Consider the following 72,089-nt stretch of genomic DNA (forward strand, 5'->3'; position numbering starts at 1 on the left):
GAGAATTACATGCATATTAGGCCTTCTTAGCTACTGACCTTTCGCTTGGCAAAATTTGCATTCCTTTAGAATGATCAAGAAATCAAATCTCCTAACTTTCAAAGAGTTATCACAGAGAAAACAAATAGAAATGGAAAAAAAATAGCTTGCATTGGATTCTTTATAGCTTGAATTGGCTTACGAGATGTTGATTTCTACATAGCTTGAATTGGATTACGAGATATTGATTTCTATATAAAATGCATAATTTTTGTTTATTTGTTGCCTTATTCATTTGTTGTGTAAAAGCTAGGTGACGGCAACCTTTGTTTCACACAGTCCAGTATTACTTTGGAGTACAATATTAGATATAATATTGTACACCTGAAAGTAATATTGGACTATAGCTAGTATACACTCTTTGAAATATGAGACTGTAGAAACAAAAGAATGACGTCACAAAAATGTTTTAAGGTAATATGGTACAATGGACTTTTACATGCAACTGTATATATAGCGATTGTCGTGTCAACTAATGTATGGTAAAACTTTGTCGTAAATGCTCTAGATGTACATTAAAGGTGCTTAGACACAGATTTGAAGTTAATATTTACTCAAATTTTCTGTATAATTTCATGACTTTATTTTATCTGTAGGTTATTGAAACTTCGAATTTCTGGACGCGTTTGATAGATACATCCTTCACTTTCACAAATTTTAACTTTATCCTTGTTACTTTAGAAAAGTAGCTATTCTGTTGTTTATTAATAAAAAATATTCAAACTATAATGCAGAAATTTCAGAGTAGAAAAGCAGAAAGCAAAATCCTCTCACCAGTATTGTAAGTCCGTGCTCAGTGGTGTGTGCGTTTAACAATTGAACACACCCGGTGAAACGTAAACATTAGCAACAACAGAGCTCGTGCCCTGTTTACAAAAACAGTTTACGTTTCACGGGTGTATTCAATTTGTTAAACTCTGTACACAACTACACAACACTGAGCACGGGCTGACAATACTTAAGTGAGTGGCTTTTGCTTTCGCACATTTTACTCTGACTTTTCTGGATTATAGATGTAATATTATTCATTAATACACAACAAAATTCTACTTTTCTTAAGTATTAAGGATAAAGTTAAAAATTGTGAAAGTGCAAGGATGTGTTAATCAAACGCATCCCGAAAGTTTTTAATTTTATTTTCGTGTGAAATGCTATAGAGACATATAAGTTGTGATATTATACAGAAAATTTGAGAAAATGTAAACTTCAAATCTGTGTCTAAGCACCTTTAATAAACCCACCGAATCGATTCTTCTCGAGAGGCTCTTGTAAAAGATGAGGGTTGTTTGGTTTCCGAAGCAAATAAGTTTGACGTCGTTGACGTTAACGTCAATTTCATCTGTATATATTCATTATGTGATTGGGCACGGTACCCCAGTGGTAGCAAGCCCGTAGGAAGCAATTTCACTTTGAGGGGGCACAACCATATATTTTCAATCGGGGGGGGGGCACTATCAAGTACCAAAATTTTTGGACAAGCAAAAAAAATCATCAGACGTTATGATTGAGGGGGCACAAGCATATAATAGCTATGTTTTCTATAGTATTCTATATATCGGCAAAATTCTTGGGGCACACGCACCCCCCGGGTTCCTACGGCCATGGGTAGGACGCTCGACGCTACCTTTGACCTTCTTTTGGAAAACTTTAACCTTGGCCATAACTTTTGAACGGTTGGTGCTAGGGCTTTCATACTTCACATATGTAATCCTTGAGACAAGGCCTTTTTTTTGGATACCAACAACTTTGACCCTTTAACCTTGACCTTAGATTCTGACCTACTTTTGGAAAACTTTAACCTTGGTCATAACTTTTGAACGCTTGATGCTTCGGCTTTTATTTTTCACCTGTGTATTTCTTGGGAGAAGGCCTTTCCTTGGGCACCACTAATTTTGACTTTGACCTTGATGTTTGACATACTTTTGAAAGTACTTTAACCTTTTCAATATCTATTCAGTAGTTGCTGCTAGGGCTTTCATATTTCACAGGTTTATTTCTCGAGACAAGACCTTATTTTGCCTACCAATATGTTTGATTTGCATTTGAGAAAGTGTAACCTTTCCTATAAGTTGCCATACGGGGGCATCAGTGTTTCACAAACACATCTTGTTCTTATGGGAAGTATTTATGAATTCTCCATTGAAAATAATTTTCCCGCACAATATAATGATTTTTTTTATGGTTATTTGAAGAGTATTTAGAAATATGAAAAAAAAATGTTTATTTCCTCACAATATGATGGCCTTTTTTACAGTAATTCGATAAGTATTAGAGGTATTAAAAATTATTTATGCATTTTATACTACTTTTTTAAAAATTTGTATTGTATTTGATTTTGTAAAGCTAATTTGGCCAAAGTATAGTCAGCTGGCTATTAATGCTTAGATCAGTGATATGGCCCCTGAGACCCTCACGGAAGCTCATTAGGTAGAGCGCTCGGTCCGTGTTCAGAAGGTCGTGGGTTCGAGCCCCGGCCGCGACTGCCCTAAGTCGATAAAAAATAGGTATCAACTGTTCCTTCGCCACGCACTCCGTACTCTGAAGTGAAAGTTGCGGGTCCTTGGGATGAGACCTTAAAAACCGTGTCACGGCAGGCGTTGGCACAATAAATAACTCTCACTGCTCAATGGCCCTTTTTCTATACAACTTTATACAAATATTTTTTAGTTGTTTATAGTGTTGTAAAATCGTACGTTTTGATGTTTATGATTTTGGTGAAATTTTGTGACTTCAATTTTTTCAATTTCAATTTATCTAAAAGTTCCTTGGAGTTTTTAAGATTTATACCACCTCTCGAATAAATTGTTGAACAGTATAAATTAAAGACCAGACTTTTTGACAGCTGCACTTTCAACAAAAATGGTACTCATTAATTTACTTACTTTGTAATTGGTCATTTGCAAAATTATTTTGTTAAAAACATTATGTTTGTACACACAAGTACTCCGCAGTTGATATAAAAAAGATGCTTGAGTTTCTGATTGAAAATATCTAGTTTTTGGAGATCAAGTCTTCTAACAATCTGTCGGAGTTCCCATAATACTAATTGCGCCCCATTATTAGCATACCTATTTGTTTTATTCGTATGAAGCACAATTAATTCAAAAACTTCTTCATATAAAGAAGAATCTCTTGCTGTGGTTTCAATTCAACGTAAAACATATCGACGATGTTTCACCAATTAACAATATTCATTTTCATTCCTACGTTAAATCGATATATCCTTTTGAACTCTGAAATAAAGGATACCACAGGGTCTGCATGACACATCTGTTTCATATGTGGATATTTTACTAGAAAAAAACGTAAATAGTAACCCAACAACAAAACCCAATGACAAACATGATGACTTCAAATGTTCAAATCGTCAATTTCCCTTATTTCTTTAGAAATATACTCTCATCTCCTGCATATGGACTTTATGTCTCCCAATTGATTCGTTACGCAAGAGCATTCTCTACGTACAAACAATTTCTAAAACGAGGCAAGCTATTGACAAACAAAATGATGAAACAGGAATATCAACAGTGTCGTTTAAAGTCAACATCTGGCAAATTCTATGGTCGATAAAATGACCATGTCAAATAATACAATCTACTGCATCAATAAGACAAATGCTGATCGACGTTTTTCATACAAATTGTTGGGCCATTATGTATACACTGAATTGTCTACGGATTTTTCCGTTTGCCCGTATCATGACAATGAGCACACGGCGGGTGAGACCGGTCGACAGGGGATGCTTATTCCTCCAGGGCACCTGATCCCACCTCTGATGTTTTTAAAGGTCCGTGTTTGCTCTGCTCCAAACTTGTAATTTTTAAATAGACTTTTGAGCTTGTTTACTGTTCGTAATCTCCATATTTCATTATTTCGTATTCTGCATTAGTATTTACGCAATAAATAGGAACAATATAATAATTCAGGTACATAATGCATTTTTTGTATATAATTATTGTTAGAACTGAAAATCGGAGAGAAATTGTGAAGATATTCTTTCAAACATGTACGTTAAAGCCAATGACGCCAAACTTATTTGCTTCGCAAAGTACATAACAGGAAACGCCAACCAGCACTAATTTTCCGACAAATGTCATAAGCCAAGTTTCTGGATATGACACACACAAAACTGTAATCAACTGATCGGTGTTTCAGGAGACTGTTAAGTTAGTTTACTAGGTGAAGGCAAAGCAAGAGGATATGCAACATGTGCTGGGTTTGACGACATTGTGACGGGCCATCTTTTTGACAACAAACAACAAAAGCCGTCAACGGGGACAGACAATGCCATGACAAACCACATAATCAAGCTAGTCTGATAGTACGGAACAAGTTCCTGGCTTGACTACATGTCACATTTTGAGGCTCTATTTAGCTGTATTACTGCATAGTCAAGAACAGTCAGTGTTAGGTGAATTGTCAAGCGATACTGCATGGTCAGCACTATAAGACCCTGATTAAATCCCTACAGGAGAGGTTCTCTCACCCACCCACCCCCAATCAAACAGATCTATACCGTGCATAGCTAAAGAACGAAGACAAAGAGCATCTAAGTCAATACCAGACCATAAGACGACTAATCAATCTGGTCTATGCACCTGGTGTTGTGAAGTGAGAGAAATTCTGATCAAAGATGCATTCATTCATGGATGCCTTGTAGATTCAGAGATGAGGATCCGCATCAAACAATCTCGTCCTCGGAATCTGAATTTTTCTATCCGCTTAGCTGTTGCACTCGAGGTCTGTATTTGTGCAGAGAACCAAAACTAAGTAGCAAAAGGGTATTTACGAGTATCAGTGTTAGAACAGCCATCTGCATCTGATCTGATGTCTGCCAGGCCAGCCCAGAGTCATGGATGAAGTCAATGGAAGCGAACATGAATGCATTAAATAACGATATCCAAAACCTAAAGCTGAATCGGTTGTTCGGTAAAGACAATAACAAACAACAAGAGGCAAACAATTGCGATGTAGTGTGATGCTCATGCCGAAAGGTTGGAAATCCAAAATATTTAAATAAAAAATGGACTTTGAAGAACTGAAAAAAAGTACCAAAGGCTGGGGCCAAATACGTCGAAGGGTCAGAGCTATGCATGAGGGAGATAATCCTTAATTTTGTTATAAATTTCTAAATTTTACCACAGCAATTAAATATAATTTTAAACTAGTATTGAAGTGCTTAGATACTGCACTGAAGAGACCCTCGGGGACTAACAGTCCAACAGCAGAGGCCTCGACCCAGGGGTCATAATGTAAATCATATACGGTACCAATTTTGATGCACCAGATGCGCATTTCGACAAATTATGTCTCTTCAGTGATGCTCGTGCCGAAAGGTAAGAAATCCAAAATATTTAAATAAAAAAAAACTTTGAAGAGCTGAAAAAAGTGCCAAAGACTGGAGCCAAATACGTTAGCAAATGTTAGCCAGCATACCTCCTTTTTAGTAGAAAGTTTTCATAAAGTTTGGCAAGGGAGGGCTATGTCACAGCCAGAACACTATTCTTACCTCAAAAGGTGGTACCAGTCCGTTTGGTGAGGAAGCCAAAATCATTTTACTCAGGCACAACCCTGTCATGCCAGAGTGGTTGAGTCACAATTGGAGGTAATGTCAAGCAAATCTAGGAAATTCAGACCTGATTTGGTAGAAAACTTCAAACCATTTGACAAGAAGGCAAAAAAGCAAAGCTTAGAAATTTTTGTAAGAGTACATATCAATCTATTCTATATACCCCCCTACATGATTGTAGACAAAGGTGTACTTTACGGTGGCTAGTCGCGTTAGCGCGTTATGAAAATTTGTTTGCACACACCATTGCAGTTATGAAACTATATCTTTAAAACAAATAATGATTCAATGCTTATATTTACATTTTTTACTCCTTGTCTTGACTGCAAATGTGAGTAATATTTCAAAATCCCTGTATTATCCTTCGGGTAAGTTGCAATTAATGGAAGAGCCGTTGCAATGTGAGCGTGAATTTTAAATTTGATTTTCGCTTATGACGTTGCACTTTCACGGCGTTCAACGTTTATGACGTCAAAATGAAAAGCATACTAGTATCATCAAAAAGTAGCTAGGCCTCTTTGCATGATACAGTTGTATCTCGGTCCATTCGTCTGTAAGTTAAACTATCTACTTCCTCAAACTCCTCTAACATTAACCAGCAGTCAATTCATCTTTTGGAATATGATTGGTGGTGTCCCGTAGATGTGCAATAGGGTTTGAATTTTCATTTTCATTCTAGGGCTCAATGTTGGAAGGAAAAAATACTGACATGAAAAGCCAATAGGCTACATGAGCACCTGAGCATTTTTTTGCTCAATTTGATATACTCTTCAGGTTCGTAGTAACGGTTATAGAAGTTGGGGATCTCCAAAAAAAATCTGACAAGCCATAAAATCTGCACTGTCCAAAAAGTGGGGAGGGCAACTTCCTAAAAATCTGACAAGCCAAAAAATCCAAATTAACTGTCCAAATCTCGGAATTAACCACTGTTTGACCTTACAGCAACAAAAAATTAACGGGGGCAACCAGCATCTAAAGAAAATTTTACTATAGCAAAGTACTATACTCAGAAAAAAGGGGGCGGGACCCCCTCCCCACTCCCTTTCTACGGGTCATCTTTTAAAATAAAAAAAAACCGCATAGTTAATTTTTAATGAAACATTGAACCTAAAGATTATTTAGGAGAATGATGTTTTGATAATAAAGAAATGTGGTAAACAATAGATCTATGATCTAAATGTCATAATTGCTCAAGAATTTTGCAATCATAGACAGTTCAAGGTCATTGAAGGAATATATATCCGGTATGCTCCTCATCAGTGTTTTACGGTGTTGCTTTGGCCATTTTATTGCATTTTCAACAGTGAAATACTGTGATTTATTTATTGAATAAAGGTGATATGTTTTCACAGTGTGAAAGGATAGCAAATTGATATTCTGTCACAATGTGAAAAGATATTAAAGTAAGTAAAAAATGATATCTGGCCTGTAATAAAATAGAGATAGTAACTAAATAATCTTGATAAAGACTAAAAGTGTCGATTTCTTTCAAAAAAAGTTGCTAAATTCCATATTACAATGTTTTTAAGTACATTTCTGTGTAAAAATCATGCAAAATAGGCATGTAGGTGATATATGAGGGTTCTCAGAATTTGATGATTTTCCACACATAGTTTTCTTTTGACCTATGAACCATGTATGCAACAATAAAAATGTTTTGATTCACGGTTACTATGGAAACGGGTAAAGAAATTTCCCTAGCACTCGTGAAAACATCACAAAACCCTGTCCCACTCGTGAAATAAATTCCATATCCAACTACAAAACATTAAATATCCTCTATCTCTTTTGGAGTTGTTTGTGATGTTGTGGAGTCAGAACAATGACGTGAATAAGTCCTCTGGCGATATGATTTCAGCATTCCGTAGTCAATTGTAGTCTTGAAAAACACTCTGTGCAGTTCAAGGATAGCTAATCATGCTGTATTGTGAAACGCTGATGAAACTGTACAAACTATTGAAGTGATCCTATGCTGCTGATGTCTACCATATTTTTGGCCATCATTTGTTGTACTATACTATCTGTTTTATAGGTTAGAACTCTTGCAATTGTAGAACGTGGTATACCTGCTTCCAGTCGTCCAATTTCCTTTTTGCAATATGCAACATTTAGATGCAACATTTTTAAATAGTCAAAATATCGAGAACCCCAACTTTTGGTAGCCCTTTAAAGTTGATCCTAAAGGATGTGGATAAGTAACCAACAAAAATATTATATTCCAATATGCTTTTCTTTTATTAAACAACATGGCAACATTTGTTTAATTTTTGCTTATTTATTGCAGCCCGGAGGACCGGGCTGCTCTATACATATAAGTTTAAGTGTTGGTATATGGAGATTGAGGTGGGAGAAGTTATTCAGAATTAAAGGTTTTCTAAACATTAAAAAGATTGTTAATCAGAATGTTCTTTCCCTTTATAAATTACGAGATACACAATATATTTACTTCCATAAAGTGAATCTGTAAAAATATATATGTTTTTCATATTTAATATATAAAGTTGCTTATCATTTACTATCGAAAAATCATTTACTATCCCTTTTTTTAGAACATCGAATTTTACTTATCGCATAAAAACGTAAAAATGTACTTTACACAAATTCGTGTTTTATATTCTTAAAGTGAAAGATATTTTTGAAAATAGGTGATGCATGTGTCTGGTTTCAAATTATATTTTATGCAGCCAACATTTACTTGAGGAATTGATAAAGTTTAAAAGGGTATCGTTTTTGTTCGATTTTCATCCGACTATAAGTTTTCAAAATATTCTCGACTATCGTCTCCATCATTTAGACGCATGCCTTTTTCACACATATCGAAGCGGTTTGATGATAAAGACTCATTTCCATTGTTTGCTTTATTTATTTCCCGGGCGACAATTGATGGTTACATCAATGTTTTCTTGTTTATATTTTCTCAATATGATCTGATCTACGTTAGTTATGAGGAGAAATGCTGTCCAGACAGTTGCACTGCTGAGACATGCATATCCTAGAGCAGTCCCTTGATATCTTTTGTAGTTCCTGGTGTAAGGGAGATAATTCAAATTACTCATCACCTCTGTATTGCCTAGACTCAACATTATTTTTATGCCCCCGCATCGAAGATTCGGGGGATATAGTTTTTTCCCTGTCCGTCCGTCTCTCTGTTTGTCCGCAAAAACTTTAACATTGCTCATAACTTTTGATTGGTTGGAGCTATGGCTTTCATATTTCACACGTGCATTTCTTGCGATAAGACCTTTCTTTGGGAACCATCATATTGGACCTCGACCTTGGAATTTGACCCAGTTTTACAAAATTTTACCCAACATTAATCTTGGCCATAACTTTTGAACAGTTGATGCTAGGGCTTTCATACTTCACATGCGTAATCCTAGTTACAAGACCTTTCTTTGGATACCAACAAATTTAACCCTTTAACCTTGACCTACAAAATATGTAGGAGTTTGACTTAATTAAGAAAAACTTTAACCTTGGCCATAACTTTTGAATGGTTGGTGTAAGGGCTTTCATACTTCACATGTGAAATCCTTGTGACAATACCTTTCTTTGGATACCAACAACTTTAACCATTTGACCTTGATCTAGGAGTTTGACCTACTTTTGAAAAACTTTAACCTTGTCCATAACTTTTGAATGGTTGGTGCTAGGGCTTTCATACTTCACATATGTAATTCTTGTGACAAGACCTTCCTTTGGATACCAACAAAATTGACCATTTTACCTTGACCTTGGATTTTGACCTACTTTTGGAAAACTTTAATGTTGGCCATAACTATTGAACGGTTGGTGCTAGGGCTTTCATACTTCACACGTGTATTCCTTGTGAGAAGGCCTTCCTTTAAATTCCAACAATCATTCCCCATTGACCTTGGAGTTTGACCTACTTTTGAAAAAACTTTAATCTTGGTCATAACTTTTGAACAGTTGGTGCTAGGGCCTTCACACTTCACATGTGTCATTCTTGTGACAAGACCTTACTTTGGATACCAGCAACTTTGACCCTTTGAGTTTGACCTAGAAGTTTGACCTATTTTTGAAAAACTTTAACCTTGGTCATATCTTTTGAATGGTTGGTGCTAGTGCTTTTCACATTTCACATGTGTGTTTCTTGTTAGAAGGACTTTCCTTGGGCACCATTAATTTTGAGCATTTGACCTTCACCTTGATGTTTGACTTACTTTTAAAAAACTTTAACCTTGGTCATATCTTTTGAATGGTTGCTGCTAGGGCTGTCATATTTCACGGTTATTTTCATCGAGACAAGACCTTTGGGTACCAATTAACATACACTGTATTTGATTTGCATTCTAGAAAGTTTAACCTTTGTTATGAGGTGCCATACGGGGGCATCAGTGTTTCACGAACACATCTTGTTTTTTATAGGCTACCAACCATTTACCCCAGGAAAATTTCAATTTCTTTTAATCTAAGGCCTCATCGTTCCATGGAATTAGAACTCTTTGAACAATGTTCAGTACACATAGGGTCTGCATGCAGGAGGGCGCGTTTTACTAAACATAAAGGACATACATGTATGTACACAGGTTAATCACAGGCACTTGTTTCTGTAATAAATTGTTTAACCCATAATATAATAATAACACACGTATTATCATTATGCTATGGGTTAAAAATTTATTATCGAAACAAGTGCTTGGGAGGTTAATTTAGAGTGACACAAGCCAAGTATCAAAGAAACAAAATAAACAAAACAAACAAACAAGAAGAAGAAGAGGAAGAAGAAGAAAACCAACTCGGGATAAATGATGAGGTTCGGGATACTTTTTCCGATCTTGAGGAAACGTCAGTCTGTGGGCTAAAATGCACATATTAAGCATTGTTCGAGTTATTCCCCTTCTTTCATTGATCAGATTCTGAGAAGGTAAAAAAAAAATCTCTCCACTTTCTGTTTTATTTCCTTGTCACACATGTCACAGTCCCCCCCCCCTTTTTTTTTTGGTTTAAATGTCTTATTTTATTACAGAATTCCAGTTGAATAACATATTCTATTAAAAAAAAAAAAAAAAAAAAAAAACCATGACACAATTTTAAATCTTTCTGGGGTTAGAGTATACAGGTCGCTTGACTGTCCTAACTACACTGAGGACTGACTTAATCTGTTAATAAAGTTCTTATCTTGTAAGTAGTTAACCCCAGTATTACCGTGTGTACTTACATAAATGTGATCATATAACATTAGGCCCGTTTTGTAGCTGCCTATAGCATTTGTAAGATTACAGCTGGTACATAATTGCTGTCAAATATAGAGAAATGCAGAGCACACGTGCATACATGTAGAAGTTTTAGGAACACAGGTATACTTCCTCAAACAATTAATTTACCTGTCATGATCGTAACGCTATTTCTAATGTTATTTAACTTTGGAGTAGTTTCGTTGCATGTGCACACATAAGATATTTTCAATAGCATTAATATTCATGTGAGGAAAAAAATATAAGATGCATTTTACACAGTGACTAATTATAACCAAGGGACTGATCAAAATTTATTGAAGCACAGGACCAGTGCAAAATGCATTGGGAAAGGACTTTTTTCGTTTGTTCAAGTAATGGACTGCAATTTTTTTTCAGTTAATGGGTATGGGAATTCAACTTTAATTTTTCAAATAAAAAAACAATTAAAGAGAAAATAATACTCAAAAGTACAACAAACTTGGAAAAAGCTAGTTATAACACACAAAAATTCACAATTAACCAACATGTAGGCCTATGAAAAAAAAATAATAAAAAAAAAATGAGGCTTTCTAAAGGCGGACAATTGTTAATTGTCGGTATAAATGGATTGCATAAACTGTGTCAGAGAAAGTTAAGGTTTATACCATATATGTTAGTAATAGAGGACACCAACTTTTTTTGCAAGTAGGGAGCATTGGATGTTAAGGATTTTTAAAATGAATTTGCATCGGTCCCCCATTCTTCGATATAAATTTTGACCAGTCCCTTCAACATACTAGTATATTTATATAGGTCTCTGTGGAAATGGGAAAGTATGTACACTGAAATTGTAGCATGACTCTCTCTCTCTCTCTCTCTCTCTCTCTCATAAAAATATCCATGGATGCGATTGGTTCCGTCGCAGGAAACCCAATCAGGTTGGCTATCTCAAAATGCAATTCATGAAAATGATGAAAATATATCTTTTTCATAATTACTAAATAACTTACGTTTAATTTTACATAATGATTTTATTGAAAACCTCTTGTACAAATAGGTAACGAGTAAATGACACATTTTTTCCTCTTATGATTATTTAGACCGGAAATGGACAATTACGCCTTCTGAAATCACCCCCAACGAGAAATGCACATTGAAGAGCTCCAATAATGGCTACGCTGGTGGAGGGTGAAAAGTATGGGCTCTCTTCCACTTCAGCAAATAACGAGCAAAAAAGCGTAGTCCATGTTAAATTAACGGATTCCGCATTAAAGGCGATAGAAGATTTACTTAAATGCAAGGTGAGAAGTTTTTATATGCTGTAGTTTAAGAGAAAATGAACTGAAAAGTCGGAACTGCGAATCGACAAAATTTTGCCTACTCAACAATATGTCCGAAATAGACTGGTCCTGGACTTCTCTTTCATTTATTTACCTTAAATTCAATGAAAGTTTGTTTCCTATTTAACAGTTTTAGTATTTTGTTTCTAATTTCAATGTTTGGTGACATTTTTAACGGGATTTGCAGTACGTGCTATCAGTCACAAACTTTGGCAATATGGCTTTGTCCATTTTTGGAAATGTTGGATGGTGTCGCTGAAAAGTTGTCCAACTCAATGTCTCTTAAGTTTAGATAAACTAGTTAATAGGGCTAGTTTAAAACAACGAACGTTTTCTAAAAAAAATAAACAGTTTACTTTTGTCTACAGTTGATTTGACAGGCATATTTCACTCCATATGTTCTCTTGATCACTGTTGATTGTCTCAAAGTTGGGGATTTTCTGTCGAGTGCTAGTTTAATTGTGAGAATAAGTATAAATTACAGTACCTGGAAATTTTAAACATAAGCAGTTAATTTATTTTATTTCATCAAGCTACCTCTACATTAGTAGGATATATTGTATTTGTTGTTTGACTTCAGATAATCTTAATCCTGTGGTGTCAAACTGTCAGAGGGTAAAGTGATAGTCCTAATAGTTTCATTATGTCTTAAAATGTAAATTGATGGAAAATACAATATATTTTCAAGAAACAATGGAAATTAAATAATGTAAAGAACACAGACACTCACCGTGCAGCAATGTTTTATATATGATCCCGCAATATTGAAAGAACTGAACATGCCTTCATACAGGAATTGCTTTCTACAGCTAGTTTACTGAATTTTTTTCTTCAGATCAAATTACAGATGGGTAATTGCATGGAATAAAGGGGGGTTGGGGAGGGAGGGGGTTGTCAGGGTTTAGCTCTGACTTAATGATTGATTTTTGTTTGTTTGTTGTTTAACGTCCCTCTCAAGAATTTTTCACTCATATGGAGACCCCACCACTTGCCGGTGGAGGGCCGCAAATTTTGACATATACTCGGCATTCAGGGCCATTGTGAGGGATCTTTTTTGTGCCACACTGCGACACAGGACCTCTGTTTATAGGGTCTCATCCAAAGGACCGGTCTCCTTGTCCCTCAGTAGGATTTGATCCCGCGACTTAAGGATCAATTCCTTACACCGCGACTCTATAGCAAACACTCTAAGCACTGTGCCATGAGGGCAACTCTTAATGATTGAAAACTGTATGATTGAAGTTCTCACTGTTACAGCAAAACAGCAAATCATAAAGCCACACCATCATACTTTTTGATACTGTATAGGGTACTTTTCACCCTGTGAAAAGGGCCAAAAATTTCTCTGTATACAGTAGTCAAATAATTCTGAAGAATGCCTGCATTGACTGAATTAAATGTAAAAATAATTCAAATTAACCCAGTTGGATCACATCCTGAAAGTTTTGAGGTCAAACAAATATATTGGATGTCAGCTAGTAAACAGATACATAAGTTAGGGAAACATTGTGTACACAGTGTGCACCAGATTTTACTTCTTTCTGTTATTTATCTATGTATCCATAATTATGTATGTTTTATCACTGTACAGTGTATTAACATTTTACACAGAAGGCACACTAATAATTGTTGATTTCTTGATTGAGTGTCTTGTTTTTTTTTTTTTTATTTATTTGTTTTTTTTGTTTTTTGTTTTTGATTGAATTGCTGAACTTCAAAAAGTCATCTCGATATGTAAGTAACAGTAATAAACAGATTTGTGACTTTTAATTTATGAGGTGATTTGATGCGAATAATGATTGTAGGTGATATTACGTAGAAAAAAAGGTGTGTAGTTGGTAATCAAAAATCAAATCCTAATTACTGAGGAAATAGTTGAAATCACAAGTGTGTGTGTATAATACAAGAGTGCAGCAAAGCAGTAGATGTTTGTATACAACACCAAACATGCATCCTATAGTGACAATCTTGTATATATTACAACATGATGTCCCTGACACCTAAGTACTAATCAGTTCTGGTCCCCTGGGGATAGTGTCTTCTACAACATGGCCCACAGGATCTTCAGTACAATGCTAGCTTCCTCACAGTTGATGCTTATCTCTGCACATTCAGTTTCGTTTTCATCTAATCAGTAAAATCCACTATCATTTTTCAAATACTTAACACACAATATGCAATATTACATAATATCTAATATGATGATATAGTGATAATCTACTTCATGGTCACTTCTGCATCATTTAACTATATATATATATATATATATATATATATATATATATATATATATATATATATATATATATATATATATATATATATATATATATATATATATATATATATAATTATTGTTAATTACATTAAAAGGAAACAGAAATTAATGATAATCATTTTGTACTAATGTCCTGAACAGCTTCAAGTCAGCAAGTGACTTGTACTATCTTTGGCTTTATCTGGTACAGTTATGTGGAGGCGAGATCTGTGTTTTTAATTTTAAGGAGTGCCATGTAATGCCAGAAAATCAATACACATTGTGTTTTCATTGAAGAAGTGCAATAAAAACAAAATCACACTCTCCGGATTATTGTCGTGTTATCAAGTGGCATTTAAACACATTTAATATTCTACACATGAACTTAATGCATAATTGACAAGAGAGAAGATTGGTTTTGTAAGACAGCTGAGAAGCAATTGTACATGTATTAATTAGCATTTAATTTTGATACACTTGCATGAATAGAAATCATAATACATGCATTAGGCAGGAATTGAAGATAATATACTGTACAATTGGTCAAATTCCTTATATATCATGTATATAAATGCACCTTTTAGTTTAATATTAAACAATGGGGCAGGCTAAGATGATATCATTTTATGACTTGGATCAGATTTACAGTATTAATTTCACTAGAATCAATGGATAATTAGATCTGACATATGATTTAGGATATTTCTTTTAGGCCAAATAAAAAAATATGTGTGGTTCCGGTTACCCGACCTTCCCTATTTTATACCCCCGACCCTAACCTTTTTTTTGGCAATTTTCATATTTTTTCCGGAATTTTCCCCGATTTCCATCAATGGCTCCGGTTTAAGTTTTAGTTTCAGCAATGACGGCCATCTTGCAAAACATAGTGCTAGTATTTAATAGTGTTAAATCCAAAGCAAGCTAGCATGTAGGTGTCCCCTACCAATATTGACTAGTATATTATCACACCACATCTAAATGCCATTTGAAAAGCAGTGATAGGTATTATTTGGAAAAATTAAGAAAATCATTTTGTTCCAAAAAAAAAAAAAAAAAAAAAAAAAAAAAAATTACCTACCTACCTACCCTAATTCTTTTGGAAGTGTAACCGGAACCACACATATTTTTTTGTTTGGCCTTATATATCTAGAGAGAGAGAGAGAGAGAGAGAGTACATTATAACAGAATCAGATATAGGATATATAACAATGAATTGAATGACAGAATCAGATGTGTGATATTACAATGACAGAATCAGATGTGTGATATATTACAATGACAGAATCAGATGTGTGATATATTATAATGAATTGAATGACAGAAACAGATGTAAGATGTACTTATTGACAGAATCAGATGTGTGATATATTACAATGAAAGAATCAGATATATATATAGGATATTTTACATTGGCAGAATCAGATGTGTGATATATTACAATGACAGAATCATATGTGTCAGTGTGATATACTACAATGATAGAATCAGATGTGTGATATATTACAATGACAGAATCAGATGTGTGATATTACAATGACAGAATCAGATGTGTGATATTACAATGACAGAATCAGATGTGTGATATTACAATGACAGAATCAGATGTGTGATATTACAATGACAGAATCAGATGTGTGATATATTACAATGAAATAATCAGATGTGTGATATATTACAATGAAATAATCAGATGTGTGATCTATTACAATGACAGAATCAGATGTGTGATATTACAACAAAATCAGATGCAGGATATAATACAATGACAGATTCAGATTAGGGCTGGGACAATATATCGAGATATCAATAATATCGATTCAATATGAGGATGATACGCCTATCGATACATATGAGGAAGTATCGAAATATCATCAAAAAAATTCTGACTTATGTTTTTCTTTGTTTACTTAACATTTTGGGTTAAATATATGAAATAAATATGCTGAATTTATTTAAGGTTTATAAAGCATATACTGCCCCAACCCAGTTTATACTGAATAAAATGGGTAGCTATTAAATTCATTCCTTATAATTTAATTTTCATTCATTTGGAGTTAGAAAAAAAGATGATTGTCTTTAAAAATGACTACAATTTGTTCAAAATTTGAATGTAACGTCAGGCGGATCGATTCGTTTTTGACGCAACTCATTGTGACCTAGGCAACCCATTTTATACGACATAAAGTAATTTTTTTTATCCAATCAAATACAGCGTTACAACTAGAATTAAATTATATAAATATAAATGTATAAAAATTAATACCACATGTGTAAAGTGATTTTGTTTTACAACAGATATACAACTTCTTTGAATAAATTATTCTTATTTGCGAAGAAATATTTCATTCATTCTAGTACAAAAAAAATTATAACCAGTTTAACATATCGTGATACATATCCTATCGTGGCTCAGATATCGTGATACGTATCGTTATAGAAAAAGTTGTATTGTCCCAGCCCTAATTCAGATGTAGGTAATATATTAGAATGACAGATTCATATGTAGGTTATATTACAACAACAGATTCAGATGAAGGATATATTACAGTGACAGAATAATTCACTGTAAATGTATATACAGTATATATATGTTGTCCCATAATTGTTCCTCCTTTTAATTATAACATGTTGTAAAGCTGTAACTATAACACCCTGAGTCTTGGGACAACATGTTTAACTGAAGGAGAAGAACAGAGACAGACAAATATTAGAAGGATGTGTATGGTTTTATGACATTTAGAATGCTTGTGTGTTTTAATACTGTACTTATCATTTATCTAGCTTGACATTCCTCTTCCATACCGAGTGAGCAGGGGACAAGAGATCTTCATAAAAGTCAAACTTTTTTTGTTTTTTTTTTCTGGCACTTATTTTTATTTCTTAAAAATAAAGAAATAATTTCATTATGATTAGTAAAATAAAAGTTTCAGGAATGCCGTAAAGGACTTTAAGAAAACTAAAATCTCCCTTGAAAACATCATACTGTTTAAATCTGAAATCCATTGCTATGATGGTTATTTTTTTAAGATTATATATGTTAAGTAAATGAGGTTATAGGGAAGTGAATGATACAGAAATATTAGAAGATATAGAAGAGGTTACTGTTGTGTATACATCATTAATACATATACAGTAAAACACGCTTATAGTGAACACGCTTATTACAAATTGACGAAGTGTTATATTTCCTGTGACTTTAAAGTATACTGTAAACTTAATGGATATAACGAATTTTGCTTATTATGAAACAAAATCATTCTTCCCTTGCACTTCAGTATAAGCATGTTTTACTGTAAATATTTTTTGATCAGTTATTTAAACCTGATCATTGTCAAAAATGACTTCTAGTGAACCATCAGTCTGTAGAAATACCAAAAATGTAGGAATATATGCAAATATTATTTTTACAGGTAGTATATTTTATCCATATATTGGAGTTGAGCCTGTTTTAGTTCGTTGAAACATGTGAAAGGTCATAGATAGATAATGTTCTATCTTAATTTATGATGATTGTCTTATCAGTCAGCCCCAGTTATTATTTATCTTGCATTTTATTGCTGACATCCCCCATTTTAAGTTTGTTTAAATTTGTTCAAATCATTACCCTCTGGGGTAGGGTGGGTCCACTGAGTTATCAAAGTTTCACATGGGTACATGTTTACATAGGAAAAACCTATGAAAATCTTCTCAAGAACAGCAAAGCCTTGATCAGTCATATATACATGGAAGTATCCATAGGTAGTATAGATTCAAGTTTTTTCAGATTATGTCCCTGCCAGGGGGGTAGCTAGGTCTGGCCACTATTTAGGGTGATCGAAGTTTACATAGGAATACTGGGAAAAAAAAATCTTTTACCCTGGAAAGCGAAGTCATGATTTGTCATATATATGAGAAGCAGCCTCAATAGTGTAGATTCTGGTTTTTTCAAATCTACCTACGGGGATAGAGTGGGTTCCATGGGTGATCAAGTTTTACATGGGAATATATAGGAAAAAGAATCTGCTGATGAAGAACAAGATGGTCCATAGCTACTCAATTGAGCAATGTGGCCCATGGCCTCTTGTTTTAAATTTATGTTAAAGAATCATTACAGTTAGTCATGATTATGTCATGGAGCTGTTTATTTCTACACCATGTATTTTTGTCTTAATGTCACCATATTTTTTTTTTTAACTTATTCCAAAAAATGTAACACTGCAAGCATTAGTAGGCTCGCAAAATATTAAATTGTAAATATGGGGGTGCATGAAAAGACTATTGTAAAATATCCTTAACTGAAAGGTCACTCTGAGGATTCTTTGTCTCTAAATGTGGACTGCTTTATCACCTTATGTGGGCTACAAAGCAAAAAGGGCCATGGCAGGTCAAATCTAGGATATATAAGGTCTGGTTATATAAGGGCTTGCCAAGTTAGGAACTGCTAGTCCAAAACTGGAAATCAAGAGGGTCTTAGTATGTTGGTGTTGATGATTTAAGCTTTGCATTTCCTGTTTGTTCTGATAACTCCTGTATTGTTTAAGAATTTAGGCCCCAAAGATATCCCTTCATACAGGTGTTAGAAGTACTTTATTGGTATGAAGTTGATATGGAGTACTATTATATCTCTCTTCCCACTTTAATCACATAAAACAAAAAAGTGAGATGGGGGGTCATTAAGAGCTATCCTGATACCAGGTCTTCTATTCCTGTTAGATATGGGAGACCTATACAGATGTACTATGTAGTAATCTAATTAATGCAATGATGTCATCTTTATGTAAGGCAATTCAGATAAGCTAACAATTTGTAATAGTAATTTACATTGATTCACTACAGATGGACCATTCAGTGCTTTCCCTATTGCTTCATGCATTTGCTCTCATTTTATGAATGCATGACTCAAGACATCTCTTTATGCATAATATTTTATAGATATTTTTACAAGTCATTTTTAAAACTTCCAATTCTGGTATTCAGTGACATGAATATTATAATATGGTGTCATTTTTGACTGGGAGATAATAGTTTTTATGAACAAATTCAGAGAAAGGAAGATTTTTTGACCTTAAAGTCTATTAAATCTTGATCTATTCTTTCCCTCAGTATTTTTCCAGGAAATTGTTGACATTTAAAAGTATCAAAATTGCATATAAATATCAAGAGCTAGCATGTAGCACAGTCTTTCAGTGTAGAAAATTCAATTCTTGATGTTCACTGTCAACCTGAATTTCCCAGATGTACATTTTTGATTCTATAAGCTAAACATTAATTGGATAAGGATGAATTCAATGCCATACTCTAGTAAAATACATGTCATATAGTGTGACAGTATTACTGTAAATGTATAAATTGATGTTTGTGACATCACAAAACACGTTATAAGCCCACAGGGGGGGACATGTGCACTTCCAGCTTGCAGTACGCCAGAAACGTGCGTAAAAACCACTCCAATACTAATTCATGGGGGAACATCTCAAAATTAATATAAATACATAAATAAATATTGTATTACTAAATGACACAAAAATATACTTATGTTCCTGATAATTTCTATTTTATTTGAAAAGTGTGTGTGACTACACATACTGTTTTTAATAATCTTCCATGCCTATACTTCACAGATTGGAAGCAAGATTTTAAGTACACACGTAATATCAGAGACAGGTACTGGATCAACATTTTGTGAGGTCATATTATGACATCATTTCCATTTCCATATCTTCAGATTACCTGAAAAATAATGTTTAATGCGGGGTTTGATTTTATCAATACTGTTCAATACGTGTTTAACATGCAGGGATTGAAAGAACAAGGTACGGTTTCAATACAAATCTTGCCCTGTGTTTTTCTTAAAAATAAAAGTGATGTAAAAAATTAAAACTCATGCTTTTTGAATTATTGAAATTCCATGCAGAAAGATCATACAAATCTTTTTTCTCACATGACCTTCCAAATGCTAATTGTGACGTCATAAACTTGTGCATTTTCCCGTATTTTCATAAAAAGTTGCAGAAGACATCAATTTTCAATGGAATTTTCTTTCAGATAATATTGTCCACATGCATCGCCCACAAAGATTTTGAGATATGTGATTTTTCAAAGAATTTTACAAAACATATCTGAAAATTAACGTGGGCGACGGCTGTGGACACTATTTTCTTAAGGGAAATAACCCTTGAAATGGGTCATTTTGAGGCTTTTTCTGTTTAAAATAGAGAAATGCATCAAATTAATGACGTCATATATCCAGAATGGTACTCCATCATGCTATATTCTTTCCTGATTTATTACAGTCATATACTCAACTAATATTTAAGCCAGTTTCAAAACTTTTTGAAAACATTAAATTTTTAGGGCACAATAAAGCTAAAACCATACCTTCTTCTTTGACATCAGTAAAATCAGTTGAATCTTGTAATCTTAATGACACAGTCTGTCCTTTTATGTTTGGAGATTAATTGTATGGTTTTATGGAGCTTCTTAAAAGAAAGCTGAAAATTGTAGATTATGCAGATGTAATTAATGATTTATGTTAATTTCATGATAGAATGGCCCATTTTTAAGGATTTTTTTTTCTGTGTTGATTTATTATGACAGTGCATTGTGTATTGGGATCTGTTTAATGGCAGGTGATAGCTCTGCTAAGGGCTGATTGTTGGAGAATTTTTTTCAATCCATGTACGCACTTGAAAATTAGGGTTTTTGAATATTAATTATAACCCTCATTTTTCATAGAATGAGTCCCAGAATTTATTTGCATAATTAGTATTAAGTATATAGTACTTTCAGTGTTCAATTATTTGGATGATGGTGGCGGTGTTGTGTTTTATCTACATGATCTACCTACTAGACTAATACACTGTTGTGGTCTATAACTCTCTGGACTTTTAATTATCACACAGAGAGGTTTTAAGATGAAGTCAACAGAAATACAGTAATGGTTTATCTACAACAGGTCAAATAAAGAAACAAACAACAATATCTTAATCATATAGCATTTGGACACTGTAAACAATGTGGAATATTTTATATCTGGTGATTTGACGTCATTTCAATTGACGATGTGGTATTAAACTTTCTGGCTTTGTCATTATGATTAATTGATTCATCGGGAAAAGCAGAGTAAGGTCTCGCGTCATTTTATTTCCATATCAAACTCCCAACTCTACATAGGGGACATCACACATGCAGACATGTAGTATTCTTACTCTTAAGTTTGACATGATAATTTGTGACATGTATTTTACATTAGTAGATTTCTCATTCCTTCTTGTTTTTATTTTGTCTGTTTGTCTATCTGTTTCTTTTTCAGTAGTCTTTTAAATATTAACAGGAAGATGCAGAGTTCGTTTTGGGGTTATAATTTTGTTATATTATCATATTTTTGTACCATAGTCAGTCAGTCTTGTTGACTTTGATGGTTTGTCATTTATAATTTGTAGAATGATATAACAGGTAATAAATGGGGGGAGTGTTTTAAAATTAGTGTTGTCTTGCACTTTAAAAATCACTTACAATAACTTCATTGTCATACTGATACAGATAAATGTTCATACTTACCTGTATACATATGCATTGTAAAACTAGAGGAGTTATATTTTTTTTTAGGGTTCCTATTACAGAGAGGGCATGAAGGAGGGGGGAGGCTTGTGACTGAGAGTTTTTTCGGGGGGGGGGGGGGGGGGGGGGCAAGAGCATCATTCCCCTTCCCTCTTTTTTGGTCAGAGTAGTAAATACAAATATCTATGAAAATTGTATGAAATGGCCTTTTCGCTCATGAAAGAACTATGCCAGTCAGGTAAGATGCTTTTAAAACAACTAAGCCCCCTTTTTTTTGGTTGAAATAATAATGAATGCTTGTTGTGAAGCATAATGTGAAATGACTTTTTTTTTCTTGTAACCAAACTAGGAAACCCATCGTGGCTGTGTGTTCTAGCTGAGTCTCCATTCAGGCTTTTGAATTTTTGGTTAAGATGGGGGAATGTAATTTTACTTGTACAGTAATTTTATTGTACTCACTAGACATTTTGTTCTATTTATCTACCCTCAAAGAAACTTAAGAAAATTTCCAGTTTATACAATATAATTCTCTTTTGGTTCCATTTTGGGGGATGTGTTTTATCTATCAGTGCACATACTTCCCTCATATTATGTAACATTTCCCTCTTAGGTCACTTTAGGATGTGGTTATATGCTGAGGCTGTGAGGGTCTACTTAATGCAGAGTTTTCTTTCCTAACAGGAAGGATACCCCATGTACCTATAGTGGTGTAATGTTCTATAGCTCCCTCCAGTGAGGTGAGAGTAATTCAAACAGATGGACCAGACGCCTGATTTTTCCTTGAAATATGTACTTCAGTGGGAGTGCACAATTTTTGGATCATGTTTTGTTTTCAGTTGATTAACAGTCTAGGAAGGAAGTCTGGAAAAGTGCAAACCAAACTTGATGCACTCAGTGTATGCTACCAGTAATTCATGAGAATTTAAATCACAAACAATTAACATGATTAGAGAAAAAACTACCTAGCTTGATTAAAATGTGGTCAATGATCTATCAGCCCTTAATATTTGTTTTTATGCTAAAAAGCATGTTAAGATAAGTAAAAAAATATTTGAAAGATATATTACTTATATAAGATTGAACAGATCTATACCTTTGTATTAAAGATGCAATTATTATACACCTATTTACTGGTTAGGAAGACAAAAGCAAGTTTGCTGTCCTCTGAGGCAGCAACTATTTCCAGGCCTTTCAAAATCTGCCAGTACCCAGTACTTTTACCCAGCTGAAATTATGATTGTACTGGCCATAATATTTGTTGGAGAAAAATTTGATCATATATTTAGTTAAAATTGCTTCCTCAAGGTACCTCCTATTTTTATAAAAATACCACTTGTTTCTAATCATTTTGAAAGCCCTGTAATTCCCTCGGCTGCACTGAGAGAAATAGTTGCATGGTGTCATTGAGGGGAACTATGAACTTGCTTTTATCTGAATACTCAGTAAATAGGTGTTATACTATAGCGAAGCAGACTTTACTTTTGTTTGACCATAGGCAAATAGCACAAAAAAAAAAAGGATAGAGGCTGTTAAGAAAAAAAATTGCAGATTTATTCATTTTATTTTTATGTAGAAAAAATACAAAGAGGTATATAATAAAAATTTATATAGTTAATATGTACATAAATTCAATTTTGGATAGTGTTAAGTTTTTTTTAAACATATTGAACAAATCAATAAGGATTGTGAAACAGGCAAAGCCTATATATACCCTGTCCTTGATAAGTACATGTAATAACTAATATGAATATATCTCATTTTTTCATCTTATCACATAAACTTTCTTTTAGTTTCCATAGTGACATTAAATTGATGCAGTTTCTGTCAGTTTGGTATTTTATTTGTCTGGTGATAATTATTTTTATGCAATCTTTTTTTTTTTCAGGACAAGTCTAAGAAACCTTCAATATCCTTTAATGGAAATCAAGGGGTGAGTTTAGAATCGATCCATTAAATTAAAATAAAAATAACTCTCAAGACTGTATTTTCATTATCTAAACTAATTATAATTGGGAAATCTAACATTTTGATGTAATGACAACATATATCATTTTTAAGTTTGGTTGTCACCTTTGAACTTTATTTAAGATGGCATTAGAGTTTTAGTAAAGACCGTGAATGCACAACTTTGAAAAGGTGCTGTTATCAAATGTAAAGCAGAATTTTGTTTGAATTCCTTTCAAATCTTGTAAAGCAATTCTTTACTTAAAAACCTGTCAACATCCAGCAACTCAGCCTGAGATGCAGATTTGTTTTTGTCAAAGTGGAACAACTGCTGGAAAATCAAATATTGCACACCAAAAATTTAGCATGCCCAAAATTAAAAAAAATCTGATAAAATCATATAGTTTAAAAATAGTTTTTCATCTCATAAAAAAATGAGTTCCTTAATGCATAAATGCTCAACTTGAGAGAAAGATTCAGGAAATATTTTGCCTTCAAATCTCATTCAATACAAGGCATCATCTGATATTTTTAGTGGATTGTTAAATGTTTTATTGTAATTAAATATGTTGTTGTTTTATTAATTGTATTGCATATACTGTAGTTGTACTTTTTTCCGCATGGGACAAATTTTCACTATGTATGTATTTTCCACAGAAATTTGTCACACTGCGTACTAAAGATTCATTAAGGACATATAATGACAATCCAAGATATCCACGTAATTTTATACTCGCGGATTAAACAGAAATTGTGATTCCGCTGAATTATGACCCCATGGAATAAAGTATGTTTACAGTATTCAGGTTACTAGTTGAGAAGTCAGGGCAGGTCATATATATGTAGAGTCTTGCACATGTACAAGTAGAAGCTATGTAACATTAATGAGATCTTAAGCATCCCAACATAATACAGAAACTGTGTAGAGTCTCAAATCCCAAGGTCATTGACAGGATCAGCCAGACACTATAGTATCAAGGCCTCTCAGACAAGACATGGCAGCTTACAAACTCATCCTTCAGACTCCAGAACTGCCTTCATAAAATCACAGGTTCTGTGAAAAAAAAAAAAAACAATACAGCAGAAAAAAAAAGATTGAAGTGCTGGTTATGAATTTGTTAGTGTAGCTACATGCATGCTGATGGCTGAAGAAGTTATGTAATCAGTTGTTTTCTATACATTCTCATTATTAAATATATATTTTTAGCCCCTTGAGCTTAAGAGTCTCAAACGTTCCTTTCCAAGTTTCTGGTTGAAGATTGTTGTCAGTTAAACTTTAAGGCATTCAATTTTACACCAGATACAGTGCCCTAATTTCCACTACATTATTTTAAAAAAAGGATTTATGGGATGCAATAGCTTGACTTTCACACCATTAAAGGGAGTTAATGTTTTAAAAAGAATTATTTTTTTTCAAAATAATTTAACTTAATTGAAATAATAAAACTTATATGCAAGCTACTTTAAAAAGGTAGATTCATTGTTAAGATCAGGATGACTGACCCCATATACAGAAAAGGCCAAAGTACTTTGTGGGTAGGAAGACCTTCCAGTAGCAATGTTAAAATTCAACTTCAAGGACATCAGAACTTCAAATTATCATTAGTTAATACATGTATGCGTTGCATCCTTGTGTGGTGTAATTCAGTTCAGTCTGTGGTTCCCTTGGTCAGATTGGAGCCACATTAGGATATATTTAGGTTTGTGACCCAGTCTCGTTTCCTGTTTTAATATTTGTTTACATTTTGGATTTTATTATGTGGGTCCATTCCACAGTAAAAACAAAGTACATGTATCAAGTGTGTTAGAGAGATCAAAAGAGTAGAGCTCACATGAGTCCAAAACAATGTCTGTTAGGACTCGTTCAGAATGGGCCATTTCTGTAGCATCCTAGGTTCACGAAACTGAGGAGGTATGTACACAAAGTCATCACAAGTGATGAACTGGGAAAGACCCAAAGTCTCTACAAAGACTGGGAAGCACAAATTTAGGTTAGTTGTTGCAGCATCAGGATAATCATTCATAGGTGCACCAGGTTTGTGATAAGCAAGAGAGTCATAAATATAGGTCAATGCAGCTTTAGATGTATGCATAATTCTTAATGTTGAGCCTAATTTTGTGTCTATTGTACATATTATGGACAGACTGACATACTGTCCCAATGAAGGCTTTTCAAACAAACTGTTGTAGGGAAAATGTTACATAGAACAACAGCTTTATCATATCAGTTATTCATAGCAGAAGAAATTGAAGCATTTAATGTATACTGAAGCCGCCAATAATCTTGCTATATAGTTGCATCCATAGTGCGATTAGTGCATGCATTTTACTGCCTTACTTATAGACTTAAGGCTGTTTACAATTGAGGGGTGATTGTACTGTGTAATTGCTGTGTCAGATGAGGTTGTCTACCTTATACAGGTACTTGTCAGGAAGATGTGGAAGGAAGCTAAAATAAAGAGTAAATAACACTCTTGGGTTCTGAACTATAAACCTTTTAATGATATACTATAAGCTGTAAACACAATCCAGTTTCTGACTCTTCTGGAAAAAAAGGGGGAAAAAACACCACCACTAGAACGTCTGATGTAAACACTGTAAATATTTTCTTTTCTGTTCCCTCCTATTATTTTGATTTGAAATGTGTTTCGTTTGCTAAAGAGATAAACAAGGCTACATATTAAAGTTTAGTCTCTGTTTGCTAAATATCATTTATTCACAATTAAGTGTAAAACATTAAACATGTTAAAAGTACAAACATATGCACTTGACTGATTTCCTGCGAACTGTACAGATAATTTATTTGTACTTTGCAAAAAAATGCACTAGCATAAGATTGTATATAAAGATTTAAAGTACATGTGTGTATTGAATTATTTAAATGTAGTTGTTTATGCTCACTCAACAGTTGACCTTTAAAGATAAAGACCACAGAGGTTCATTGAATAAATAACTATATAAAGCAGAATATATTATATTGTAAAAAGAAAATTTCATGCATTCTTGATTTGCTTTATAGTCAGAGGGAAAAAAATAGACTGTCCCTCCGTCATCATATGACACATAGAAAATTAGAGTGCAATGATGATTTGTTTGTTATTGTAGGTCATCAACATCCCAGCACGGGACTCTGGCAACTCAAAAACATTCCAGTTCAGCGTTTCCAGTCTTGGGGATGCTAATGGCTTGGACTGTGTCCAGCAAACAGACTCCAAGTAAGGGGGAGATGACATAGACTTCAGATTAACAGTGCTGTTGTCCTTACAACATCACAGTTGTCATAGTGACTTCTCTGTTGACATGTTATCAGTGTAGGCTTTAAAGTATCAACTTTTGAGTGACACTATATATAGTTAAATGTGATAAAAAATCTTATGTGTTAGCTGTATAGCCCAGGCCAAAAGGGATTAACTCAGATAGATGTTATATATAGCAATGTTGATACCCACCAACAGTATGAGATGAAATCAGAAAGAAAAGCTTATTGAAAGGCCTAACGCCAGTAATTTAGATGGTGAATCTACTACAGCTGTTTCGCATGAGAAGTATTTTTTAAATAAAATTATCCAAGTTTTACTGGAAGACACAGAAAAAAGAAACAAAATACTTAGTGTAGAACGGGCTGTGATGGAGATATTGAGATAAGTTTGTTTTTTCAGTGAACTGATGTAATATCTACAGTATCTCATTCTAAGTTTGTATTATTGAAAAAAAAATTATTGTATCCATTTTCTCAGTTTGATAATACACTCCATGAACCCTTCAAACAAGGAAACTGAAAGTTAACTTTCTTCATGGATTAAGTACTTAGGCAATATGAATTTGGCCCACTCTTAAACTTATATGAAGCAGACATAAAGATGTTAACTGTAAAATTAAGCCCTTAAATAACATTGTTGTGGGAGTTAAAATCATCAATAAGGAAGCAATAGGAATTGTACAGTTTTCTTTTGCTTGATGTGATAAATATTTAATGTGGTATGAATGTAATACTTTGTTCAGTGACTGAAAAAAATCTTGTCAGACAGATATATGAACATCAAAAGCCATAAAATGCTTCGTTAAGTGCTGCATTGCAACTCCTATTGTATTATTATGTCAATGAATCTCATGTGAATTTACACAGATTATAAACATTGACCAACAAAAGCATTATTTGACCTTGGTTTGAGATGCTCAATGTCTGTAACTTATAAACATGACAAGTGGCCCACTTCTGTATTAGGATTTAATTGGAGTGTGATCCAGTGTTAGGTCATACTGTTTGTTCTATTGAAAGTCAAGCACCACCTAAGCATGCATTGTCCTTGAATTAGTCCTTGATCAACAAGTGCAGGTGTGAAAGCATAGGTATATATAGCTTAATCAGATATTGAATGGGAGATCTGAACTTCTAGAACATGTACGAGGGTTAAAAAATTGATCCAAAAGTAGAAGTGTCACAAATGATATAAAAATTTTTAATAATCAACTGTTATCAACAAAATCTGACATACTAATACCCCTATCTCTTTTAATTTTTGCCTTAAAGTTTCATTCGATTATATAAGAAACTTTTTATAATATTAAAATAAACACAGCGTTAGGTTTTGTCTATCACCGCACGGCAAGAATGTTACAGACATCGTTGTAATGTTGCTTTTCGGCACTCATTTTCAGTTCATCTGCATATCTTTTTTAACCTCTCAGGTGCTTTTTTTTTTTTAATAATCTTTACTGCCATTTTGCTATCAGCATATTTAGCATATAAATTAATTTTAATAAAAACTTTTGATTATTAAAGATTAGCAGTTATGACACATTACTTTTGGATCAACCCTGGTAATATTGAGATAGTAATATTGAGATAGTAATATTGAGATAGTAATATTGAGATAGTAATATTGAGATAGTAATATTGAGATAGTAATCTTGAGATAGTAATATTGAGATAGTAATATTGAGATAGTAATATTGAGATAGTAATCTTGAGATAGTAATCTTGAGATAGTAATCTTGAGATAGTAATCTTGAGATAGTAATATTGAGATAGTAATCTTGAGATAGTAATATTGAGATAGTAATCTTGAGATATTAATCTTGAGATAGTAATATTGAAATAGTAATCTTAAGATTTTTTAAGGTGCTTGGTTGTTTTTATAATATCTTTAAAAAATGCATTGTTGACACCTGTTTTTTTTTTATTTTATATTGTGCATAGAAATCCCATGAAGTTCAAGGACAAATGGGATATTTTTAAACGTACACATGAATTGCAAAAAGTCATGTACTTAATGGAAAAAAACTAAAAATAAGCTTTGAAATAATTATATTATGCTTTAGAAAAGCTCTTTTTGCAAAGTATAATGATTGGATTTCAAAAGTTTCCCCATGGGACATGTAATGTTGCAGCACTTGGCATAGTTCTGAAATAGAATTCTGTATTTATAGCTATTTATAGCATTTGATGAGTTAACCAGACTCGTTATGTTATTAGTTCTCTTTTTATGTGTATATTTAGAATAACTGTTACACACAAGTCACTCAAACGAGCTAGTATTCAGCAATACAAAATATCATTGCCTGCGATTAAGTAGAGCATGAACTTATTATGAACACAATGAAAGGATGATCAAACTGACAATGAGGAGATAGAAAGTAATTTGACTTTTTAAAATATTTTTACCGAATTGTCATTTTATACATACACTATACTGTGAGTTGCAATTATAAATTGGACAAAAAACAATGTAGTACCAGCTTGTATGTGGCATGCTAGAAAATTTATTAGTTTCATACGTGTTCTTTATAAAGACAATTTTCAGAGCATTTCAGTATATTAAAACAAATTAGTATTTTATTCCGAGGCAGTAATTTTCATATTCATTATAAATAAGGATGGTTTCTTTACAGTCACTTTCAATCTAAGATGATTTTCAGATCTTTTCTTTCATTTCAAGTGCAGCTTTTTGCAGTTTATCATAGATAATGCATGTTCAAATCACCTGGTCCACGTGCAAGATGTGGAGCTCATATTTATCTCGCAGGTTATCTATCTACAATATTACAGGAAAATATCATCAACAGTGTAGTGAAGACATAAAGAAATGAGACGTTCCTACGTCATGAACATGATATATAACTGTACATATAGTAAACAAGTCACATAAAGCAAAACAAAATATTAGAAAATAAGTGTCAGGTAGTAATATAAGAAATAAACAAAACATCTATTATTTTAGAGATTATTTAAAACAGATTTTTCTTCTATGACATGACTGCATGATTTAATAGCAGTGTTTGAAATTCACTGCAAAATTAGCCAGACATGCAGGACTGACTGCTAGTAAAAGTTGTCAGCCCTGCCAAAGATCTACTAGCCTGAGTAAATAATTGTCTTTTATAAATTTGTTTTTAATGATGTGACTGGAACCAGCTAGGTCACCATAACTTCGAACCAGAATCTATAGACTGATGAATTCTTCCTCTTGGCTTGTTACACTTTGCTACTGCTACTATTAGTTGATATGAAAGAGATTTATCAAATATATGACTTAATTATCGAAAATTTTAACATGTCCAGCTGGGTGTCAATACATGCAATTTTGTTCGCCCGCTGCAAAATTTGTGCAACTTGGGCAGTCGGGCGCACAGTTATTTCGAACACTGTTAATAGATTTATCAAATTTAACCATTCTGATCTAATGTTTACATTGGTTATTTAGTGCAGGCTATGCAGCATGTATTTCTGATATAATACAATTTATTTTGTAGAAATGGTAATCAGCTGGTCAACTTGGGCACAATGTCTGCCAGGTTGAATGTCCAGGCTACATCAGATGTCTTCAGGCAGACTAAGGAAACGATGAAAACGGCTCAAGAGGAGTGGACAAAAGTGAGGTTAGTGTCAGAGGAGACCACATAATCATTGATCAAGTCTGTATAGAGATTAAATTTAAAATCACATCCATACATTTTAACTGAGTTTGAAATACAGAAATACTTTGATTAACAAGAAAGAATGTAACCATAGAAACCCTTGATATTTACTTTAAGATTCTGAATTTCAACGACCATTTAATTTTGGCATTAATAGCAATAGTCTTGTCAACACTAAAAAAAAGACGTATATAATTCAATCACAGTATTGTCCCCCCCCCCCCCCCCCCCCCAAAAAAAAAAATGAAGGGTAATTTTAGAAATTGCTCAAAATTAATTACATTAAATTTACCTGTTTAAAAAGGATAAAATTGCTTCTATTGATTGCTAGAATAACCCATTATATGGTACATCCTATTTTCTTTCATTTCAAAATCCCTTGTCCATTAGAATGTTAGTTTTTGATAGAAAATACAATTAAGATGAATGAGTGAGTATGTTTGTATACCACAGTACTTCATAATGAAGTCAAGGTCATTATTATACTGGTGTACAGCATATGTTGTACCTTTTCAGGAACTTGTACATCATCCTAGCATTTCCAGTTAAACTGTTGTTTACTCGAGATAAATATTTGAGAATTGGAGCATGAAATTGATGCAGACATTTGAAAGTTTGGGTTTTTTTTCAGAGGGATGTTGTTCATTAGTCTTTTTCTTTTTTTTAAAGTGAAATTTTATCTTTTATTACATTTTTAATGGATTTTTAGTCAATATATGTTATTTCTTGCCAATTATTTTAATAGAATAATCATAAAATGTAGATAGAGAGTGGATATAAAAACTTCCTTTCTAATTCTAAATGTTGTTGTACTTAATACAACACTGATACATGTTTTATAGAAAGATTGTAGATTAAGCAAAGAAACAATTATTTCTTTATAAAAAGATCTCTTTGGGAGAATTATAGGCATATAAAAACCATAGATATTCCATTTCCATAGCCTAAAATCACAATCTAACCACTGGTAATACCGGTAGTTTCTAAATGAAAAAAAAAAGACTTACAGGAACTGTGTAGGCCTCATACTGTTGTTCTCTAACCTACAGGACTTTGAAATCAAACATGTCAGTATAATGTCATGACAACAGTAAGCTACATCTGAGAAATGAATTGCTATTTATAGGACACAGGAAATCAAACTCAATGGACGGAATGGTGTCGGCCGAAAAATCAAGAAAGTTAAACATGAATCTGAACTTAAAAACCCAATTCCACCTACACGCCAAGAGAAGGAGCGGGAATTTGACCTCAAGAATCGAATTCAAGAGGCCAAGCGTGATGTGGATATTCGACTAATGATGCAGCACAGTGCCAATAATTCTAAAGTGAACCCTATTCAGAACAGTGCAATAAAAACAAGTAAAACAACTGCTGTCGTCTCCCCCTTCACCAACAATTCATCCTCACGAAAAGTAAGTCCATCACAGTCACCGCACGAGGTGTCATCGACAACTGGCGGAGTGCCTTCCCCTTCTTATTCTTCCAGTCAGCCTGTCAAAACCACCAAAACTGCTGTCATGTCTGCACCTATCAGGTAAATAAAGTCAAAACCACTGAAACTGCTGTCATGACTGCACCTATCAGATAAATAAAGTCAAAACCACCAAAACTGCTGTCATGTCTGCACCTATCAGATAACTAAAGTCAAAACCACCAAAACTGCTGTCATGTCTGCACTTGTCAGGTAACTAAAGCACTACAGAGGCACTGCAATATAGATATATAATGTTAGGTATTGATAGAGTCTCAATGAAACATATTCTCCAACTTATCAAGTTACAGACGTTGTTTAATACTGATCACATCACAAACATACTTGTCAAGTCATGTACTGACCAGTACTAATCAAGTCTTAAAAACACACTGTTCAATACTGATCAAGTCCCAATCAGAGTTTGTCATGGAAGTGCTCAAGATCATGTTAATCAGATAGCCTTAAACTACACTATGTTTTTTTTATTGAGGCGTTTTAGTAAATACCTACACCAATGATACATCCAGCTTAACTATCTCTGAAATTTCCTCTGAAAAAACATTACTGACAACAATCCTCCTCTTTTGTTTGAAGCGGGCCTTTAATATTGAACGATCATATTCAGGATGTTTCAGGCTATACTCAGTTATGTATTGCCATTTCAGTGTTCAGTAAAAAGCCAAGATATTGAACACTGGAATCCTATAGATTTTAAGTAGGTTTTTTTTTTCTTTCAGACTATTTATTAGTAAAATAATAAAGATATGGATAGGTCTCTTGATGAAATTCCACAAAGCCTAAAGGGGTTTTATAGAAGATTTGATCTGATTACCAACCCATACTTCATATATGTGGAAGAATATTCAATTAATATAATACCTTTTTTTTGTTTCTTAAGTAAAATAAAATTAGCTGAGACAAATGATATGTGTTTGAATTATGAGACAGATATTTTGAAGCTAAAGCTATAAATTTTTTATTTTCCAGAGAAAGAATTGTCCATTTTCTTGCTCTCCGTTCATATAAGAAGCCAGAGCTTTATGTTCGTTTGATGAAGGGTAAGTATCTTTTAAAAGTGTTTAAATAAAACACTTGCATGGATTCTCATGAGACCTGGGTGATTTTTGTTCTAGTGTCATTTATGTCTTTTTAGCCTCCTAACATTTTTGCCCTTGGTTATGGGACTATCAATTTGATTACTATATTTTGCACAAAACACTTGTATGGAGAATTCAAGTATGTGCTTCTTTCAAAGGGAGATAAATTTAAAAAAAAATGACAAGGTAAAATTCAGAATTCCTTTGACAGCATCCTCAGCAATAAATTCCTGTAAGAACAGATTAGCATTATAGCCTTTGGGCCTGTTGTTAAAATAATGTATCCCATAGTGACCTAGTTTCTGTATGATATTTTTTATAATTGTGTCAGATCTGATGGTCCTGTATAATTACATAATAGCTTTCTCTAAATCTGTCAGCTGTGTACCTTATGCTTTATCAATGCTCTGTATTCTTATTCTTAATTCAGCATAAAGGTTGATGTCTTTATCATTATGTAAGGTTCTTATTTCAAAGGGCAGTGATAAAACTAGTATGTTATGCTGGCCATCTGAAAAGAGATCTATGTGAGACTAATTGAATCTTGTCCTTGGTGTGTTGGGGCATTGTAATAACTATCTGTTTCTACGGTATCCTTGTTAATTTTAATACATCAGTTGTGTGACTTTTGTACCTCAAAGCATCCTATGCATCATTATTAAATAGGACTAATGGCTGTTGTTTGTGACTTTTATGAAGCTGACACTCGGTTTTAAATCTGATACACAGTGACATCTGCGATTCTGTCAACATCTGATATGTCTGTATGATGATAACTATTTAGGGTATTGAAAGTGATTAATTGGATATTCATTGTATTTTTACATGTATCTGCATCAAGAACAACATAATGGTTTAAACAAGATAACGTTTTAAAGAAAAAAAAACATTAATGAATTATAAGGTCAGTTTGTGAGAATTAAATTGTTTTTAAAGATAAATGATTTTGATAGGTTCAGATTATTTAAGTTGTATTAATTTGTGAGAATCAAGTTTTCTGCAAAGATATATGACTTTGATAGGTCAGGGTCATTTAAGTTGTATTAATAATGAAAGTGGTACGAAGTAGAGAAATCCATAAAAGAAATATTTTATTTCTAACATTTGTTTAATAATTAATGCTAGCCACAACAGGTTATTTCACATTTCACAGTTGTACACATGAATATTTATATATTCCACATCGACATTTTCACTTGCCTTAACAAAAGCCCTGTTTATTTTCAATTTTCTGAAATGTCAATCATTACTACCAAATTTGAGTGATATAATCCATTCGTATTATTTATAGTATGTATGGAATTTCATTGTTAGTTCATAGGCTAATACAAAGTTTGACTTCAATAGTTAATGTAGGTGTTCAATTTAGGTCAACTATATTATTTTCAAAACTATTGCCATATATAAGTATTATAGTAACTATGGTCTCCAGGTTTCCAAATTAAGTCATTTATTAACCTTGAGAACTATAGACTTGGAAGTTCTGGTAGTATATTCCTTATTTTCAGAGTTCAGATTTTTATTGTAAATACATGTATAATTCACAAATGTTTCTGAATGAGACTGAATGTTTTGTAGATGGTTTGAGTGATGCTGATCGTAAGGAATACAGTACCTTTAATTTAGAGGATATAGCTGTTCTAAACCCGAAAGATAACCGATACTCTCTGTCAAAGCATGCCTTCTCCGAGGTCAAACTGGATTGGCATTACTACACTGACCATGAAAGAGAACTGGTCAGAAAGTAAGTAGTCACAAAGAAGTATAGTCAAGAAAGAATGGTATGGTCACAAAGTGGTATAGTTAAAAAAGAATGGGATAGTCACAAAGTGGTATAGCTAAGAAGGAAAGGGATAGTCGCAAAGTGGTATAGCTAAGAAGGAAAGGGATAGTCACAAAGTGGTATAGTTAAGAAAGAACAGGATGGTCACAGAGTGGTGTAGTTAAGAAGGAAAGGGATAGTCACAAAGTGGCATAGTTAAGAAAGAATGGGATGGTCACAGAGTGGTATAGTTAAGAAGGAAAGGGATAGTGACAAAGTGGTATAGTTAAGAAAGAATGGGATAGTCACAAAAAGGTATAGTAAAGAAAGAATGGGATGGTCACAAAGTGGCGTAGTATAGAAAAGATAGGATAGGTTTCATGTCTTATAGATATTATATTGACAAAAAAGGATAGAGACAATTGTTTAGAATACTAAAATATAGGCTGTTAGATATATTGTGGTCAGTAGCAGAGTACTGAGGATGATGTATATTTCCTGTTTATCAGTTAATTATACATGTATGAGTGATTGTCTTAAAATTGCACAAAAAGAATACCCATCCATATGTTGATTTCTGCTGTATAAGCTTTGACAGTAATTGGAAAGATATTGATGATAGTCTCACACAAGATAGCAATGCTTGTATCTGAATTGCAAAAAGAGGGTTTATGGTGAAATACACAACATTTGATTCTCTGAAGATTTACAGTTATTGAAATTTGATTTGTTTTCTTCCAGCTCACTATCAGCTCTGTAATTGGAGGTTATTGAGATGAGAATTAGATTAATACTTGATGTCAGTTAGAATTTCCTCTGTTACATCCTGTTCTCTGTCTCTGAGGAACCTCAGAACGGGGTGACCTTCCTGTTGTTCAATTCAAGTTTTCACTTTTTCCTGTGTAAAAAGATCATTGGCCCTTTTCACAAAAAAATTTACGATTGATTTTCATTGTAAGAGATCTCAATTTTATTTCTTTTCACAAAATTTCTTACAAGAAACTTGTGTGTAAAATTTGTCATAACTTTAGGAGAGTTCTGTATGTGTGTAATCTAAAACTAACTTTGGACATTTAATCATAGGTGATATGGCCAAATCAGGTCATTCAAAGATCTTAAAGGTCAATTACAAGTCTGCCAGTGCTAACAGAATTTCTTAAACAACTAGCCTTGATAAATACACATATATCTATATGGGCAGTTAGTGGATGTACGGTACTGATGATAGGTATAAAAAGGCTTTAATCAGGTGTTAAATTTACATTTTAATGAGAATCAGTATTGTATACCATAATGAGAACAATTGCTTTATTTCAGGAAGCTACAAAGTTTGTCTCCAGCATCTTCCCCTGCCACATGTCAGCCATCTCCCAAAGCCAGTCCAACAAGTAGTACACAGGTAAAAATAATAAAATATCTCATCTCATACCCCTCCCTTGCACAGGTTTACAACAAACTACAAAACTACAGTAAACCTCATTATCCTGAACTTGATGGAACCGAGAAAAAAAACTCAGAGATATCTATGAACAGAAATATTGAGGTTAAAATCATAGAAAAAGAATGGTTGGGCCTTTTAACTCACTTTGACATATCCATAATATTCGAGATATCGAAGTTTAAGATAATGAAGTTCAACTGTAACATGGCACCCTGAGCACGGCTAGCACAATGCACCCATCTGCTGAAGCAACCCCAACACTATCTCCATCTCAATCTACAAGTACACAGGTTCTCCATCCCTTATCTCTTAAAGCCAGTTGTACAAATTTTACACAACAACAGATGAGATACCTTTCTTCCTCCTTAGAATCTTCTAATGCACCCTACAAATACATAGTACCTAGAGTATAGGTAATCTTACCCATTCCCTGTTCCCAAACACCCCAACCCCATCTTCTCAGCTTGTTTGAATATCAATACAAAAAACAGGCACAGGTGAAAAAAAATGTAATTTATATAGAGCCCGTTAACTAATGCAGAGTACCCTTTATTTTGACAAAGTTTTTTGGACACACTCCACTAAGCACATGTCACATGAAAAGTTAAATTAATGTGAAATATAAAATGTAAATCCTGTTTTATGTGGAGCAGTTTCAATCTTTATTTCAATATATATTTATAGAAAAGGCCATGTGAACAGCCAGAACAAAATCAGCCATCAAAAAAACAGCGCATATCCCACTACCGCAAGGAAAACAGGCCAGCACTGACGGAAACGGCAGAAAACCGAGAGTCTGTCGGAAACGACCGCACTCATAAAAAGGAAAATATCGATGGTAAATAGCTTCAGTTTTAGTTGTGTATGAGTTAGTAATGAAGGGGTACAGTCTTATAAACAGTTGGTCGGGATTTGTCTCTTTGAGAGGGTACAAATGATGTAGCTTAAATAAGAGGGATTTTGGTTGTGATCTCTGTAGAGTTGACTGATTGCTTTCTTTAGTTTGTCCCTCTGGAGTGTTTTTTTTTCAGTGTTTTCTGAAGCTTGTCAGATGCTGCTGCCTACATTAAATAACCACAAGGATATGCATTTCAAATAAAATAGCAATAAAAACCCAGCATAACGATTTATATAAACCCTGATCAGGCGACGATCTTCATTATAACTCAAAATATCACAAATATCAGTGATTAAATATTCACTTGTCTAGTATTTCAGACACTCTCCATTTCATTCATGATTGTTTAAGCTTGATATTCTTGGAAAAAGATCACCAGAATTAGACAATCCCTTGTTTCTGATCTGTAGGTTGAATCAACTAGATTTTACATTTGTTAGAGTGCCTTACATGTTTCATAAGTAAACAATTTGTAACAGGTTTTTTAGTGAATGAACATTATGTGTATTCAGCAATTTTTTATTGATTTTCTGTTTTATTCCTGAGATCAGTGACATGAGCACTACTTGGCTGTCCTCTTAATGTTTGCATAAAAACATGCACAAGCTTGAATACAAAAAGTCATTCACATCTTTGAATATGAAGAAGGGATGTATTCATGTACTTCAAGATTGGAAATTTATTGTCAGTAAAATTATTTAAATACGAAGGTGTAAATCTGGCCATAGATAGGAATGCCCATGGAATCTACAAAAAATGAACTCCATTGAAATATAAATTGCCAAAGTTTTCAAATTATTGTAATCATTGCCTAAACTGTCATAATAATCATCATACCAAGTGTAAGCAAATGTATCAACATTGGGATTTTCCTTTCAGATTCTGCTGATGAAGCCTCCTCCACGTCGGAGACCCCGGATTATTTCCTGTAAGTAAAAATAAATAGAGGATATTCAATGTTTTGTTGTTGGATATGGAATTTATTTCACCAATGGGAAAGGATTTTATTTTATTTTCATGAATGCGAAGCACGAGTGAAAATATTTTAAAAAATCCTGTCTTACGAGTGAAATAAATTCCATATCCAACTAAAAAACATTGAATTTTCTGTTTATTACATTTTCTTTGATTTCCCATTGCCCCTGTCTTTCTTAACACTGTGTTATAGGTTGTGATGTTATAGTTGAACAGTTGAGACATCATAACTTAGCAGTTGTGAGATTGAAAACATTGTAACATGGATTTTAACAATATATTTAGGAGTAAAGGACAAGGTATGGTCACGGCCGAATCTGGCCCCTTATTTGATGTAAAAATCAGAAGACAGTTAAAACTGTGATAGTTTGTAGTTAAGAACTTAAAATGATGCTTGTTTTAAAACCAGCACTAATTTTGATTCAAAGCTTACACGGAGGCCACAAGAGGGTGCAGAAGTAGGACATTTTCCCGAATTTCCTAAATTCTGGTGGAATTTTGTCAAATTTGAGATACTTTTCACTTCTGAGATTTTTATACACAAGATTCATCTGATACTAGTTTATGAAATATATCAATTTGGTAGGTAGGCAAGCTTGTGCTCAATGTTTTCTGAAACTAAATGTGCTGTAAAATCAATGAAAAATTGCATAAAAATGAGAAAATTCAGAAATTGACATATTTTCTGACCTTCTTGTGACCTCTTTGTACCCCAAAACTTAGAACCAATATTAATTTTGTGGCAGGGGTGACAACAGGTTTTTATTGATAAACTGTTGCATCAATCTGAAAGGCAACCCAAACCAGGGGCCAAAAAGGGGTCTTAGCCTATCTTGTCCTTTAGAGTTTTAGTCTCTATCAAGATGGTTTAGTTACTGTCTGTCTTAATTAATTTTACTTACTTTGATATCCTTTCACACTGACAGAATAGCATTTTGGTGTCATTTCACACTGTAAAAGAATATCACTTTTATTCAATAAATAAATCACAGTATTTCACTATGGAAATTGTAATAAAAATTGATACACCAATGTCATATATATCATCTCAGAGCAAGATTTATGTCCTTACACATAGGGAATTATTTTTATATCATATGAACAGATGATAATCCGCAATCTGATTGATGAAGAGGTTTATCTTTCAATTAATAAAACTTCATATTTTACCAAATAATTTATCCAAACTGTTAAAAGGAATGTGATGGTCTGGTTTTATTTGCTTACCAGGGGCCTGCTCTACAAAAGAACTTAGGACAGACTAAAAACTTTAGTTGTTTGTGAAATTTTGTAAAATTAATGCTTCTATTAAAAATTGTTTGCATAGAAATATCTATCGAACTTTTTATAAAGGTCAGATCCATTTTCAAATTAATGTAGAAAAGAAAGTTATTAGGAAAATCATATTTTGGTCTTAGTCATAAGTTCTTTAGTAAAACACAACCCTGAGCTACTGGCTCAAGTGAGCTTTTCTGACCAAAAATTGTCGGGATTATAAAAGACTTATAGAGAAAGAAAGTCTGTAAAGAATAGTTTTGCTTCATTTAAACTTTGAGATATTTTTACACAACCAGTTGGGCTACCTTGAAGCAAAATAAACTAGACTAGACCAGACTTTTACTACCAGAGTTGGTCAGAAATGCCTTAATATGGAGTCCTAAAATTGAATGTAATTTAAATTGCTTTAAAAAAAATAATGAAACCATCATCAAGTATAACATAATGAGTTGTAATCATTGCTTCCTTATCTTGTAGTAAATACATAGCAATATCTAGTGGACCCCAGAGAGCCAAATATAAACAAGACTTTAATACAGAGTATCAGGAATACCGTGACTTACATGACAACGTTGAGAAAGTGACAAGAAAGTTTGCTGACCTTGAGACATTAATGAAACGAACTCAGCCGGGTACCGAAGAGTTTGAAGTAAGTATTGGGTTATTTTAGGCTGGTTTAGAGTGCTGGTATAGATCAAAAAACCTATAACTTACATCTGTGTAATTTCATTTTTAAATGACTTGGTGTTCAAGAGTGCAGGAAATTACCGAAAAGGAATTTTTTTTTCCCTTTAAGTTAACAAAAATTGGTAATTATCTGAGTTTCTTTGATTTTTTTTCCCCAAAAAGATGAAATATTTGTGAGGTAACAGTAGTTTTTTTTAATCTGCTCCTTCGTTTTGATGTTTGAATAACGGGGACTGTATCCTTTCCTAACAGAATCTTAAGAATAGAATACGACAGGAATATAAGTACCAGAAAGATGATCACAAATACATGGAACAGAAAAAACGATTTGAGTACCTACACAAAAAACTGGGTCACATAAAACGCCTGATTCTGGACTATGATAACAGTCAGCCAACAATGTCATAGCTGTGGAGTCTGGCAGAGTTATGTCCCTTGCTGTAACTGACCTGACCGTGCCTGCTGACTGTGATTCCATAAATAGCCTTATAAAGGTACAACTTTTCCTCCAAAGATCCTCCTGATGAACGGGGGATTCAGCCATCTGGGTGCCTCTGTTTGTATGTTTGTTTGTTTGGTGAGTCACAAGGTGGCAGACATTTTTGTTCTGGTGATTGCCCTGGTTGTATGTCGAAAAATGTGATATTCTTTAATCTTTGTGTACATTTTTGACAAAGGTACATAACAGTAAGATACACATGTCAGAATGGCAGTATAATATTGTTATGTCCTCTGTTTAATGTTATGATGTAATGATGTTAATATGGCATTAGAGATTATTGATTGTGCTAAGCTCACAGCCATTTTTGCAATAGAGGGCAAAATTTGTTCTTTTACTAATTATTATTGCATGACATTGTAAGGCATGACGAGGCTTTTTGCAGAAAGGGACATTTTTTCTGCCGAGACTTAATATTTTTGTGATTTGCCCAATTATGTATTCTCCGTAATGATAACCTGATTGCCCATGGATCTGACCTAGAAATTGAAAAAAATTGTTGCAAACATATCCCAGATTTTCCATGAAGACTTGTCAAGGCCATTGTGATCTGTAGGTACTTTTTTAGAAGAAATAGATCTATAATCATGTAATGATTGATCTGGACGAGAATAATTTGTACATCTCTTCAGTTGATTGTATGTTTAACATTCAGATCTCATGGTGAAAAGCTAATTAATTTTTGCATAATTAATTTGTAAACTGATGGTATCTGAGTTTGTACATAGCAGTTTTGTTTGTGTTGATATTTTAATGTGTTGACATTCAATGTTTGGATGTTAGTGCTATATTTAAGATCATTCAGCGTCAAGTGCCTTATAATTCCCTGTTATACAACTGTTCCTATATATGACATTACCACAATTTTTGTTCAACATTTGTTATTAATTTATTTTGTTGTTTATTTGGATATATTTCCTTGTATTGTGGTGAAATTTCAACTGTTAAACCTTTCAAACTTTGTCTCGGCATTTATATGCAAATAGGAATTTTTTTCAATTAATTACCAAACTTTTTCTGTAATTCTGGTATGCATTCATAATTCTTATATAACATTTAATCAAAGTGACAAAAATATTGTGAACTTACAAGCTGTGACACTACCCATAAAATTCTTAGCAAAATAATTTGTAATGATCTCAAATATTGCAACTTTAAACACTTGGCACAAATTGTACTGGCTTAGATTTTTATGCACAAGCAGTCAAAGGGAGAGAATTCACTTCTTTTTCCACAGTGACATTAATCAACAGATGCTGAAGTTGAAGGCTAGTGTACATATTTATTCAGAAACATTATCAATTGTTTTGTGTCAAATTATTGCACCATTTTTGTCAAATTTCTCATGAATGAATGGCAGATATCCAATCTCTCCATAAAAATACTTAAAAAAAATTGTAAAAGATGAAAAAGGTTATATACAATGTATATACATTTAAAAAATTGCAAAAAAGGAGAAATTGGGTATCAATGCAAAAGTTCATAAAACAGGAAATTCAGGTATTTTCATTAAAAGAAATAAATTCTAGTGATAATATTTTAACATAATGATTTTAATGAAAGAAAGTTGATGAAATTTGATTTCATCACACAGATATTACACAATTTCCTGCTTTATGAGGAAACGAAGTTCATATGTAAGAGGGGAGGTGGTTGATAAATTGTGATGCATTTGATTTGTGAGAATTTACCAATCAAATTTGATTATTTTAAAATATGAGGTTGTACAACATATTATTTAAGCTCAACTTGGACCAAAGACAAGAAAACTAAGTATAAAGTACTCCATGCCACATCCCATAGCTGCCATAATACTTGATACAAGTTGGGAAATGTGAAATAATTATCATTCTGTTCAAGATTTGCTACATGTAGATAGATAGATGTAAAATATCAAAGATCAGTCATTTAAGAAAGAATCTGATGCAAAATAAAAGTGCATCCTCACCTCACTAGAGTAAAAAGTCTTGGAAGTTTTCATGGAAAAGTGTGTGACATTTTTTTTCTCTCTATTTATTGTGTGTGATGTGTGCCTGAATGAATGAAGCTTTCTGTATTCTGAGTGTCTCTGAGCATCTTGCCATTTCTGGTGAGATTTTGGATCTGTGTTGTGACATCTCAATGCTGTGCTTACACTTAATTCTTTACCTTTTGTAATTTCTCCCCTTCACAATGTATCTTCTTAGCATAAGGTAGAAAAAAATAATATATAATCATAGATCTTCATTATTGTACAGATTGTAGGAAGACAAGTTGTAAATACATCAGCTGTTCAGATCTGCTGGTTTGAAGGGGAAAAGCTGTTCAGTTTATGCTATTTATGTTAGGTATAACTGATAAATGGAAGAAAGAATTTTAGAAAGGGAGAGTAATAAATGATAAAAAAAAATGATCAAGGGTACACATAATATAATGTTTATTAATCATTTAGAAATAGGTAGGGGATTATTGTTCTTGATACGAGTGCTAGAAGAAAAATGGACCATATTTGACACAAACATGAACTCCACCCCTAACACATGACAAGAAGAAATATCAAGGTCTACTGTATAATTTGATGTAACACATTTTTCTTTGCTCAACAGACATGATTCAGAACTAATCATGTTTTTATGCCTGTTGGTTGTTTTAGAATGAATTTGTAAATATGTTCATGAATTCAGTGAAATTGTAAATAAAAAAATGTTTGAGATACACAACTAGTATTTAAAAATGACTCAAGTACATAAACATTTTTTGGGATGAATTTTGTTTGCATGCTGTTTGCAGATTTTTTTTGTTTAAAACCTATATCATCACATTCCACGTTTGTATAAATAGTCTGGACAAGCATTCCAAAGATCAAACCAGTGTGTACTAACAGACAATTATAAATAGTTCAGATAAAGAAAGGAAAATCCCTCAGACTGGAGGATTTATCTGATGTTTTGTTTGATTTCAAGTTTTACTTTTTTGGAATTAGATTAAGATTTGATTATTTTCTGATACAAAGCACAGAAGTTGTACATTGATGTTATAGATGTTGATGAATGGCAGATGTATACTAGGGATATCACACCCTCTGTTTTTCACATTATCATTCTGTACGCAGAGCTGTTATGCTGATGTCGGCATGTGTTGTATATTGAGTGTCACATGGTAAATTTGACATGTCGCACATGAATAACTATTTTTACATGCTGCACATGGTCAAATGTTATACAGTATACCATGTGATGCACATGGCATGGTAAATGTTATCTTCAATAAACAAATGCATTGAAAAATCTGGTGTTCTCTATATTTTTTCTGCAGTGATTGATGCCAGAGTACCCTGCAATTGTAAAGTGCCCATCCATCAGGTATTGTCGGTGAACTTTTAACTCACCTGAGCCAAAGACAATCTCAAATTTCTAAATAGATGTATTTATCTATAATGCACAGTTAAAAGTACATCACTGAGGGAGTTGGCAAGATTCCCCAAGAACAGGACTAGTTCCCGAGGCGAAACTGAGGAAAGTAGTCCTGATCAAACGGAATGGGAATCTTGCTAACTCCCTCAATTATATACTTTTAACTGTTTTACTATACATATTTCAAAGCATGGATGAGCTTACTTGATTAATTCATGGCAAAACGGGATAAGTCCAGCTTGCTTGACTATTTAAAATCATGGCAAAATGGAGATTAGTCTATTCATAGACTTGTTTCTAGTTAATTATTAACTTCCAAAGATCTAATTTTACATAAGAAAAAAGGTATAATAACAGGTTAAAGCCCATCATTTACAAATTTCAAGGTTAAAGCATAAGGGCCTTGTTGACTCCAAAGGTACTACATGCTATAAAAATACCTTGTTAAGTACCGGTAGTAAGTTGCATTAAGTGACCAATAACAATTAAGGTAAAATTTAAAGGACAGTGGTGGTACAGGTTGTAAACACCTAATCGTGCTTAAACGTAAAATTAAGTGAGAGATAAGAAATAAACGCTTCATTACAAGACGTAAGTGATTCAAGGTCAAAGGTAAAGGTTAGTTTCGATGATATTGTATAGGAAACCAAAGGATTTATAGGATTTATCTATATGTAAAATGAAAAGATATAGATCTGAAAAATAGTCATCCACACCAGAAGAAGTATGTTGTAATTTACCAACTACTAGGTCAAAGGTCACAACTAAAGTTAACCTCACTACATGTAGATCCTGATTTACTTTACAATTAAGTTAAAAATTATTATTATGATAATATATCATCCTGAACAGAGTCGACGGTGGAGCGTTCGCTCTAGAGTCGCAGAGTAAGGAGTTGATTCTTACGTCGCGGGTTCGAATCCCACTGTGGGACATGGAGACCGGTCCTTCGAATGAGACCGTATCAACCGAGGTCCCCGTGTCGCAGTAGATGCTGGCACGAAAAAGATCCCTCACTGCTCAATGGCCTGAGTGCCGAGTACAGGTCAAAATGTGCAGCTCTCCACCGGCAAATGGTGGCGTCTCCATACGAGTGAAAATTTCTCGAGAGGGACGTTAAGCAATACACAGACAAACAAACATCCTAAACAGAGTTCAACATTTGCATGTATATCGTTTACAAATCTCAAGTTCAAAGGTCAAGGTCAGTTATTAAGTTCCCTGGTGGTATTTAAAACGTAATGACTTCATTCATCTACCCATTCTAATTATCACCACCCAACTTCATCATTTTCACAGATATTGGAAAGAAATTTTTACTGATATTGGAAAGAAAGAAACCATAAATTTACCAAAGTTAAGGTCAAAGGTCGTGTTCAGCTTTGATGTTGGTACTCGAAATATATGATTTACCTTATTGAGATTTTAGAAGAAGTGGATAGAGAAGATGATCCTCAACAGAGACGAATAACAATCACTAGTTGGGGGCATTCATATTTCACATGTGTATTCCTTGTGACAAATCTTTTCTTTGGGTACCAACATATTTGAAATCTAGACCTTAGGGTTTGACCTACTTTTGTAAAATTTTACTAAACTCTAACCCTGGCTGAACTTTTGAATGATTGGTGCTAGGGCTTTTATATTTCACATGTGTATACCATATTACAAGGCCTTTCTTTCGGTAACAGTATTTCTTACCTTGACCCAGACTATGACCTTCTTTTGAAAAACTTTAACCTTTGCCATAATTTTTGAATGGTTGATGCTAGGGCTTTCGTGTATAATATATGTATTTCTTGTGACAAATCCTTCCTTTTGGTACATGTACCAAAGCTTTTTACCTCCTGACCTTGAACTTTGAGTTTGACCTACATTTGTAAAACCTTTACTCTTGCCTATATAATTTCTGAATGGTTAGTGCTAGGGCTCTCATATTTTACTTATTTGTCCTTACTGATAAGACCTCTTCTAGTTTGTTGAGTATGCAAGAGCACTGGGATAATATGTAAATGAAAATCAAAAATGCTGTCTCATTGAAATTATATAAGAAGCATTAATTCCATGTAATTCCCATAGTCCCTGCCCACTGACTTCAGACACAATGAACTACCCGGGAATATTGACATGCATATAAATAAATAATAATCACTTGACCTTATATCAGTTGTAAATATATTTACACCCCCTAATTATTATCTCCATTATTTCTTTAACGGGCTACGTGTATAAGGCACTAATAATACCTAATAATACACGTGAAATAGAAAGCCCTATATCTAGCAACAACCATTCAGACAATATTAAAGTTTTTCAAGAGTAAGTCATACTCCAAGGTCATGGGGTGAAAAAAAAATGATACCAAGAGTGATTGCTTAAACACCACCATTGAAGTTTACCTTGATATTTGATCCAGCTCCCTACATAAGATAAGTTGTTTTATGCACTGTACTAAAATTATACTTGACATTTGCATATACCCTCAATTTGAATAATTGATGAAAAAATGAATATTTTACATTTTCTATGTTTTTCTACCTATAACTAACTATAAAATCAATTGGAATGCCATTATTGTGTACATACTCACGCTAGTCTTAGAAACATACAAGAAAAAATCGCGTTCTGAAAGTGAGGCTACAGAGACGTTGATAATAATACATGTATAACGATAGGTCACCAAGAAATTCAAACATTGAGTATATTTTTGGTGCTTTGTAAATAAAAGGAATTTTTTAAGTTCAGTGTGTATTATTGGTGTGTAAATCACCCAGACTTGCAGTAGGCATATTTTTCATCAAGCGCTAGCGCACTATTAGAACGCTGCCATGCATGTGCCTACTTGACAAGTCAGTGTGAATTACACACCAATAACTCACACAGAACTTAACAACATTCCTTAAATATGATTGAGAATATTTTAATGTTTGCTTAACTCAGAAACTGTCTACACTCTGTAAAACTTTTTTTCCTATTATTATTACTCGATTATTTCGAGCTCAAACCAGCTCAAGCCAGAACGGTCTGCCACTGTCTTTGGTCTTGCATGCAGACAAGCAGCTCCCTCAAGTTCAGCGTGTCAAGGGAGGTGCCTGCCGGTCGTCCCCTTGAGCTGCCAACCTCAGCCTTCTTACCCTTATTTTGGTTGAGATTTGTGGTAGGTTCCAATATAGCTGTTCATTTGTGATCTGTTCCTTCCAACCGGTATTCAGTTATTCCCTAAGCATTTTTTGTGTAGCGGCCGTCAAGCTCATTTTCATGCTTTTTGCTTTTAAAAGCTCCATGTTTCACTGCCATTTATTCGTAAGTAGCGATACAGCTACCACTGTTGATATAGGTATTCTAATCTTTAAGGCTCAGGTTTGACGATACAGCTACCACTGTTGATATAGGTATTCTAATATTTAAGGCTCAGGTTTGACTTCCAGATCTTGTCCATGTTGTTGCTAAACGAAATCAGTACGCTACTCATAAACTCGCAACTAAAAGAGCGCTTCTAGAACGAAAAGCTACACTAAATATAGACATTAAAGGACTTATCCCATGTTTCTAAATTATTTGAAGTTAAAAGCGTAAAACGTTCCTCATTTCATTTCATTTCATTTTATTCACTCACACCAACATCAGTGGTACATGAGGTACAATAAATTAGTCGTCATAATTGGGACAAAAATAATAAATATAATTATGATACAATAGCATAAATGAGGGGCATATACATATGTACATAGTATAGCAATAAACATACAATGAAAGAAGAAAAGAAGAAAAAAAAATGGTATGATAACATTTAAATTATGGAGGACAGACGGTGTCGTTTATTTTAGATATAAATATACAAAGGTTTTTTAAAGTTTTTAAGTTTGTCGTTGACATAATTTCAGAAAACTTAAGTGTATTCGGCGTTTTACAAAATCTGGGATGTAAAAGATTCTTTCTGATGCTGTTCAATGTTTTACATTCTAGGATGAAATGATATTCGTCTGCAATTTGCCCTGTATTACACAATTTACAAACTCTTTCATCCAGTGGAATATTTAACCATCTGCCAGTTTCAATTGGGAGGTGGTGGTTTGAAGTTCTAAATTTTATTAGTATTTTTTGGAGTTTACTAGGTAAAATACTTAGATATTTTTCAAATCCAAAATCACTCTTAAAAATTTTGTAAATTTGACCTTTTGATGAATCATTTATATCACTATGCCATTTTTGAATAAATTGGTCGCTTAATCTTTGCTTCACTGCTGCAAGTACCCAATTCCTGTCAATGGGACTATGTTCATACCAAATGTTGGAGAACCCACAAGAGGTTAAAATTTTATAAATGAAATCTACCCATAGGTTTTTTGGACCTCCTTGAAAATATTGAGAACATAGATATTTATACAAAACACAAACTATTTTGTTTTCTAAAGAATTCGGGGTAAGTAATTTTAACCAGTAGGAGATCATTCTTGTATAAATATTAATATACAATGGGAATCGCCCAGTCTCCCCATACACCATATACGAGGGCGTACTACTCTTTAAATGGAAAATGTGTTTTAAAAATTTTAAATGTACACGTTCAATGATGTCGAGATTTTCATAACCCCAAATTTCACAGCCATAAGTCAAAATTGGAACAACAACTTTATCAAAAAGATCTAACTGACATTCAATTGGTAAGTTAAATTGTCTTATCTTCCTTATAACACCATACATTGCTTTCTGTGCTTGTTCACATAAATGTTTTTTGGCCTTACAAAATGAACCTGAGCGTGAAAATATTATCCCAAGATACTTGAATTCTTTTACATTTTCAATTGCATTATTATTATAATAAAATACCTTTTTTGACATTGGTCCTTTAGAAAACACTAGAATTTCTGTCTTACTAACATTAAGTTTCCATTGTGAACGTAATGGAAAACGTTCCTTATGACCACAGTTTATAAATTTTGTGTTTTTACTGCGGATAAACCGCGGTAATTAACCAATTAATGACTCAAATGAAAACCCCTGAATTAAAAATCTAAGTTAATTAGATAGCGATCACGTGACTCTGTGACGTCAAAGACGACAATGGCTGACCAGCTCTTCACTTAATCTTACTAAAATATACGCGATACAACCTGAATTTTCTGCGTTATGGACGACCAAATCACTTCTTTTATCGATATGAAATTTAATATCCAACCTTATATTTTAGAATTTTCAGCAATAAATAATCTGAAAAATCCGTTAACATTGGAAAAATAGCAGCGACGATAGCGAGGGAGACGCGGTGAAGACGAAGAAACTCGCCATCACAATACAATTTGATTTGTCATTTTATCACATGTATTAACTCATTTGATTCACAAATTTAATATTATATAACTTTGTTATTCTTCGTTTTTCACATAACATTAATTTATGCAAGTATGCTTTCATATGTTTTGTAAAGGATGGCGGTTTTGAAAAATAATTTTCCGATCACGAAACATTGCCGTAATCAGCCCTACAGATTCTAAATGTTTGGAATAAAAATCGAAAATATATCAAAATTCTTATACCTTAGAACTAGTTAATGTTTCTATAGTTATTGAAAATCATGTTAGGAATTTATTTTTTCAACATTTTTCATAATTAAGCTGCATTTGTCGTTGATAACTTCGTAAATAGTGTGCAACTTCTCATCTCTCTATCACTGAATAGTCGCCTATGACGTCAGAGCGGGAATACCTAATTGAAGACCTACAGGTAATTGAAGACCTACGGAAGACCTAGGGAAGACCTACAAAAATATGGGCTATATAAAGCAAAACTGATGTGATATTCTGATTAATCATGTCTTAAATATATAAAATACACAAAAACTTTTTATAAAAAGAAGTTTTAAAGTGTATTTTTAAAGCTCGATATGGAGAACTATTTCTTCTCTCGGACGACCTACACAAGAACGATAACTCGCGTAAATTTCACCAAAACATATCAGAAAAATGAATCAATAGTTAAATGAAGAAAAATATAATCATTGAAGATATTTATTAATAAAAATAAATACATCAAATATGAAATAATAAAAGGGAATATTCAATTAGATATTATTTTCAAGATCCTATAAGTGGACTTTTTTTTTTTACTGAATTCCTTTATTTCTTTTTTTAAATTTATTTTCAAAATTATTTTGCTATATCAATGTACAAATTAAATATTATAATTGAAATAAATATGTTTATGCTTTTGACAGAGTGTTAAAACTTATTAAATATAAGTTAACTAAAAAATCTTAAGTAATTTTTCTTAAAGATCAGAGCCACAATCACTTACAAAATCTTCTTGTATTTCACTGAGCCTGAACAGCAAAAAATAATAATTTATTCAAAATATGCATACATTTCATTCAAGTGATTACATGCATGTTACTTGTTTAATTATAAAAAGAATTTGTATACTTTGTATGTAATTAACAAACAGAATAATTTTTTGCTGCTATCCATAAATTCATTGATTAATTCTGTAGATTTTAAACTGTTGTGTTAATTTATATTTCAAAGAATTCCACTTGAAAGTCTTATTATATTCATATTTCAGCTAATATTTATTTTTCATGACATATATTGTTCTTATTTTTAGGAGATGTCAACCAATGTAAGTTTCAGAACTTCTGTTTCCATTTCCTTCCAAATTTTTAAATAAAAATGTGTAAAAGATCGATTTTGGCTCTACATGTTGAAAAAAATCTTAATGTTTTAATTAGTATTTCTTGGCGTACATGACAGGTTATTTTAAAATACATTTTTTTTTTAATTATTCTTGCCACTGTAAGATAAATATGTTTTTGATTAAGGGGAAAAAGTGACCATCTTGGAAATTATTTTTTTTTTTCAAAATGTTATCAAGCCACATGTAAAACTCGTTGATTTTTTTTATTTCTTCACTTAATAGCTTTAAAAAGTTATTTTATATTAAGAAATCTAATTCTTTCATGTAGCAGAGACAATGAGTTTCTCTGCAAGAAGATAATATAATTCAAGGATTTTTAAAATATATCTTTGCTATGTTGACTGTAAATTAACTTCATCAGAGCAAGTGGGGTATGTTGATAATTGCAATCAAAACACGGATATATCCTCAGGGTGTGTATATAACACATTAGTGCTGAAGCCTTTAGTTGAGAGTGACATGGTTTAAGACAAATCCACAGTATACATATCAATATTTCAGATTAGAATCTTTAATATTTATCCCATAAAACATATTACATGTTTGAAGAATTGTAATATGAATTAAATATTGACTATAATAGATAACATTGACAGTATACATCTGATGTGAAATAATTATTTTTATATATAAATCTCATCAAAATTCATATTCAAGCTTATATCTTTATTATAAACATGATTGAAAAACTCAACAAATATCATTTGGATTTTTTTATTTGTGCATTCCCCTTTACCGATAATATAAACATGTGTTGTTGTTTACAAGTCAACCAGAGTTACCGTTCTTGTGTAGGTCGTCTGAGAGAAGAAATAGTTCCCCATACCGAGCTTGAAAAATACACTTTAAAACTTCTTTTTATAATTTTTTTTGTATACGTTATATATACATGGCATGTTTAATCAGAATATCACATCAGTTTTGCTGTATATAGCCCATACTTTTGTAGGTCTTCCCTAGGTCTTCCGTAGGTCTTCAATTACCTGTAGGTCTTCAATTAGGCAGGCCGGTCAGAGCAGTATATCGCCGAAATCCGACTGAAATATGCATATTGCCGTATTTGAATTTCAGCTCTCAATATCTCTTAAAATATGCTTTCAACAACGTTTATTGTATTCAGAATTTTAATAAACAAGGTTGTAGATAATATTTTTCATAAAATTAAGATTTTTGAAAAATCATGCGATAAGTCCTTTAAAGATAAAGACATACATGTACCTCCACATTTATATGAAAACATGTCCTTTCGACATGTAGGAATGTATCACAGAGGGAAAGGCTGTGGTGAAGATGGAATAGAAGTGATGCAACGGTGCAACATTGACACCATCATGCTTCAACGCAGCACTGATTGAGAGAGACAAGGTCAGGCCCGTAGCAACGGTTTCAAAAGTGGGAGAGAGAGAGAGAGAGAGAGGGACTGCAATAAATCTGACATGCAAGGGAAAAGAAAAAAAACTGAATTGTCCAAAAGCAGGGGATCAACTTCCAAAAATAATCTGACAAGAAAATGAAATAAAACTCCTTACTAATTAACTCTCTATATCCTGGAATTTGCCAGTGCCCGACCTTACAGCAACAAAAAGTGTGTTGTGTGTGTGTGTGTGTGTAGGGGGGGGGGGGGGGGGGGCTAGCATCTAAATGAAAATTTACAATAGAAAAATACTACACTCAGAAAAAAAAGTGGGGGCGATCTGCGTAGAGGAGGTGACTGCAGAGGAATAAGCCTGAGCTCTATTGTGGACAAAACCTACAACAGAATGATCCGAAAACGTTTCCGCCAAAAAATAAGAAGCTCGGAATTATCCAAAATGTGTTCCTACCAGGCAAAGCATCAGCTTCCAGCCATAATCACCTTCATCACAATGCATAGAGGAAAGACTGCTGCGTATTCTGAGAGCCTTCGGTATACTAGACATGTTAGTCAACTCTATAGCTGAACTTGGATTTTCAATCTTACATAAATACTAAAGTGAAAGTCCTTTCATCCGATGGAGAAATAGACGTGTCTGACATGGCAACAGGTGTATTGCAGGGAGATACTCTGGCACCCTTTCTCTTCAGCATTGTCCTTAACTTTGCCTTAAGAAAGATAATGGTAGGAAAGAGAGGAGGAGGTTGGCCTACAGTTCCAACAGAGAAGAAGCAGACGATATCTAGCCAAAGGATTTTACCGATGACATTGCTCCCATATCTGAAGACTTACAACAGGCACAAGGACTGAAAGAATTGAAGAAACCTCAGTCAGTGTTGGCCTCGCAATCACCACCAAAAAGACCAAAATCTTAGCATTCAATCAGAAAAAGGGCAGGCGGAAATCCCTGTCATAGTTAGATTTATGGTTGATAAAATGACCTTGTCAGCACATACAACCTATCATTGAGTCAAATGCTGACTGACGTTTTTCATACTAATTGACTAATTGTTAGGCCATTATTTATACACTAAACTGTCTACGGATTTTTCCGTTTTTTTTAATCACAACAAGAGCACACGGCGGTTGTGACCGGTCGGCAGGGGATGCTCACTCCTCCATGGCACCTGATCCCACCTCTAAATTTTGAGGTCCGAGTTTGCTCTGCTCCAAATTTGTATTGTTTCATTAGACTTTTGAGATTGAATACTGTTCGTTATCTTCATATTTCATTAAGAACTTCAGAACTTTAAATACCTAGTATAGAAGATGAAGTGAAACCAAGAAAAAAGGAAAACTTTTTTCAAAATAATGTTAATACAACAGTACTGTATTTACTTATGTAAGTCGTGTATAAACATGAACAAATCAGTTGCTAAAAAATCTGGGGGGGATTACACGAGCCAAATGCCCATGCCCATACCCATGCTCGCTTTTTGGCTATGCAAGTATATGTACGTATATCGGAAATACAATGTATTTCAATTATACGAATTTATCTAGACATTTAAACTTGTACAGTCCTTGTCAAAATGATTTCTAGATTCTAAAAAGGCTAAACATTTGACCTTCGTTTTCTGCCACAGAATGTCTAACACGGGTAGTGACTTCTATTCTATAATTTGTATATTGAGTGTTAAAACGTATTGTGTCGATATTATTAATATGTAACATTGTATATAACGATATAAATATTAATAAAATAAATTCATCAAAATTTTAGAACATGATTCGAACACTTTCTCAAGTAATGTCTGTTTAAACAGTTACACGCTGACCACTTCACCATAAACGCAATCACATGTTTATGTGCATTTAAATTGCAAACAGTTCTCCGTATTTAGCAGGAGTTTTTGGGCTTGTAATTTTTTTTAAGACCGCGGTGAAAATTTTTAAAAGTTAGTAAACTTAATTCTTAATGTAGAGTGGGTCATGGTACCAAAGTTTTGCAAGTGTAAAAAGAAATTTTTTTCCATTGTATTTAATTATTCGTTCTCAAAAAAAAAAAAAAAAAAAAAAAAAATGGAGCGATTACCCACTCTATTAAAAAACCTAGGTAATCAGAGATTACAGAGCTCACCTCAACGAATGTTGTCTTTAAATAAGGCAAAGTCCCAAACTAATAATCTAGTAGTGTACATCCCTAGATGTAACATTTATGCAATTTTTGTCCGATAGGGCTTGCAGTTACTTGGGAATGAACTTACCTAAAAACTTTAAACAAGTCACTCATCCAGAAATTGTAAGTCATATCCAGCATCTGAATTGAAGCAAGTTTGAGAGTGTTCATCCTGTGATGCATCATCCAGGCAAGTTTGGATCAGATAGCCCTTATAGTTTACTTTAACCTGGTCACTCATCTAGAAAATATCGGTCAGATACGGCGTCCGAAGCAGGCCTGGTAGTGTGCATCCTTAGATGTATCATCCATGCAAGTTTGGTCAACATAGGGCTTAAAGTTACTTGGAAATGAGACCTGCTCTAAAAACTTTAACCTGGTCACTCATCCGGAAAATGTAGGTCAGATCCAGCATCCGAAGCAAGTCCAGTAGTGTGCATCCTTAGATGTATCATCCATGCAAGTTTGGTCAAAACATAGAATTTATAGTTATTTGGAAATGAAACCTGCTCCAAAAACTTTAACCTGGTCACTCATCCGGAAAATTATGGTCAACTCCAGCATTCGAAGCAAGTCCAGTAGTGTGCATCCTGAGATGTATCATCCATGCAAGTTTAGTCAATATAGGGCTTTTAGTTACTTGGAAATGAGACCTGCTCCAAAAATTTTAACCTGGTCACTCATCCAGAAAATGTAGGTCAGATCCAGCATCCGAAACAATTCAGTAGTGTGCATCTTAAGATGTATCATCCATGCAAGTTTAATCAATATAGGGCTTATAGTTACTTGGTAATGGGACCTGCTCTAAAAACTTTAACCTGGTCACTCATCTGGAAAATTTAGGTCAGATCCAGCATCCGAAGCAAGCATGGTAGTGTGCATTCTTAGATGTATCATCCATGCAAGTTTGGTCAATATATAGTTACTTGGAAATGAGACCTGTTCCAAAAACATTAACCTCCTCTAAGAACTTTTACCTGCTCAAAAAACATTAACCTGGTCATTCTTCAGCTGAAATTGCAGCATCTGAAACCATGACTGGTACAATGAAACATACTAGAAGCATCCTCCATGCATCTCTGATTAATATAGGGCACAGAAATACTTGAAGAGAAAACTGCACCAAAAACTTTAACCTGGGACGCCGACGCTGAGGGTATTACATAAGCTCTCCAACTTCGTTGAGGTGAGCTAAAATTATAACTATAACATCCAATTTATGTCAGTTTTTGTGAAAATTTGAGCGTTGTGTCATTTTGTTGTTAATCATAACGACGTTATGCGTGATGTTGGTGACGTTTAACGTTACACTTTAATAGCGCTACGGAATTATTGTCGAAGCATTGTTTAGAAATCTCTAATAGGTTTAATAATATGATAAAATGGCACCAACATCGCGCGTAACGTCCAATTTTCGCAGTTACTGTACTCAGGTATTGTCAGTTTTGTATGCATATGGTAATAACCATTACCTAAATTCACCAAAAAGTGCAATTTATTAGAAATAATTTTTTTTATCAATCAATATCATAGCGCTATGTAGGCATATGGTTTGGCTTATCTCCCCCGTTTCTTTACTTTTCGAATAATTTACAATTCTGTTAAACTTCTATATAGTCTTTGGAGACCAGGAATTCCAATAATCTGTTGGAATTTTTATGGGCTCTAAGCCCCTTTATTAGCCGATCTGTTTTAATATTCTTAGGAAGCAGAATTTATTCAAAAACTTCTTTAAGAACTTTCTTAAATTTTCCTTTTTCTTGAGAAAACTTTTTGTGGCCTTCAATCGACGTTTAGAAATAACGACGACTTCTTTGTCAATTAACAATACTGCAGTAGTTATTTGTCAACTCGATATACCACAGTGAATTCGAATTAAAACACACCATAGGGTCTAGGCATCTGTTTCATATTTAGATGTTTTACTGACTATAGGCATTAATGGCCGACTAACAACTAAACTATGTGGCAAATGGGACGACATCAGGTGTTCCATCGTCAACTTCCCAAGTATATATGTAGTAGCATCCCATTATCACCTGCATTGGGTATTCATGTGTCCAGCTTATATGCAAGAGCATGCTATGTGAACGATCAATTTCTAATCCGAGGCTGGGTACTGAAAATAAGTTGATGCTATAGGGCTTTCAACAATTTGGTTTAAAGTCAGTATTTCGTAAATTCTACGGTCTTTATAATAAACTTGTTTGCAAATACAATCTATCGTTGGGTAGTTTTTACCAATCGTTAAGCCATTGTTTGTATACTAATTTTGACCACGGATTACTCCCGTTTACTTGATCAATACAGGGAGCTCACAGCAGGTGTGATAGAGGATGCTTACTCCTCCTTGGCACCTGATTCCTGGGGTACGTGTTTTGCCCTGTTCACGATTCGAACAGTTTACACAAAACTTTGACATTGTGAAGATGCTTTCAAATAATAAATCTTATTTTTATAATCCTGAGAAGGTAGGTGGTCTTGTTTAAATATTCATAAATATTGTATGTGTCCTAAGTGTACTGGGATTCATGTAGATAACATATTAAAGCATATATGGTATGGAGTAAAATTTATGTGGAGTTACGAAATCACAAAACCTTGACATTGTGAGGATAAATATAACTGGTCCTTCCGACTCTCTGCGATTTATCATTACAATTAAGAAGGGACTGTTCATTGAATGCTAAATTCGAAAATTTACCCCTTTATCTTTCTGTTTGCGCTCTTCCCCACCAATAAAAGTATATATCATAATTATGTTTGTATTATGCTTTAATATCAAGCAGCTACAATTACATATTATATATATTTATCAATATAAACGTACATGTATATCATTGGCATAGTAATAGTGTGGCACGTATAATTATCAAAGGCAGATTACCATAGCATAAAGTAAATGTCCATAACCAATATGCTATTACCATTTATACAATATTTAAAAAGTAGCAAGATCAATAAAGAAAATATTAATGATTTATTACTGTATTCTAAATGCATACTGGGTGTAAACAATATATCCTACGCAATGGAAATTTCCTGAATTTTACGTTCTGTAGGAGTACCTGTTGTACGACGACGATGAGTAACGTGGTGTGTAGGCTGACGACGATGACGATGATCCTGACGAATATCTGCTCTCACTATGCGTGGTGTACCTGGAACTCCCGTACCGATCCTCGGATCTACTGATACCACCAGGAGTTGAACGTGTGTAGACCGACTCTGTATATGACGAGACGTCGCCGTAGTTCTGGAGCTTGTTGGAGATGATGTTCTCGTCTCTGCTATTGAAGGAAAACTTTGCCACCACTCCTTCATCAATCTCCTTCACTTTGATGACGGGTTCGGATCTGTACCCAGAATATGTTCGATATGATTTGTACAGATTTTCCAGTTTCCCCTCCTCTTTTGTTTCTTCTATGTCATTGATATTTTGGTCTAACTCTTCAGTTCGTTTCTCCATTTCAGAAAGTTTCTCTTTCAGTTTATTTTTCTCGTTTCCCACCTCTCTCTTCGCCATTTGGAGAACTTCTTGTTCTCTCTCCTCCAAAATCTTTCTAAGTTTAGCAAATGATTCTTTAATTTCATCTGACACCCTGTTTTCTTCCTTGTCGAGATTTTCTATCGTATCCTCTACTGCTTTTTGTTTCTTCTTGATAGCTTCTTTTTCTGAATCCATTTCTTTTACTGCTTTATCAAGAACTGGAATGTATTTCTTTATGGCACTTTCAAAATCTACTACAGTGTGTCCTAGAGCCTCCTGGTGATCTACAATGGTGCAGTCTCGACAAATGTACGTAGTACAAAGCTCACAAAAGAAATTGATTGGTTGAAATCTGTGCTGTGGACAGAAATCGGTCGTGTATCTTTCAGTATGGCTTATAAAGTCGATAAGCTGAATGATTCTGTGGTCAGTTGGGAGTTCCCTTATCCCGTCCTGGGTGATGATGAAGTTAGTACGACACGTGGGACAGATGATAGTTACGGCAGTAGGAAGTTCACTATACGCAGGAGTGAGGCTCTTCCTGTACTCAGCCTCTTTTTGAAAAATAAGAAGAATGCACTGGAGACAAAGGGAATGATGGCAGTGTAAGAGTTTCGGAGGACGATCTATGTCGTCATACAGCTCTCGGCAGATAAGACATTTGAGGAATGTCTCTATGAAACTGTCTTCGTCTACAATAATGTTCCGTTGATCCTTTAGCAGTTTCCTTTTCTGTTCAAAGTCGAACTCTGTCCGTAAAGACTGCAATGTGGCTTCTGCAAATATTAAAAATACAGAAATTACCAAGTAAGAATTTGAAGCCGTGTTATATTTCATTCTGGTCAGTATATAATACTTGGGAACAGAAGGGACTACAGTTAATATCTGAAATTAGCTTGTTATGCCAATATTTGTATAATGAATGCTTTGACAGGGATTAACCGATTTGGGACTAAAATGAAATGAATATGCGAAAGAGATGGTTAGGTAGGTGAAAGAGGAGGAGTGGTAAATAAAAGAGAATGTGGGTGTCAATAATTCAAGATGTAAGGGGAGTGAAATATTAGCAAAAATGTGATAATGTAGATGGATTTAGTTTGTTTCATTTGTGCCAAAAAAAAGAAACATGAAGTACAAAATTTATCACATATGTATCTATCTACAAGAAACCTAACTGTTGTCAAGAAAGGCATTAGATATTTTAAATTGATAACAAAATTATGTTTCCCAAATTTAAAATCAGAAGAACCACACTTAGTTTTGTAACTAGAGTTATAGTGATGTAATATTTACATTTACCTCCACCCAGTAAATGAAAATTTACAACATAATACTATAATCATTAAAGCTACACAATATTTAATAAAAACACATGCACACTTTAATTGAAGACACGTGATCAGTTAATGTTGACCCTATTCTAAGGGAGACTAGCTATTAAGCGCTAGGAATGGTATGCCAGTCTTTAGCATGCTGTTGCACATGCATTAAATGATAAAAAGAGTGGGAATTACATGTACAAGTATATACAGGAAGGAATATCTGAGGAAGAGCGGATAAGCAGGCATGGATTTGTTCTTTAAATGAGCAATTTAGTTTTACTAAATGTTAGATAGGTACTATTTCGAATGATGCAACTTAATATGCAATTTCACGTAAATCTGTTACTTTCTTTAATAATTCTATTTAAATATAAAATAATGAATATTTTTTCTTCTTGAAATTTAAATTTATGCATAGCTACATCTTTGTTCATCTCTTTTCAGCAAACCAAAATCTGATTTATACCTTCTGACGCCGTTCTTTTTCGTATTGGCGAAACAACCTTGGAGGATTCTGCTATAACAGACGCCATGTTTGTGATGGTGTCACTTCTGTTTATTCTGTAAAATCGAGAGGGAGCATTGATCAGGCTTTTGTTTGCCCTTAAACTTTCTAGTCATTTGTATATATACTTACAAATACCAATTATTCTACCTCTAAAAAAATATTCCAGCACTTTTTCTAAACGAACCCTTACGATATTTCATATATTTTTCTTTTGAGTGGTAAAATAGATCCATGATAAATAAACTTTATTTGGTTGGATTTTTCTTACACGTACTTTAATCTGATTTAAATACTTCCAGGTAATTAATAAAAACAACCATTAAACCATGCAATATTTTAAAATGATTTTTGTTGAAGTATACTTTGTTTGACATAGCATGTAGCAATAATGGAGGTTAGAATAGCAACACAGAACAAGCTATTACAACAGAGAAAGAAGCAACCAGGCCTGAAGGCGAGTATGATTGATACATTGTACAACAGAAGATATGCCATATATATATTATATATATTATATATATTATATATATATATATATATATGTTGTATACAATTTTAATTGTGTCATACATAAAATATAATTGTAAAACCGACTACACTTTTTATAATGTAACACATATATGTATATATTCCATCAATATAAAAATAACATTTCAAAGTATGCATAAACATATACACAAGCATTAATTGAAATTTTAAAACACTACACATTCACACCAGAGTATTTGAGTTTATATTTGAAATGAAAGTAATTACACCTGAGAATATTCCGATTGACTGTATATTAATCACGCCTGAGTTTATTCCGAGTGTATATATTGGTCTTGAAAGTAATAACACCAGAGTATATTTGTTGTATTTTAGTATATACCAAGTGTATATAGAGAATAATATACATGTATATCCTTTTCCATATCATATCCTATATCATTCCTAGACACCAATATAAGCAGAGAGCCGAAGGCCCATGGGCTGATACTGGTCTAGGGCTAATACAGGATGTGATATGGAAATGGGTATGTTTTATTTATATGTTTATTACATAGTTATTCAGTAATAAAATACAGCACATATCTACATGTACTTGAGCAAATGAGAATAAATAAAAACTTATTATAGCTTATTACAGTATCAAATAACAGTAATTTAAGATAAGAGAATATGAACGAAAAAAAAAAAAATAGGTGTATTATCACAAGTTCTCTATTTTAAAGGTTTATTCTGCAAGGGTTATATAAACCCGTATCAGCTCTGCAGGGTATTTTGACGTCAGGCATATCGCACACGCTTAAAACCTGTATTTATTACTAAGTATGTAATAAATTTGTACTGAAAGAAATCACACCTGTATATTCTATATGTATAGTACACATTCAGGGTGTATATTTTTGAAGAGTGTAATCACACTTGAGTGTACGTGTATCTAACTATACTTGTGTTCCTCTTTTTATGCCCCCGTATCGAAGATTCGGGGGTATATATAATTTTTGCCTTGTCCGTCCGTCTGTCTGGCTGTTTGTCTGTCTGTCCGCAAAAACTTTAACATTGCTCATAACTTTTGATTGGTTGGAGCTATGGATTTCAAATTTCACATGTGTATTCCTTGTGACAAGACTTTCCATTCAGTACCATCATATTTGACCTTGACCTTGGAGTTTGGCCCAGTTTTACAAAATTTTCCCCAACTTTAACCTTTGCCATAACTTTTGAACAGTTGGTGCTAGGGCTTTCACACTTCACATGTGTAATCCTTGTGACAAGACCTTTCTTTGGATACCAACAATTTTGACCCTTGACCTTCACCTAGGAATTTGACCTACTTTTGAAAAACTTTAACCTTGGCCATAACTTTTGAACGAATGGTGAGAGAGCTTTCATTCTTCACATGTATAATCCTTGTAACAAAACCTTTCTTTGGATACCAACAAATTGACCTTGACCTTGACCATGGAGTTTGACCTACTTTTGAAAAACTTTAACCTTGGCCATAACCTTTGAAAGGTTAGTGCTAGGGCCTTCATACTTTACATTTGTAATCCTTGTGAATACTTTACATTTGTAATCCTTGTGAGAAGAATTTCCTTAGGATACCAACAACTTTGACCCTTTGACCTTGGAGTTTGATCCACTTTATAAAAACTTCGACCTTGGCCATATCTTTTGAATGGTTGGTGCTAGGGCTTTCATATTTCACATGTGTATTTCTTGTGAGAAGGCCTTTCCTTTGGCAGCATTAATTATGACCATTTGACCTTGACCTTTATGTTTTACTTACTTTTGAAAAACTTTTACCTTTTCCATATCTTTTCAATGGTTGCTGCTAGGGCTTTCATATTTCATAGGTATATTCCTTGGGACAAAACCTTACTTTGGGTTCCAACATGTTTGATTTGCGTTTGATAAAGTTTAACCTTCGTTATTAGTTGCCAGTGTTTCACAAACACATCTTGTTTCTTTATGTTTACATAATGCGAGAATGAATTGAATTAAAAATGTAGAGTATTATGTGTATTTTTGAATTGTTGCAATCTCTTGCACACTTTTCTTGCACAAGCACATTTAATAATATGCTCAAAACATAGCCTCAGGACAGTCATTCTTGTATGTATACAGGACAAAGGGTTAATTTGTGTACAACGATTTAGCTAATAATCATCACAGCTTTAAATCTCCCAACAATCTGGATACAATGAGCAGTGCCCAAACCACTGCGTACGTGTAGCCTGTACGAACAATTAATTAAATGTTTTATATACATCAAAAACATTAGTTATTTAGATGGGTTACATATGTTTTTTTTAATCAAACTCATTGAGCATGGTACTATTGATTTTTTCACATTTTGTAAATTGTTGAAAAAAAAGAGAAATTATTTTTTGGGAACGTGTTCTATTACACACAGCTATGTGATCTACATCCAACGTCTCTTGAGAACAGATTTTATGCCAGCCGATATCACTAGCTAATCATCGCAATGCACATGACTTTCTATACGTTACATACATGGCTGTAAATCATTCATGCACAATTAATATCGATTTACTGAACACGTGTGCAGGATGTGCAGTATGCAAACACGTTAAGCATGTGTGTGCCACAGTTTCTCAGTGTTCTTTTTTTTTTTAATCTGCGAAACCTAACCATGTTTATTGGCCAACTTGGGATCAAAATTTATAATTTATGCAAGCAAACAACCATACCTAAACATGACCTATTTTTTCACGTTTCCCCAGGTAAATTTAACTTTTCTTTCAGTTTGGTGTCTCAAAATTGACAGATCCAAGATTTAAATCTTAAGTGAACTTTGCATATCTTAAAAGTCCTTCCTTATGAGCTTACTAATTTTGTAAATAATTAATAACATTCTTCTCAGTGCGTAATTGACAAATCCACTGCGTGATACTAGGCTAGCAATGCAACAAAGTAAAGATTATGAGTAAGGTCCTCCGTCTTCTTCATTAATCTACTCCGTGCAGCGGACGTAGTGTGACCCCGGGGGAAGATTTTTGTCCGTGTCGTCAATTTTGTGAAGACTGTGTAATTAATAACTTTTTTATGCTCAACTTCTGTAAACTGATTCAACATCACGTACCTTACCTCTGTAAACCTGCCCCGTGTTTATATATCCAGGGCGGGGATTTGCTATACGATGGTTTCACTCCATTTTCTTTGTCGTCTGGTACGATTTGATTGACTGCGCGCGCGTGGAATTCATATCCATCCGGTTTTTATCGATAACATAAATTATACGCATGCGTTTAAAGTTCTTTCAAGTTGCGTAGAGGCACATTCTCTTATTTAAATATGTCTACTTAATTTAAATCTCAAGGGAGTGTTTATTGTCTACTTCGTTCAAAGCTGATACGTAATCTTTACGCCTGGGTGCCTCTATCGATGTGGGGCCCCGTAAGGTTTATTATTTATGTCATTCATACAAGTTACTAATTTCATTGATAAGCAATATCCTTTCCACAACAAAGTAATTTGGTCTTTTCTGCAAAATTGGGTGTTGGTACACTTCTGTACTTTGAATTAGGCTACAGCTGTTTAGTAGCATACCAAACTCAACATCAATACTATTCGGATGGATTGAACATAAGTAAAAGTAAAACATTAATTTATTATTTTCATCATGATTGAAAACAGTCGGCGTCTTAATTAGTCTTGTCCCATGATCCCTTGCACACATTATCAGGAATCCAAAATGATTTTTATACCTTTGCTTCAGCCGATGCTTCTCTGCAGTGACCAAGGACAGCACTGGGTTTGGTAAAAACTATTTATATACTCATTTATTAAGGCATACATTCTCCTTATTTCAAGTTGGTTTTTTTTTTTTGTAAATCGTTATTTTCCCCAATTTCCGATCGAAAATTAAATTCGATAAAGCGTGTTTATTATTATGTTCCTTAAAATGGTTTCCTTATTCTAAACTTTGGATAATATATGTAATGAAAACGTTTCATGGTTTATTATTCAAAACAATTGAAAAGCATCACAATGGCAAGCAAATCCCTGGATAAATACACATGTAATTCTTATGGAAAGTCAAACGTGTTGTTGTCACTTCATTAATGAATGAAAACTTCTAGCGGATATTTCCCTCTAAGTCAAGATAATAAAAACTTGTACTGTTACTAATGATAATATCTGACAAACATCGTTCACGTGTTCCTGTAAAAGATGTGATTAAAAAATAATAATAATAAAATATGGCAATATAAATCTGACGCAGAAGTTTCAAAAATATAAAATCGTTAAGGTATAATACATAACTCTTATATTATGACAAACGAAACACGTTACCAAAAGGAAAATATTAAAAGTAATCTGAACAGTATCCAATCTTAATATAAGATTTGTATCTCAATATCATAGACCAAAGTAATTATTATATATTTATTAATAGAAGCAGTATATTATTGTGTACCAACTAATTTAATAAGTTAAAATGACTATATTTAACATGAACCTATACTGTTCCAATAAAAATGTAAAGCAAAAATGCAAGGTAGCATGATTGATCAAATTCATTTAAAGGCTTTGTGCGATTGATTTGACGACGCTGAAAAAAAAAAAACCACCTTCGTTTGCCCCCAAAAAATTGGACGGGCGTCATTGTTAATTGTAAAGATTACGCATTTTTAAAAGTGACGTCACCAAAATTAGATATGTAATGTCTTATGTTGTTTTCCTGTCGACTGTTAAACTGAAAACTCACGGCAAAGTCTCGTATTGACCGAGAAGGACCCTGCACTGTTACCTTTTCCATCAGAGCTTCACGTGCTGACTGATGGTTTGAAAACATTGCGGAAATGTTTTTGTTATCTTTGGCATTCTGTAACTTCATCCTCTCAGATTTGAAAGTTTCCTCACGATTTAAAGCTAGTTCTAACTGATCAGAAATCTCCTGTCGCTTTTTATCGATCTCGTGTTCCGCTGCTGAGTAAAGTTCTCTTTCACGTTCATCAATTGCGTCACGGATTCGATCAAACGTCTGTCTGATCTGTACTCCCAGCTCCTTTTGAATCTGTTCTAGGTTGTCCGATGCCTTCTCCAAAGCCATTCGTTTGTCATGCAGGACCTTCTCTTCGCTTTCCATCTCTGTCAGTGTTTCATCTAGAACCGGTACGTACTTCTGCAGGGCTTCCTCAACGTTCATGACAATGTGTCCATTTTTCTCTTTATGGTCAATCACTGTACAGTCTCGACACACAGGGGCAATACAGGGCTCGCAGAAGAAATTCAGAGGCTGCATTTGGTGTTTCTTACAGTAAGCTACATCAGACTTCCCCGTACATCTGACAAACGCAATTAATTCCCTCACTGTATGATCGTTAGGTAACCGTAAAATTTCAGCCTCTGACGCAATCAGTCCCTCACGACAAGTTGGGCACGAAATTTTAACTGCCACGGGCATGCTACGAAACGCTGACGTGAGATTACGGCGAAACTCGCCCTCCACTCGGAACATTTGCTTCAGACAGTCCAGGCAAAATGTATGATGACAAGGAAGCATTTTGGGTATCTTTTCATCCTCGTCAAAAGTTTCCCTACAAATCAAGCACTTCAAGAAAGTGTCCTCGAAGCGTTCTTCGTCAAAGACCAGATTCTTCTTGTTATTTTTCTCTGGATCTGGAATGAGGGCCCCTGTCTCCATTGGCTGGTTGAACCCTGCGATTAAAGAAAGCTCAATATGTACTTACTGCCAAGCACTATTTATTTACTACTAACGTGGTGTCTATCTAAGGCAGTTTAGCGTATACAAACAAACGAAATATGTTACAGAATAAATCTTAAATAAGTTTTTCTTATCTGTTATGATTGAGGGACTTTGATGGGACCATAAAACCAAGATAAAGATTATCAGACTCATAACAGAAGAAGGTATGAGACTTGAATCATTTAATTTGGTGACATTTTGCATCTTTTTTCATCATAAATGCTCTCTTCTCCGCGGGCGACACGTGACCTTAGCGTGGCCAGCGATGATAACATTTCCAGATTCTCTTTCAATCTTGTCGCCCGGGGTCTGGGTGTTTCCTTTATTAAAGTGTTAAACAGGTCAACATGGGTAAATCCACGGGAAAAAATGTCATTCTCCCCTATAACTATGCATGTAATGTTTTATTCTATTACAGAATTTAATAAAATTTATTTTACATAATGTTATCAATGCCATGATTTGTTCGATATTTGTTAGATATGCAAAGCATGTTGGTAAAATTTTTGTCCACCACCGATGAAGAAATTCCTAAGAATACTTTCCCAATAAATGATATTTTGCAAGTATTTATGAAATAACCTCCTTATTCCAAGCTTAAAATTTTAATCCGGAAGCGAAATTTACTTACCAGAATCATCTTCCAACTCTTTTAACTTTTCCTCTAATTTTCTCTCCTCATCTTTCTCCGTCATCATGGTAATTGTCAAATCCTAAAATTAAAACCGAAAATAATGATATAAAAATATCAATTTAAACAGTTATGATCTAGACCTGGGCAGTGTGAAGATTTCATTATGCTCCTCATTAATTGTAAAATGGTAGACCTCTGTTTGAAGATATTGACAATCAAAAACAAGTCCTATCAACTAACTAGTTCTTCTCCTTAAAGAAAACAAGTCACATGATAATTGTCAGGCAAAATAAGAACAAAAACGTATACAAATAAAATAGTCAATAATACATCTATTTAATCCTACAGGATTCATTTATGAATTTATGAACAGCGACAAAAATGCCACGGTTTAACCCTAATGAAAGATTTTCATTGTTCCAGAGTAGTAAGTGGACATCTATGATGTCTAAATCAAGTCGAAAAAGATAGCCCTCAACACGGTATATAGAGGTAAAACATTGAGACATGATTAAAATATTGAAAAATTATTAAAAACGTTTTCTTAAGGTTCTTTATAAACCTATGTTCTTTTGTAAATTTGTGTTGAATTTATTGTTCCTCTTAGTTCTTTTTAACTTAACGTCAATAACCAAAGGGGTTAGTGATCTGCCTATTTAATTACCACAATGGCTGAGATATCGATGTAATAATGTTAATGCGAAATGTACTAATGATCTACAGATTTTAACGATTCCCTTTCCTACCCCCAGACGAAATACAAACGCCCATACGAGGTATTACCAGATTATTGATCTGCTTATGTCAGCAGTTTGAAATCCATACAAGTGGCTTACAAAATTCGGCGCGACAGGAAAATGCATGCGATTCTACGAGCCCTATGAGAGATACAATGATTTTGGAATTGGAATAGTGAAAGTAGAAATCACAAAGGGTCTCAGCATGTGCGATCTGTTGACAACCACTTTTTGTAAACAATAGCAAGGTTATACGTAAATTTTCGATTTTTTAAAATTATTATTAGAATATATGATAAAAATTAACTAACTTACCTGTGTATCAAATCAGCGTGGTCTGCACAGTTTAATAAAAGCCTTGTATTAATGAACAAGCCCCCTAACCATTACGAACGTCTTACTCATTCATTTTTCAGACATAAATGTTATGTTATAAGCGATTCGATTGGCTGGTCTTGTTAGAAAAATAGGTCAATGGAATGTTATGGGGCTATAGAAAGGTCTGTCTCTCTCTCTCTCTCTCTCTCTCTCTCTTAGTAAAATTATATTTAAAAAAATGCAGTAAAATTTCCGATTGACGTTGTGAAATATTTTTACAACTGATCAATCAGGAAACGTTTATACATATACAAACACCAAGGATTTTCAGTCCAGTACGCGTTGTGGACCGAAAACAAAGAGCTGAACGTACGCCGCTGGTTTACAAATTTTAAGATAGTGATTCTTTTGTATTTCCCCCCTACGATGCAAGGTTTTTTTTTCACTTTTTTTACTGATGGTCTGCTTAGACTATCTAGAATCAACTTGTATATCTGTTTATCATTTGTGTGATTTACGGTGGGCGAGGCAATGACTTTTGAGATATTTTATTGGTGTGGGAGTTAAAAGTCAGAATATCACGTACAGGCAGCTGTCCAATTCTGCAAGTTTATGTGTACTTAACCACAAACAACACTTTATCTTGCAATGAAAAAATGAACTCTCTCAGTATATTTAATAAAAACTCGGCATCATCATATGATAATTAAAATTGTATTCTAAATTTTTAAAGATGAAAAAAAAAATAACAATGAGCAAGCATCTGTTAAGGATTAATAACACAAACATATTTCACTTATCCGGTTTCATGTGAAGAAAAATGCAAAACATGCGAACATGAAACAATTTGAAAACAAACTGAATTTTGTCAAGTTGAGTAATTTATTTAAAATTTTTAGTGCTTTCTGTAAAAAGACACTCGGTAAGGATATCCTTTGAACTCTTTCAAACAGCTTCAAATGAGAATATGTTGTTAAATACATATAGATGTTATTGGATACTCTCTCCTATAGCATTTATGAATTTATTTGGCAAAAATATTTTAAAAAAATTAAATGGAACTCTTTGTTATCATTATTTTTCCTGAGAATCCCGGTAAACCTGATCCAGACACTATGTAAATACATGATGTGACGTCAGGTATATCAACATATGGATAAAAGTAAGTAACCTCCCTTTGAAAATACTGCCCACAATTTTTCAAAAATATTTGTTATTTTACCTTCAGGTTGAATAATTTTAATAATTTAATAAACAATTAAATACAAAAATTTATATAGTAATTTTAATTTCTCAAGATTATTACTTAAAAGATTCTTATTTTTATAAAAATTAGAGGAAAACACATGTTTTTACCTTAAAAGCTTCACTAAATGTAAGAAGTGAATTTATATATAGATTTTTGAAGCCAATTGAGATTACTCTGGTTTCTCTTCAATCCACGATTAAATCTTTCGCCTTTTACTAAAGATTTCCGTGGAGAGGAACATAAATGAGTCTATAGACTTATTTTTGAAGCCCTACATCAGTAGGGTTAAGAAGTCACAAATATAAGAATCGGACATGGTTGAGCATCGTATGCTTATATGCGCCTTACGGACATGCGCAACGTACCTTACCCACTGATAATTTTTCAAAATATTCTTAATCGTAGACAAAAAATAAGCATGCATTACCAGGGGCTTTGAAAAGATATCAATTGATGAAAATTCTTGAATAATTCAAAGAAAAATACATGTATACAAAAATTTCTAAGCATATATTCTAGATGTTTTGTTTATCCAAACTTGTTTTAAAAGAAGTGTACAACAACATATATAGACATACAAATGTAGCACACAGTTCCTTTAAGTATTGGAACTCTTCAACTCCAAGGAAAAAGACAATAAAGTTCAAACTACGTTGAGTATGTCCTTAATGTACTAACGCAAAATAGCTGTACCATGTTTTAAAAATGCATTTAATTAAATGAGAATCTAACTCGATTATATAATTTTTTTTTTTATTAAAAATCAATTTAAGACAAAAACGTGGAAGAGGTGGGGTTGGGGTCAATCTTGTTACCGACAGAGGTGCCCCTAAAATTATTTCTTGATTACGACCTATAAAAATATCTCCTATAAATAAAATATCTCCTATATATAAAAATATAATATTTAGGGGCAAGTCTGTCCTGAAGGACTTCTATGGAAAATTTTGTCTTAGCCAACTTTGAAGATTAATTTTAAAATTTCAAATACACTTTAGGTTCAAAAATGTAGACACACACACAAATATATCTATATATATATATAGAGAGAGAGAGAGAGCGAGAGAGAGAGAGAGAGAGAGAATTCACAGAATTCACATCTGATTTACATCACTTCTAGAATATGCTGTAGCACAGTACGTCAGATGTCAGTAAATATATTTGTAAGGGCTTAGTAGAGACAATATTGGCTTGACCCTGCAATGTATCTCTGTAAGGATTTTTATGAAGTTTAGGAATCCAATATAGGTAGGGTAGATCGAACTCACCTTTGTTGATTGGAATGTTAAAACTGTAAATACTGAAATGTGATTTTGAAGAATTTCATCTTTAGAAAGTGAACTGCGAGTGTAAGTTGGATTTCCAAAAATAGAATCAAAACCAAGTTCTTCTGAAACACAGTTATGATAATTAGCCTAGCTTACAAACAAAGGCGACATTGTTACAAGCCCCGTCGGCTGGAACCATAACATATTTTTATGTAGTCTTTCTAATTCTTTGATCACCTCCGATTTAGTAAAAACGGAAGGATAGATGGTTCGCATATTCACGATATTGCGTTTTAAGTTTCTTATATAATTCTTCAATATAATATTTCTAAAACATTTGATCCATTCTGACAAAGTGTTCAAAACTTCCTTTGCATTTTAGCCCAACGTCTTGCAGACTAGTAATCTTCGACAAAATTCATAGTAGAAATAAAGTTCTGTCGGCAATTAAAAGTTCGTGGCTCCCTGTATTTAGCGCCTTTTAGTAAGATCGCTTTAAGGTCTTCAGTTTCAATTATATTGACATTACCAATAATGACGTGTCCAGCGGGACTGTAGTTAAAAGAAGAGCAAGAACACTTCAGAGGATTCTGTTTTAGATATTAAATATCTAGGCACTGTAAGGTTTGTTTATAATTGAAAAGTTTGGAAGCAACAGTTGGAGAATAGCTGTAGGAAGTGCAGGATGTAGATTTCAACTTGAAATATGGTGGCATACAATTAAGATTGAACCTTTTTATGATTAAGAATGTTACTAATGTTCACAGCATCTGTAATTCCTTTTGTGGTAAATTTAAGTTTAAGGAACCGACAGGTTGTCAGAATTATCTTTCTACACACGTGTTGGTTTAAAGAGCCTGTGCTGGGTAACATCCATAATCACGGACACTTGTTTGTATTCTGCAGTCGAAGAACTTGCTTTAGCTTCTTCAAAAAATAGTCCATTCAAAAATTTCAAGATTTAGAAGTGCGAATGTGACGAAGGCCTAATTGTTTATTGACGTAAGACAAAAGAGAATAAAAAATATTTGGTCTATTGTATGTCCATGTGTTAAAAAGCCCCATCACATTCACATTTGCACACTGTAGGCATGTGACATTCCCTGTACATCTTTATTGTTACAACTTCTCAAGGTATTTAAAGTAGATTCAAAATTTCACTGATTCATTTTACATTTAACAATGCGAAAGACAGGCCCCTATGTTTGGGAGAAAATCCGAAACCTTATTACATTTCTACACGACACCGTCAACTTGGGAATTCATATTAAATAGCATAATTTGTTTGCTTTTATGAGGAGATACCTGGTAGTGTGAATGACGAACGGATTGGGATAACAAAACATCCCAAACTTTCTTCAGTAAGTGTTAGTATAAAATAAATGCGACTAGGAAAAGCTTGATCGGTACATCTTTAATTATAGAGTTATCTTTCTTACTCTGACTGGTAACTATGACTATTGGGTCAAGGTTGCTCTTTGTGGTGATTCTTGAAGGTCGTTGCTCAGGCCTTGATGACCCTACCTCATGAACAAAATGACAATATTCAAAACCACGTAAATTATGTGTAATGTCAGAACAAATAACTCACAGAATAATGAATCTTACAGAACTCTGGAGCAATCACATTCGTGCTAAGTTGTATTGGACAGACTGCTGGATACAATAATGAGACATACTTAATACCATATGTAATTATAAATGACACTACCTAATGAAGACAGAAATATTCAGTTCAGTTCTTTATTCCGTGGGACGTACATCCCATAGGCATTATAGTACAATATAATATATTTATCAGTTACATACATAGTACAATATCATG

General features: G+C 33.5%; 2 protein-coding genes and 1 non-coding gene across 3 annotated transcripts; 2 read left to right on the top strand and 1 right to left on the bottom strand.

Moving 5' to 3' along the window:
* The first annotated feature begins 11,933 nt into the window (after nucleotides 1-11,933).
* LOC133181741 (RNA polymerase II elongation factor ELL-like) lies at nucleotides 11,934-44,166 on the top strand. Its single transcript, XM_061316316.1, has 12 exons — nucleotides 11,934-12,089; nucleotides 23,810-23,854; nucleotides 26,974-27,083; nucleotides 30,622-30,747; nucleotides 31,913-32,323; nucleotides 33,251-33,321; nucleotides 34,939-35,104; nucleotides 36,440-36,521; nucleotides 37,248-37,401; nucleotides 38,341-38,389; nucleotides 40,192-40,363; nucleotides 40,654-44,166. Exons 1-12 carry the CDS (start codon nucleotides 11,958-11,960, stop codon nucleotides 40,807-40,809), a joined length of 1,674 nt encoding a protein of 557 aa, XP_061172300.1. The 5' UTR covers nucleotides 11,934-11,957; the 3' UTR covers nucleotides 40,810-44,166.
* A 13,108-nt stretch (nucleotides 44,167-57,274) lies between these two features.
* Nucleotides 57,275-67,841, bottom strand: LOC133181548 (uncharacterized). The gene is made up of 6 exons (XM_061316034.1): nucleotides 67,745-67,841; nucleotides 66,690-66,771; nucleotides 64,974-66,009; nucleotides 63,433-63,564; nucleotides 59,794-59,888; nucleotides 57,275-58,781 (listed from the first exon to the last, which is right to left on the bottom strand). The coding sequence occupies exons 2-6, from the start codon at nucleotides 66,754-66,756 to the stop codon at nucleotides 57,565-57,567; spliced, it is 2,547 nt and encodes an 848-aa protein (XP_061172018.1). The 5' UTR covers nucleotides 66,757-66,771; nucleotides 67,745-67,841; the 3' UTR covers nucleotides 57,275-57,564.
* A 1,324-nt stretch (nucleotides 67,842-69,165) lies between these two features.
* Nucleotides 69,166-69,282, top strand: LOC133184051 (U5 spliceosomal RNA). The gene has a single exon (XR_009720790.1). It is a non-coding gene; the product is annotated as a U5 spliceosomal RNA (small nuclear RNA).
* Nucleotides 69,283-72,089: the final 2,807 nt, after the last annotated feature.

Source organism: Saccostrea echinata, unplaced genomic scaffold (genome assembly GCF_033153115.1).
Source record: "Saccostrea echinata isolate AGI-Se365-2 ecotype Australia unplaced genomic scaffold, CSIRO_AGI_Sech_v1 ptg000009l, whole genome shotgun sequence".
Classification (NCBI taxonomy): domain Eukaryota; kingdom Metazoa; phylum Mollusca; class Bivalvia; order Ostreida; family Ostreidae; genus Saccostrea; species Saccostrea echinata.

What these genes read in the sequence shown, in the direction of transcription:
- LOC133181548 (XM_061316034.1), bottom strand. Translation starts at nt 66,756, where the DNA reads ATGATGACGGAGAAAGATGAGGAGAGAAAATTAGAGGAAAAGTTAAAA. An exon ending in AGAGTTGGAAGATGATTCTG is followed by an intron (nt 66,010 to 66,689) that starts GTAAGTAAATTT and finishes CTTTAATCGCAG; the next exon opens with GGTTCAACCAGCCAATGGAG. An exon ending in GACGTCACTTTTAAAAATGC is followed by an intron (nt 63,565 to 64,973) that starts GTAATCTTTACA and finishes ATGTTATCGATA; the next exon opens with AAAACCGGATGGATATGAAT.
- LOC133181741 (XM_061316316.1), top strand. Translation starts at nt 11,958, where the DNA reads ATGGCTACGCTGGTGGAGGGTGAAAAGTATGGGCTCTCTTCCACTTCA. An exon ending in GTCATGTCTGCACCTATCAG is followed by an intron (nt 32,324 to 33,250) that starts GTAAATAAAGTC and finishes TTTATTTTCCAG; the next exon opens with AGAAAGAATTGTCCATTTTC. An exon ending in TTATGTTCGTTTGATGAAGG is followed by an intron (nt 33,322 to 34,938) that starts GTAAGTATCTTT and finishes AATGTTTTGTAG; the next exon opens with ATGGTTTGAGTGATGCTGAT.